Source organism: Phascolarctos cinereus, unplaced genomic scaffold (assembly GCF_003287225.1).
Source record: "Phascolarctos cinereus isolate Bilbo 61053 unplaced genomic scaffold, phaCin_HiC Scaffold_726;HRSCAF=1367, whole genome shotgun sequence".
NCBI classification, from domain to species: domain Eukaryota; kingdom Metazoa; phylum Chordata; class Mammalia; order Diprotodontia; family Phascolarctidae; genus Phascolarctos; species Phascolarctos cinereus.
This window is the reverse complement of record NW_027556098.1, coordinates 284,496,854-284,568,942: the sequence shown is the minus strand read 5'-3', so window position 1 is coordinate 284,568,942 and position 72,089 is coordinate 284,496,854. Positions and strand designations below refer to the sequence as shown.

The 72,089-nt window shown below is 38.3% G+C and overlaps 1 protein-coding gene across 1 annotated transcript; it reads left to right on the top strand.

The window, feature by feature from the left end:
- Positions 1-16,719: 16,719 nt before the first annotated feature.
- CWC15 (CWC15 spliceosome associated protein) lies at positions 16,720-51,536 on the top strand. The gene is made up of 7 exons (XM_021000706.2): positions 16,720-16,840; positions 18,167-18,305; positions 20,976-21,088; positions 24,458-24,546; positions 25,844-25,957; positions 49,045-49,163; positions 51,066-51,536. Exons 2-7 carry the CDS (start codon positions 18,175-18,177, stop codon positions 51,193-51,195), a joined length of 696 nt encoding a protein of 231 aa, XP_020856365.1. The 5' UTR covers positions 16,720-16,840; positions 18,167-18,174; the 3' UTR covers positions 51,196-51,536.
- The last annotated feature ends 20,553 nt before the right edge of the window (positions 51,537-72,089 follow it).

The window sequence follows — 72,089 nt, the reverse complement described above, 5'->3', positions numbered from 1 at the left end:
TACAAGCCTCTATAGCTAAAATTGTTGGTGTACAAGTAGCAGGTAGTCCATGGTGATCTAAGAAGGATGAGTAAGGCATTTTTAACATGGACTTTCTTAACCTTTGACACAAACTCTCAGTAATGCTAATGGTCAAAGATGAGATGCAGAGGCTAAGCTCATTCCTTCTGTGCTATAGAAAAGGCCGTATCCAGTCAACTCCGACCTCAAGGGGTATCATTATACTCATAATCCTGCTGACTGGCTTGATCCAGGTGCCAAACAAACAATCTCATAAAATGGAAAAACTCTCCTGCTCCAGTAAGGTAGCACATCATGTGGCCTTAAAAGATCAATTTCTAATTAATTACTTAAACATTGTTCTAGATCTGTGACAACCAGCCTTCTGATGAAGGTGGCCAGATCAGCCAATGAGATCACTTTCCTGATGCAGTCTAATACTCAATTTTTAACAGATGTTTAATATATATAAAGCAGACATTACAATAAGAAAGTTGAAAGAACCCAGAAGCCACCTCAGCCAAAACAATGTACTCTCCATGCCAAATGGAAAGACATGACAGCCAGCAACAACACTGGTCTGGAATACAAACAGATCTGCAAAACTGGCATCACATTATGAGGAAAGTGCCTCATCAAAACAGAGACTAGCAGTAGAGGAGAGGACAGATCTGCAGAAAGGTTGAGGTGAAATCCAACTAAATCAAATTATCATCACAACCAAAACCAGGGAGGAGCAACTAGGATTTTCCTAGGGTGAATAACTTTAGAGGTTACCAATAGCACCAACCTAGGTACACTTTCCAAGGAAATACTGTTTGTAAACTTCATAAACATTTGTAAATATTTGCTTAGCGCAGTACACAGCATGTAGCAGAGATTTAACAAATGCTTATTGCCTCTCCTTCTTTAATTGTTTAGAAAAGCTTTTCCCTTTGAGATTTCCATCTATTGCTCTTAGTTTTACTATCTGGAGCCAAACAGAACAAGTCTAATTCCTCTCCCATTAGATAGCCCTTCAAATACTTGGATACAGTTATCAAGCTCCACCTGAATTTTCCACTTCTCAATCAAACATCCTCAATTCCAACCAGTCCTCGTAAGGCACAGATTCAGATCCCTTCATCTTCCTGGTTGTACTTCTCTAGATGTTCATCAGACTATCAATGCTCCTTCTTATCTGCAGCGTCCAGAACTTCATACGATGCTCAAGATGTGGTATGAACAGAGTAAAGTGCGGTGGGATAGCATCTCTTCTTCTTGGAGGAAAAGATGTGTTTGTGCTTCTGAAGAAATTTTTTCCTAAGTATTAAATTATCTAATAGATTTAACCTGTTTAGATTCAACCCAATGTGCTACCCCAGAAGTCAGCAAACTATGGCACAAAGGCCAAATCCTGCTTGCTACTTGTTTTTGTACAGCCCACCAGCTAATAGTGGTTTTTACATTGGAATGTACATTTTTAAAAATATATATAAAAACTATTCTTAGTTTGAGGATTATGCAGAAACAGGCAACAGGATATATTTGGCCCATAGGATATAGTTCGACCCTTGAGCTATACCATCAAGATATTTGTGGTTACTGACTGTCATCCAATGTGTTAGTACCCCCACCCCTTATTTTGTGTTCTACTCAAATTTGGGAAGCAAGACATCTTAGTCTTTGTCCAAGTCACTGAAAAGAATGCTAAATTACACTGTGCCATGCACAGATCCAAGCTGACATCCCAACTATTTTTAAGTACTTTTAAATACATCCAACTACTCTTTAAGTCCAAACTTTTAGCTAGTTCTTGACTCCATTTAATTGTGTTGCTTTTATATCTCTCCATCTTTTCAACAAAAATAGCATGAGGTAATTTGTTAATATCTAGGTTAAAAAAAGTATCTGTAATACTTCCTTGATCTACCAGTTTAATAACCTTGTCAAAAAAATAAATAAGGCTCCTCAAGAATGAACTGTTTTTGATGTAGCCATGCTGGTTCTTTGGGATCGCTTCTTCATTTTCTAGTTGTTCACTAACATCTAATAAACTTTTCCAGAATATTGCCAGGAATCAAAAGCCATGCCTATAGCTTACCGATTTTGTTGTTTCTTCCTTTCTTTTTAATTTGGAAAACTGAAGCATTGCCCTTCTCTGGTTCAGTGGCATTGTTTCCATTTTCCATGATCTTCCAGATACCACTGACAGTGGCTCAACAATCACATCTGCCTTTAAGCACCTTAGGAAGTGGTTCATCCAGGCTAGGTGATTTGGTCATTAGCAGAGTAGTTAGGAGCTCTATAATTACCTTGAGTATTAGCCCCATTTATTAGTCATTTTGTTCTGTCATTTCCAGTATAAAAATCATTCTCCTTGTGAGAGTAAAAAGAAACAAAACAAAACTTGAACAAATCTGCCTTCTCTTGTCAGTTATCATCATTCTATCTGCCCAAGCAAACAGTCTTGTCCCTTTCAACCATTTTAGTCCTAATATAGCTTAAAAAAAAAAAGCCATCACCCCTCAAAACAAAACCAAAAAAGCCCTCCCGACAAACCAACATTTTGTTGTCTTTAGCTTCTCTTGCCAACCTCAAGTAATCCTGGGCTTTAGCTTTCCTGACATTGTTTTTATATTACTGTGTCACACTCATATTCACCCTCTGTGACCTGGTCTGGCTTCTATCTTTTATATACTTTTTTTTTTTTACAATCTAAATTGGTTTGTGAGTTCCCCGTACATCTACATCCTCTCTCTTCCTTAGCACTGGAATTATTTCCCTTTATATCTCTGGAATTTCATTCTTAAGTATCTCCCATCCTTCCTGGGTTGATTTCTTCTGTAGTATTTTAGCCCCTGGATTCCACCCTGCCTTTTTTTTTTCTTGCTAGGCAATAGGGTTAAGTGACTTGCCCAGGGTCACACAGCTAGTAAATCCCACCTTTCTTCTGAACCTTTTGAAATCTGCTCTCCCAAAATCTAGGGTACACATCAGAATATGCTCAGATTTTGGAGTAGTCACCTCCTCCCCAGGGTTCCGATGATTCCCACCCCAGCAATCAATTCCTCCCTGTCAGTGAGTCAGGTCCAGAATGGTATTTCTTTTTTGGTTCCTACACCTTTTGAAGGATGAAATTATCACTCAAGAATATAAAGACATTATTAGCCAGAGGGAGGGGAGGGGAGAGAGAGAGAGAGAGACAGACAAACAGACAGACAGACAGAGAGAAAGAGGAGGGAGGGAGTGCTCCAACAGACACATCTGAGTAGCTGAAGTATCCCCCACTATTATATCATGCCTCTGTACTAGGCATGATATCACCTATTTCCTCTTTCTGTCCAGATGATCTATAGTAGACTACAGTGACAAAATCCTTTTTAATTCTCTCTCCATTTATCATCTCTCAGATACTTTCGCTACTCTGGATCTTGGATTTCCTTCATTCAGATACTCTCCCTCTGGCTCTTGGATTTCCTCATAGGAGTAATATACAGTGCTGCCTCATCTCCTTTAAAAAAAAAATCCTGCTTCTTTTGAAAAAGGTATCCCCATCCACAGCCCTAGTTAAGTCATAAATTCTGTCCCATCCAATCTCAATACCAATGAAGTCAAGTTTGCCTGCCTGCATTAAAACCTCTAGTTCCTTGTGTTTGTTACAAAAACTCTAGGCGTATATGTATAGACATTTGATGTCATGAGTTTACTACTGGCTCCTTTCTTAGAGCATTCCTCTTGTGACTTTATGAGTATCTCAGCTGCTATTCTTTTTTGTCCTTTGTAGCTAATCTCTTGGTATCCAACTTGAGGGCTATATATAATAGTTATCACATATAGTCTTCTTGTTCCTCCTTATCTCATATTTTTTAGTTTAAAATCCTTCTGATTAGATTTACAAGGCAAACACATTCTTATTAACCTTTGTCACGAACATTCCATTTCTGGCCAGGGATCTCTCATCTCAGATTGCTCCCACTCTTTCACTTATTTTCAATCTTTCCCTGTCTATGGACTCATTTTCTACCATCTACAAACATGTCCATGACTCCACCACCCTGAAACAACTCTCACTTAATCCTTCCATTCCTTTATTATTATCCCATATCTCTTCCGCCCTTTGTGGTGATAATCCGTCAACTATAGGTTTCTTCACTTTCCTTTCTTCTAAACTCCTTTGAATCTGACTTCCAACTTTATCCATCTTCTGAAACTGCTCTCTGCAAAGTTACTAATGAATTCTTAGTTGCCAAATCCAATGGGTTTTCTTTGACCTCTCTATTCAGCCTTTGACACTGATGATTACCCTCTCTTCCTCGATACTTTCTTCTCTCCAGGTTTTTGAAACACCATTCTCTCTTGGTTTTTCTACCAATGTCACTGTTCCTTTTCTGTCTCCTTTGCTGGATCCTCTTCCAGATCATGTCTATTAACCATAGGTGTCCCTCAGGGATCTGTCCTGGGCCTTCATCTCCCTCCATATTACTTCACTTGGTGATCTAACCCGCTCCCATGGATTTAATTACCATCTCTGTCCTGATGATTCTCAAATTTACCTATCTTGCCCAAAACTTTCTGCTGACTTCCAATCTCACATCTCCAACTGCCTTTTAGATATCTCAAACTGGATGTCCAGAAAATACCTTAAACTCAAAATGTCCAAAATTGAACACATTCTCTTTTCCCCTAAATCCTCCTTCCTCCTACTTTCCCTATGGCATAGAGGGCAATGTTATACTCCCAGTCCCTGAGGCTTGAAACCTAGGAGTCCTCAGCATACCTTGTTCACCATATTCAAACTGTTGCCAAGGCCTCTTGATTTTGCCTTTGCGCCATCTCTCAAATACACCTCTTTCTCTCTTCTGACACTGCTACTGCTCTAGGGGACTCTCTTGCTTGGTGATCTCATCTATTCCCAATGGATTCAACATGATCTCCATGGAAAAGATGCCCACATCTACATATCCAGCCCTAGCCTTTCTCCTGACCTCCAGTCTTGTATCATCAACTACCATTTGGACATATCAAATTGCTTGTCCTTATAGGCATCACAAACTCAACACATGAAAACCAAAAGACTATCCCCTCAAATCTTCCCCTCCTCTCATTTCTCATTACTGTCAAGGGCATTATCAGCCTTCATGATATCTCCTACATATGTGCCATTCTCTTCATTCACATACCACTGCCCCTTTCAGGCCCTCATCACTTCATGGCTGGACAACTGCAATAGATTTCTAATTGGTCTCCCTAACTCAAGTCTCTCTTCACTACTATCTATCTTCCACTCAGTTGCCAAAGTAATCTTTCTAAAGTGAAGGTCTGACCGTGAAAACCCTTACTCAAATATACTGTAATGGCTCCCTACAGGTCTCCTGAATTAAATATAAAATGCTTTGTTTAATTTTAATGTCCTCCACAACCTGGCTCCTTCCTACCTTTCCAATCTCCATATATTTTATTCCTCTCCAAATATTATACAATTCAGCTAAACTAACCTTATAGCTCCTCCCACATGTTATTCCATTTTCTCTTTGCCTTTCACCGTACCTTATACCTGGAATCCTCTTCCTCTCACTTATCTTCACTTCCTGATTTCCTTGAATGACTTTGCTCTGAGATTGTCATCCAATTACATAGTATAATAGATATATACATATACATACAATATATGCTGTACATACACACATATGTGCTTACCTATTTGTATATTGTCTCCCCAACTAGAATGTGAGCTGCTTGAGGGCAGGGACCATGTTTTTGTCTTTCTTTGTAACTTTGGTGCTTTAGCATAGTAGCTGGAATATAGTAAGAATTTTATAAATACTTGTTGATTGACTAAGATTACTTTCTAGGTTGTTTCATTAATTAATCAAAGGGGCATAATATATAATTAATCAAGGGGACATGATATATAATTTGTTCACCAGGTGGTGCTATACTCTAGGCATTCTTTGAGCATGCATGGTGCTTTCCCAAAGGCTGGGCATTATGCAACCTATTCACCAGAAGGAGCTCACCTATAAGCTCTTAAAACTATTCCCCTTTCCCACCATAAGAGCAGCTGAGCAGGTTGATTGAGGGCTAGTGACCCTCAATACCTGGATTAAAAATTCAGTCTGGGGAAAAAGAAATGGAATTTACTCTGCTATTAGACTTTAGTGGGAAAATCTCTATTAGTTCTCTTAGTGACTCTGCCTCAAGCCCATATTTGGGAAATACGATCTCAGTTGACCAGTCTCATTCACAAAACCGAGATGACTGATCAACCACATGTGAATGACTCAGCTATTCTCAGCAATACAGTGATCCAAAACAATTTCAAAGGACTTATGATGAAAAATGCTATCCACCTTCAGAGAAACTGATGGAGTCTGAATACAGATCGAAGCACACTTTTAAAACTTTTTATTTTTCTTGTTTTGTCTGTGTTTTCTTTCACAACATGACCAATATGGAAATATGTTTTGCATGACTGCATATGTATAACCTTTATCAAATTGCCTGCCTTCTCAATGAAGGGGGAGAGGAGTAGAGGAGGGAGACAGTTTGGAACTTAAAATTTTAGAAAATAAATATTTAAGATTGTTTTTACATGGGAAAAATAAAATATTAAAGAGGAAAGAAAAACCTAGATGACTGACTTTTCAGTGGCCATATAGCTTACTAAAACTGAGCAAAATGAAGAATTATAAATGTCACATGGCAAAACTAAAGAAATTATTGGGAAAGATTAAAGGAATGGATTCTGTATTTGGAATTCATTGGTATTGGTTTTGCAAATAGAGGAAACAAGAGGAAGCAATAAGGAGCTGGGATTCATCTCCTTGCATGATCTCATCAGTGGCTGAGAATTCACAGTAGCTGCCAACCTGGTCTCTTCAACAACACAGAAGCATTCCCACACGGGACAGCTGGTCAGCCTCATCACTACAAAGCCTTGGCCTTATCTAGGCTCCACAGGCTTAGGCTCTGCTACTGCAGCTCTCTAGCATTTGTTCCAGAACATCTTTTGCTGCACCCAGCTTCAGCTGCAATGGAAGCAGCCCAGGAGCAATCAAGCAAATAGCAAGTAATAGCAAGCAACAAGGGACTGCTGGCAACTGCGCTGCCCACTGACAGCATGGAAAGAATGGCCTGGAATGGTGGACTAGTCGTCTCTTCAAAGACGAAGAAATTCATAAATGTGGAGGTGTGTGTGCCTGGTGTCTCCATGGTTTGTCTCCACCTATCTCTTCTGGGAGGGAGGGGCCATTAGGAGCAACTTTTATTTGGGGAATGTTTATACAACCTACCTATTCGTGAGGACAGCATTTTGTAAACCTTAAAGCAATATAAAAATGTGAATTAACAATAATAATTAGCAAAATAGGAATAATAATTTTACTGCCGACTTCACAGGAATATCATAACAAAAATGGCACAGTGGATACAGTGCCAGGCCTGGAGTCAGCAACACTCATCTTCATGACTTCAAATTTGGCCTCAGACACTTATTAACTGTGTGACCCTGGGCGAGTCACTTAATCCTGTTTGCCTCAGTTTCCTCATCTGTAAAATGAGCTGGAAAAAGAAATGGCAAACCACTCTAGGATCTTTGCCAAGAAAACCCCAAATGGGGGCACGGCTGAACAACAGATAACTTTGTAAAGCTTAAAATGCTATACAAACGTGGGGCAGCTAGGTGGCGCAGTGGATAGAGCACCGGCCCTGAAGTCAGGAGGACCTGAGTTCAAATGCAGCCTCTGACCAAACACTTGACACTTACTAGCTGCGTGACCCTGGGCAAGTCACTTAACCCCAATTGCCTAAAAAACACAAACAAACAAAAAATGCCATACAAATGAGAGTTGTAATTATTGTTAGTATGGACCTCATGTATTAGTATCGCCTCTATCCCAAACTGAATACCTTCTATATACTTAGCACTATGCTAGGCACCAGTTGGGGTAGGAGATAGAGGAAGCAGGAAAAAGATATCTTAAATGTTCCTGTCTTCAAGGAGTTTTTTTTATCAAGTTGTCTTTAAGGAATCACATGCAAAATAACTTGCAATCCAGCAAGAAGCTTCAAAACCCAGTTATGTAGTACCTAGTAACAGTTGCTACAGTAGTAAAAGTAAGCTTTATCCTGAAAGTAAGTGAAAAGTCATCGGTGGGTAATGCTTCCACATTCTTTGAGCTTCAGACCATAAACAAGGAGAGTCAGACAGCTGAGGCTAGTCAGGAAGCAAGATTCTGAGCTAAGAAAAATAGCTAAATTAAAGCTTTCAGTTGTTGTTTGTCCTTTGTACTTGAAGAGGACCAATGACATCCCGATGTTGGGGCCAAGGTACAATGTGTTCAACTGTGGCTGATCAGTTCAATACCAGCATGGCAGGCTCTCAGTAAGGACCCTTTAGCACTTAGAAGTCAGGGCTTGGCCAGACAGAGTAGGAATCAAATTGAGAGATTTTCCTACTACAAGCTGCTTTTTGGCCCTAAATTCCCAATGTAAGCACAATCTCTGACTCTAGGATGTGAGCCAAAGTAAGTTTGCAACTCAGCATTTAGTTCATATTAATAATCATTCATATTAGCCAGCATAGTACCTCATAGAACCTAAATGTTTGAAATTCTTTAAAATCTTACTTCATGTTGAATATACGATCATATGAATTATTTTAGTAGGTGATGATGTCAACTATTTTAATGCTTTATTTTTATACCAAAAAAGGAAGAAAAAACATATTTAAAGTATCAAAATTGTGAGCATTATTTCTGAAATAATGGAATGGAGAAGCGACATAGCACAATGGAAAGAGTGCCGGGCCTGCAGTCAGAAAGACTCATCTTCCTGAGTTCAAATCTGGCCTCACACACTTACTAGCTATGTGACCCTGGGCAAGTCACTTAATCCTGTTTACCTCGGTTCCTCATCTGTAATAAGCTGGAGAAGGAAATGGCAAATCACTTCTAGTATCTTTGCTAAGAAAACCACAAATGGGTCACGAAGAGTCAGACATGTGAAAATGACTGAAAAGAATAACAACTCCTGGAATAATTCTATCTGCTTGGCTTACAGTACTCTTCCTGTCACTATCTGCCAGTAGCTACAATAACTGGAGGTGTAGTTTCAGTTAGAGACAACCTGGAGATAGTCTGGTATGATGAGCAATTTTGAGTCTGGGGTTCAGATGCTAGCTCTGCCATTTGCTACATGGCCTCTCTAGGCCTCAGTTTCCTCATCTTTAAAAAGGGGAGTTGGGCTAGACGCTGTTTGGGCCTTTTCCAGTGCTGTATCTACTGCTGCTGTTGTTTGTCCTTTGTTCTCAGAGGACCATGACATCAGGAAGGTGATGCCATGACATACAAGTGAACTGGATTTAATTGAGGGGGGGCTGTGCAAAGTCACCAGCCTCCCTTTCTTCTCCAGAGCCAGCTGGGTCCAGTGGCCAGATATGGATCAGGACAACTAAGAGGCACAGCAAAGTGTGCTGGGTCCATAACCCAGAGGTCAATGGATTGAAACCATCCCCTGATAAAGTGCTAAATTTCTGCTCCTGTGAGCTACCTTCAAGGAGAATGTCCTGCAAATCTACCTATTTTGGTGACAGCAAATGTCACAGTTGTTTCGGTTTCATGTGTGACTCTCCATGACCTTATTTGGGACTTTTCTTGCCTTCTTGGCAAAGATACTGGAGTGATCTGCCATTTCCTTCTCCAGCTCATTTTATTAGATGAGACACTGAGGCAAACAGGGTTAAGTGACTTGCCCAGGGTCACACAGCTAGTGTCTGAGGCGGGATTTCAACTCAGGTACTCCTGGCTCAAGGCACATTGCTCTATCTACTGTGCCACCTAGCTGCCTAAATGTTGCAGGGTCCTTGTCAAAGCAAAAGATCAACTCTCTAGTGATTCTAAATACTTTCTTTTTTAAGAGAATATGTGTGGCCTCGATTCTGGGGAAAACGAAGCTCCACCCATGGAGGAAATAAGAGCCGTGTTGAATGTGTTTTGCATTTTCTATTTGGTAAAACAAAGCCTATGGTGTATTGGACAATGTGCTGAACTTGGAATCAGGAAAACATGAATTCCAATCCTGCTTCATTTACTAGCTGTGTGACATTAGGTAAGTCATGTAACATCTCTCCATCTCAATTTTCTCTTAAATTAAATGAGAATTATAATAGCACCTACCTCACAGAGTTATCGGGAGCACTAAATGAGATAATAAATGCTTTTGGCAAAGCCTAAAGCACAATATAAATGCTAACTATAATGATATAATGATGATGATGACAATGATAAGGATGATGATTTGTTGCATTGTTATCTTCAGTGCTTGCATTGTAGCCAAAGGCCTTCTACCTATTGGGTAAGATGCTACATGAATGCTAAATTCTCATATTCTGAAAGGGAACTCTGAATAGAAGTATAGGGGCCTTTTTGTAGGAAGACTCCAATATTGAGCACTGTCTGTGTAAACCGAGAATGATGCTTATGGGTCACAAGTTAGGTTGACCTGTTGGTTTCAGCTGCCTCAGTACCCTCTGTATTCTACCCACATTCTGTTTTGGACAAACTGTATTTTGCTCAGTTAGCCTGGGCTCATACAATATAAATGAGCGTATCTTAGGCTTTCCTTATCAATCTATTCTTTTATCCTCTAAAAGTTTAGAAATTTTCACATCTATCAGCCCCCACCAGCCTCACTGAAGCTCACACTAAATTAATGATTTTTTAAAAATGATCCATTCAACTCACATGTAGGCACTTATATTTTTCTTTCCCTTATAAAATTAACCAGCTTAAAACTCACATCAACCTATTATATCAACATTCCAAGTAATCTGGGAGGAAGATTTTTTTAGTTTTGGTACCTGGCATATAGAATGTATCTGAACAGTGACTGGAATTAAGGTCAGGCTGATGCAGTTATCCTGACATGAGGTGATAAGGGCTTAAATAAGATTATGAGATACAGCAGGCTATGTCTTTGAGGGGAACACTTTTTCTTTGATTTTGTATTCATCATAGGGACTCACAGAAAGTATTCAATGAATAAATGTTATTGGCTGTATGCTGAGGGATGAATATAAGAAATGCTTTTATTAGCCTTTTTCTGAAAAATCTCTAAATCCAGCTTCTTGACCAGGCTCAGCTACCAGACTCTCCTTGTTTGTGGTTCAAATAAAAACTTTTCTGATAAAGGGGAAAAGGAATCCTTGAGTATTGTGTATTCTGGGTGCCTGAGCTGGACTAAAAAGTACACAATTTTTTGGATTCAAATTTGTCTCTGGAACCAAAGCTCCAGCTAAGAGTATAGGTCTGGGTCCAGCTAATGAAACAATGTCATCTAGCAGTGAGATGTACAGAATTTCCATCTTTGCTATTATGACATTCCTTATGAAACCAATGGAGTTTAACTAGTGCACTTAAATGACATTAAATATTACTGCTAAGAGCTGCAGAGCTGGGGCCAATATGTTTTGTTAGAGAGTTTCCTCATTGGGAGTTAGCTCATCCTAGAAAATCTGGCCCCATCCTATTATTGCTAAATTATACTTATCAATGTTTGTGGTGACATTTTAATAAAATTGTCTCTATAAATTTTATAATTGGAGGTTTTATTCTACACGGAGTTTTGTACATACTACTAAATGTCTCTCTATTCCCTTGCATATAACTTTCCAGGTAGTATATAACATTCCTGTAATAACTTTCCAGGTAGTTTCTCCACAAGTCCCTCCTCCAACAATCCATTCTAAAAACTGTTGCCTAAGAGTCCTTAAAAACGTTTTTATTATGCCACTCCACTGCTCAAAAATCTTCACTGTCTCCTCACTGCCCATAGGATAAAATCTAAACTGTTGTCCCACCTTGCAGAAGGAAATTTAAATCCTACTATTATCTACTGTGAAACTTCTAGATAGATGTGCCTTATCACTATCCACTATTCATCTACAGAATGTTCAAACCTGCCTGTTTTTCACTCATATTGCTCCCTCTACTAGAAATGCTTCCTCAAACATTCTTCACTTATGCGAATGCTGTCATCCATTCATTCAGGCCCAGATCACACCCTATCTCTCTTAAATAGCTTCTACCAAACTAATCCAGTCACACTGATTCAATCTAATGCAACAAACAAATGAATTATATTTGAGAGAATGTATCCCAAGCCTCTCCTTGAAACAAAAGCCCAACTTATTTTTAACATGAATAGTCTTCCAGTGACTCCATGTGACTGTTGATTCATGGGGTACCACAGACTATGAATAAAAATTTTTGGTCACCCAAAGGGCACTGGAGAGGGGCATGGTGGTTGTGAGCTGCAGCATGTTGCCAGTGAGGAACTGTACAAAAGAAGTGGCATAATGAACATCATCTTGGCTTCTAGCGCTGGGCTTACAAAGAGAAAAAAAAAGTTTCTGTCCTCCAGGACTTCATATTCTTTATTGGTGGGGGGGATACAAAAAGCACCCAAATTAATACAAAGCATATACAAAGTAATATAACTTGGAAGGAGAGTGTTGTTAGCTTGGAGGACCAGGAGGGGAGCCCATAACCTGTGCTTTGAAGGATGTTAGGGATTTGACATGCTAGAGACGAGGAAAGTGTATCAAAGGCCTAAGGGATCAATTTGTATGAAGGTATAGAGGTGAGAGATAGAATTTTGTGTACCAAGGAACAGCTATCAGTCCAATTGGACTAGAGTACAGAATATGTGAAGAGGAATGACGTGAAATAAGACTAGTAGTGCTGAAATGATGTGAAATACTGCTATGAGTCCAAGTTGCAAAGTAGGTATCAATCTGCCATAGTTAGTCTTTCCATACCACCTGTCAGGACTACTTCTTGAAAAGCCTCCTAACTGGTTTCCCTGCCTTTTAACCATCATTCACACGGCTGTCGAAATAATCTTCATAAAGAACAAATCTTCCCACATCATTCTCCAGAGGATCCCTATTGCCTCCAGGATAAGATATTAAGTCCTTAGCCTAGTGTTTAAGGCCCTCCACAATCTGGCTCCAACCTCCCTTTCCATTTTTATTTTTCAAAACAGCTGTAGCTCTCACCTGTTAATCCTGTGCAGCTCTTAGCCAAGACCTTTCTTGGAGGCCTTACTCAATTTCTCTAGACATCAGAAGGGTACCAGAGGTACACGTGAGTGATATTCTGTTACTGGCCATTTTTTATTTAAATCATGCATTTTTTTTTAGTGACAAGTTACACCTGTTTCTCTTGTAAAATTCCTTGTTCATAATGAATTGCAGCCATCACACCCACCATGTTCTCTTCATTGCCATTTGGATGATCCTCAACTTAAATACTTTAGAGATTTTAGTAGTGTTCCATGACTCACAGCCATATAACATCACTGGAGGAATCCTAATGTTCAAAAGTGAGTTTTTGTTTGAAAATGGGGGTGATTAAAAGGACTTCCCAGTACTCTAAAGACAATGCACTCATGGAGAAGCATTTACTGAATTTCTCATATGTGTAGATGGAAATTGTTATAAAGGCTTAACTGGGTCTCTTGACTCTAAGAGCACGCTCCTGGGGAAATGGGGGAGAAAAAAATGGAGGTAGGAGCAAGGGAGGTTCAGAGATAATGAAGTTTTAAGTCTGGATGATTGAGAGGATGGTGTACAAAGATGAGGACTGATTTATGCTGCTTTGCCTCAAAGGGCAGATCTAACAATAGTGAAAGGAAGCTGCAAAGATGCAGACTGTGGCTTCATGTAAGGAAAGAGTTCCTTGAAATCAGAGCTGCCCAAAGTGGAGTGCACTGTCTCCACAAGTGGGACATTTACCATCTGAGGAGATTGTTCATGTCAAAGCTGAATAACCACTTGCTGACACATGCATTTTCAGGTACAATTTGGATTAGATTACCTTGAAACCCCCTGCTGATCTGAGTTTTTGTGATTTCTCTACTGTGTCAATTCAGCAAACATTTATTGTAGCACCTATCTGCAAAGCACTGTGATAGGTTCTAGATATTCAACAGGTCCCTACCTTCAAAAGGACTTACATACCAGGGACCCTGTCTATACACCTTTCTGATCCCTACTAGCACCTACTATTTATATATGCTAGTAAATCAAGAAATCTTTGTCCATCAAAATATATATAGCATAGACACTATAAATGGAAATGATTTTTAACCCAGAATTGAAGTGGAAGAGTAGGAGAATGAGCTGGATTGTTTTGGGGAAACTGCAAAGCTTCTTCCTGAGAAATTATTAACAACCATATCTTGAGGAGATTCAGAGGCTCTCCCCTTTTTCTAAATTCCCATTTTTAAAAGTTCAGTTTTCTTGAAGGACATTACTGATAATGAGATCGCATTGACTCTCCTAGATCTTGATCAGCCCCAACCCAACCTTGGAAGAAATTTAATCTAGGTTGGGGAAGTCCATTGTGTTCTACTCAAGCTTGGGGGGGGGGGGAGAGGCACACATCCTTTTGTCTAGATAGCCCAAGGTGGCAGGTGGTCTGAGTAGAAATAATTTTCTCTGTCCAAGAGTGATGTTATGATGGATGACATTACCCCCTCACTGGAAAGGTGTATAAACTGTGAGCCTTGCTGCCATGATTGTCTTTGGTCTAAGAGAGACAGCTAAATAACCAATGACCATCCTTTTATTGCTGGCCTTATTAATAAAATTATTAAATTACCCAGAAACTATGTCTCTTGAACCTTTTTAAATGTCACAATGGGAAAAAAGGATTATATTTTATAGCACTAATGTTCTTCTGGTAATGACATATGGCTGTGACACTACAGTCTTCAAAGAATTAAAATTAAGAATTAATCAAAGGGCAATGGAGAAGCACACAGCAGGAGGTGTGGTATTGGGGGAAGAGCACTAGATCTGCAGTTAGAGGTCACGGCTATGTCACTGTACTCTCTGGACCTCAGTTTCCCCATCTAAAAAGTGAGGGGGTTGGACTTACTGGTGTCTAACGTCCTTTTCCACTTTTAAAATTACGATCATTACAAACATGTAGGAGTAGCCTCCAAATTTGTGTAGGGAATTCCAGGTGAGGAAACTCCATCTACGAAGCAGCTGTTTCCTAATTTACAGACTTAAGAGGGTTAGTTGTCTAACTCATCCATGGTTATATGGCTAGAATATGCCAGCAATAGGACTTGAGCTGTCTTTTTGACTTTAATGATAGGGAGAGCAAAAGTCTATATATATAGCACTTACTACGTGCCAGGCACTTTGCTAAGTGCTTTACAATTATCATCTCATCTGATGTTCACAAGAACCTTGAAATCTAAGTGCTGTTATCATCTCCATTTTGCAGATAACGAAACTGAGGCAAATAAAGGTCAAATGATTTTCCCAGGATCACACAAGTAGTCAGGGTCTGAATCCAGATTCGAACTCTGGTCTTCCTGACTACAGGCCCAATTCAGTAACTCTTATAGATCCTCCACTGCACCATTGTTCCCCCATCCCTCCCAACACACTGCTGTAATTTCTCTGGCCTGCCATCTCTGGGGCTGGAGCAGGAAGTGATCCCCCAGGATACCTGCCAGTGCCCTGGATGTCAGGGATAACTACTTCCATGTCTCCTCAGGATTCTTCTGACTGAACCCTCACATACCAACCTGCCCTTTTAAAGGTCCAGTATGGAGATAGGCCCAAATCCATAACAAGCTGACCCGCTCAAATAATCCCTCAATAAAATGTGTCTGGGTCAACAAGCTATTCAAATTAAGCTATCCTTGCTAATCAGTGTTCCAAAGCTGTCAAATCCCTATCCTTATTTTGTTAAATATTTCCCAATTACATATTAATTTGGTTCTGGGAGCGCGGCAGACTCCACGCAGCCCGTGTTGGACACCTCTGCACTACACTGCCTCTTACCTGATTTTTTAAAACTACTTTTTATTATACCACTGCCCGGAGCTGTAACACTGACTTGTAAGGCCTTTACAAGAGCGACAAGGGGGATTAAAAAACATTTAAACACACCACGTACGCCCCTGTACGTTTTCTTCCCAGTCCTTGGGTAGATCTGCTCTTCAGGAATAATCACAACCCATTCCAAACCCTCTCCTCCTGCCTGACTCTGGTAAGTGTCCTGGGATTTTAAATTCTCAACAGGAGGCGGACCTAAGGCAGATTTAGAGGCACGTCGTTGCCTGGATACCAACGGGGCACCTAAGTTGTCAACCAGTGACAAATGTCGAGACAGGGCCACAAAGGCCCACCTCCTTTTCCGCCTGCCCTAGGACACCTTCTTAGGATCCCTCCTCAGGTTCAGTGAAGCTCTTATGTTTATCAACAACGTATCCTTCCACCTCCACAGAGAGAAAACGCGCGGCCTCGGCGGGTGGATCGGAGTCACTCTCCGGAAAGGCGAAGGGACTCACAGTCGACCCCTGGCGGCCAAACAAGGCCGGCGCCGGCCACAAGCCACGACTTCCTTCCGTCTGGCACCCTGCAGTGCAGAGGCGAAGAGAACTGGGGGGAAGTGGAAGGGGGAGGCCTCTGAAGAGAAGATTGCGAGGAAGAAAGAACCTATGAAATACTGGATAAATGAATGTTCGCGAGTCGAACCACAGTTGACCGGAAAAGGCGGGCTCAATCTATCCTCTCCCGGATGTGCCAGCGACTTCCGCTTCTATTCCCGCCCCGTCGGCGGCCTTTCTCCTCTACGATTGGCTGTTGGCTTTGGTTATATGACGCATTCCGTTAAGCGCCGCTCCGCCCTCTTGTTTTTCTTTTCCGGTTTGAAGAGAGTCGAGTTGTTCCCAAACTCTATGCTTTTCGGGGTCGGCGCGGAGAGCTGTGGGAAGGAGGAAGAGTAATGGTGCTGGTGTGAAATCGAGGGGCTGTGGGGCTGACCAGCTTGAAGTAAGTGACGTCGGAGCCCTCTCTCCGTGGCTCGCGGAGAGGAAAAGGCTATGGGGGGGAGGGGTCTGGAGGTGGGAGATGGGGAAAGGCGGGGGAGCTGAAGGGAAAAGCCAAGCCGCACGGGTTCCAGGGATGCGGGGTCGGGTGTAAAGGTGAGGCCCCGGCTCGTGCTGCTGGTTGTTGCCACTTCTCCTTTGCTGTCAGAAGGCGCATTCACTTGGCCCCGGGGCTCCGGCCGCCCCTGGAAGCGCTCCCTCCCCTGATCTCTGGTGGGACTTCACTAGGTTACTCTCCTTTGCACTGGTTACTTGGGGACGTGCCGCCCTCACTGCGCTTTAGAGTGTAAGCTTCTTGAGGGGAGGCTTTGGGGCTTCTTCCTTTGTACTCTTGATGCCTGGACTGCTAGGATCTGCTAATGTAAATAGCAGGCAAACTCAGCTTCTGACAGAGGTGGAGGAAACAAGTGGCTTCCAACTTCCTCAGATTTGGTGGAAAATATATTTCCACTCCCCCACACCCCAACAGTTAGCATTGAACCACATGTTTTAGTAACAACAGCAAGACAGCGACAAGAAGTATATTATGATAACTTTTAGTCCAGAAAATTGAATTGAGGGATATGAGTATTAAGGATGAGAATTTTTCTTGTTTACTTTAAACTGTCAGGTTTATCACAGAGCAAACATTTTTGGCCAACTTTAAGCTGGAGAAGAATGAACTTGTATACCTTTGTTTCTTTCAGTTTTCCCTTGCTGGTTTGAGGCTCCTAAGAGTGGGTTTTGTTTTTAACCACTCACAGTTTCTTGGTGAGAATACTGACTTTGGAATTAGAGGATATGTGCTCAGGTCCTGGCTGTCCCACTGTGGCATTGAGAAATTCACTTAAGCTCTCTAGGCTTCTCTTTCCTTACCACTTCCTGAAGAGAGTAGCTTAAATGACCTCTCAAGTCCTTTCCATGTCTAAATCTGATGAAGATAATAAGCACAATGTTACTTGCCAAGGTCTGGTGAGAGTCAGGCAGTGGTCCTAAAAATGATTATTTCCTCCTTCACCTTTCTAGGACTTTTAGTTTGCTGTGGTAGGTCATTGTTTTGAGGGAGTGTGTTCTCAATATACATGCTGTTGTGATTTTTGTATGGTCTTTAGATAAAGGTACAAATAGAAAAAGAAAGTTATTGAAAAAGGGGATAGTGGTGACGGGAAAAGGCGGGCTCAGTTAAATGAATTTTGGAAGTGCTGTAGCATAGAATTTTAACTCTACTTTTAAAACTAAAAATTTTCTTAAGAGTATATATACGACTAAATATAAACATATATCTTTGAAGCATTGAAGATGACAACAGCGGCAAGGCCTACTTTTGAACCTGCAAGAGGTGGAAGAGGAAAGGGGGAAGGTGATTTGAGTCAGCTTTCCAAGCAATATTCAAGCAGAGATCTACCTTCTCACACAAAAATTAAATACAGGTAATAATGATTCTAAGTTTTTCTTGTCTTAGAGATATTTTTTTCTTATAAGGCAGAAGAAATTTTGTATGGTTATGTAATGAACTCTTCTGGTTAATAGGGTATTGCTGTATGCGCTGATTACAATTATCTAAGAATTAGCAAAAAGATATAAACATTAAAACTGTATTTAACATAAATTTCATTCTTTAACGTATAATGAAGATTTTTTTTCTGTGTTGTGTTCACATATGCACAATTACTGTTGTCAAAACACAGACATAATGGAAATTTCTATCTAGTAGAACATCAGTTTACTTTGGAGGATTTACTATATGATCGTAAAAATCTTCTGTATCATGAGATTGTATTTTTTTATGGCCCCAACATCTAATTTAGATTTCAGTTTTTCTTTCCTGCTAAATATGGCCTGACTTTACACTGTACCTACTATGATTCAAGTGTATTTAATTAGCTTCCTTACATTTGGTCCATCCTATCGATAGCAGCAAGAACCTTTTTTTATTTTAAACATTGTTTTCATCATTTTACTCCTTATCAAAAATCAGACTCCAGGTATCTTGAATACCTCACACATGCATTTAGACCTTGTAGTATTGTAATGGGTTTTTAAGCACTCTCATGAGTCTCTTTTACCTATAATGTGAGTCTTTGCTAATACCCTGGCTCGTAATTTGAGTTTCAGGCATTCGAATATATTCTCTCCACATCTCATATTACTCACTTTAACCTTTTCTATAAGCCAAGATAAAAAATAATATTACTATCTAAACTCCATAAAAAAGATGAAATTAATAAGATATAAGTCATTTAGCTATAATGAGCATAAAATTTTTAATGTATGCCAAGGAAAGATAGACTTAAGCTTTTAAACTTGAAATCAGAGGTTAAATAATAAAGGCGATACCTACAAATGATTTGGTGTTCTTAAAGCAAGATGCGTTGAACATAAAGATAATCAAGACAGATGTGACCATAGAATCCTGAAATTAAAGTTGAATGAGAATAATACATTAGGAGCAATTAATACCTACTCAGTGCCAGTTTTAACGTGCACTTTTGGAACTTTGAAATGGTCGTAACAGATTTGGAAAGTATCCTAAAACATCCTCTACAATGTTAATGAAACATAGGACCTGTCGCTATAAAGTAGCTGTGGAAAGAGATTTATGCTACCTCTCAAAGTATGACAGAGATTGATAGACATTCTTAAAGCACATAATAATCAAGTCTAAAATATACAGAAATATTTCTAGAACAAGCAGACGTTACTTCACTGGGCAGTATTGTTAATACCGTTAGTTTTGTTCAGCATAGCAGAAAGCAGATGACTTCTAGAACGATTGTTTGAAATGGCTAAGATCCAAGAAGAGAATCAGAAGAATGTCATAGGAGACACACATATGGATTCTGCCTTAACCAACAGTATTGCGACAAAGAAATGTTGAACAGATGACTTAGTTGTGGTTTTATTGAGCAAGTAGAGGGATTTATGATAGCAGACCAGGGCAGTGCCACCAGAAATCTTCCATGACACTGGCAACCATCTTTGGTGAACGTTATGTCTCCCTTTTTATTTTAATGCTTTGCCAATGAATTCTGATGAATTAAATGATCATTATTTAATTGTATATGATCTTGTTTGTAGGAAACATACTATGTGAGGCAGACCTTTAAGGCTGCATTTTGTTCTACAGAGTCAAACACCCTTTTTGTAATCAATAAACAACATACAGATTTTAGAGTCTCAACATCTCTTGGTTATGTGGCTGTAATCTCCTGTAGAAAAGAATCTACAGATATTACCCTTCAGTAGTGCTTAAACCGTTTCATATTTCATCAAAAATAAATTCGATGAATAGACCATTCTCAAAAATATTTTATAGACATGAGAAATTAAGCACCTTAGTCAGGAGTTGCTAATGTCTTTTTGACAAGCCTTTTCACAGGGGAAATAATATTGCCTGTGATCTTTCACATTTTTAAAAATCTTTCCCCTTTGAGATCTTGAACTATATCTTCAGTCCCTGAGTACCTTTGAATTATTTTGCCTCTATATGGATTTCTTCCTTATGTATTTGGTCAAGTTGAGCTACTCTTCTTGACATCCTAATTACTAATGCTGCTTCCTTAATTAATATATTGGGTTTTGGGGTAGAGGAGTCCAATTCCCTGTTTTTTGTTTATTTCTAATGAAAATAGCTTGCTATAAAAATATTAGCAGATATAGTCTGGGTTTTTTTTCTCCTTCCAGTTTAATCTACTTCTTGAGCATTTGCATATACATAGAAAAGATTTTAAACAAAGCCATAACCTATTATGTAAAGCTTACATTTGAAAAAGAATAGAACAAATTCAATGTATTCATTTTAAATCTATCCTGTTTATCTGTCTCATTCTGAACCTCCTGTTCTCTTCTGTGCATTTAAAAAATGCTACAATGATCTTTAATGTTTTTCTTTACGATATTATAGTTATTGTGTAAAGTGTTCTGGTTCTACTCATTTGATTTATTTTCCTCAGTGGCTCTCCATCAGGAAAAAGCCATGCATTACCAAATAAGACATTCTTCTCAGGTTGTCTTAGATTCCAAACTATTTCATTGGTTGGCTTGTATACAAGCTCTAATTTTTTTTAAGTCTTCATGTTTTCATTTTATTTCTGTGTTAGACAAACTACTCAGGATGCTCCTGAAGAGGTTCGCAACCGTGATTTCAGGCGAGAACTAGAAGAGAGAGAGAGAGTTGCTGCAAGAGAGAAAAACAGAGATCGTCCAACTAGAGGTACCTGAATTATTTTGGCTTATAAACTATTGTAAGATATTTGTCTGTTTAATAAAAACACATGAAGTGTTTTTATTAAGGTTACTTTAACAGCCTTGACATATCTGAGCATGTCAGACAATTTGGCAAGCATTCATTCAGAGCTTACTATGTGTAAGGCACTATGCTAGAGAATTAGTATAGGAAACAACAACAAAAATGACTATCCCCTCAAGGAATACCTCTTCTGCTGGGGAATGCAGTCTGTACTGGAATAAATTCAAGGTAATTTGAAGAAGCAAAAAAACACTAATGACTGGAAAGGTCTGGAAAGGCTTCTCTGTTGAGCTGGCACCAGAGCTGAACCTTGAAGGATTTGAAAGGTGGCAGTGTAAAGAGACAGCATACTAGGCATGGGTGACGCAGCTGAGCACATTCAGAAGCAGGAGATGGAACAATGAATTTGAGAATAGAAGCAGCTAGGTGGCACAGTGAATACTAAAGTGTAGGTGGCATAGTGAATACCAGAATGTTGGGCCAGAAGTCAGGAAGACCTGACTTCAAATGTGGCCTCAGACACTTAGTACATGTCTAACCTTGTACAGGTCACTTAACCTCTGTCTTCCTCAGTTTCTTTAACTATAAAATGGGGGTATAATAGTGCCTGCTTCCCAGAGTTGTTAGGAGGATCAGATGAGATAATTTTCCATTAGCTTTGTAAGCTTCATGAGGTCAGGGGCTATCTTGCCTCTTTTTATATCCTCAATGCTTAGTACAGTGCCTGGCACAAAATAGGTGCTTAATAAATGTTTATTGGCTAACTGACTGAATACCTAATAATGCCCTGTGGTGGGAGTACGTGAATGGGAGTAATGGAAGATAACTCTAGAAAAGTAGGTCACAGCCAGAATTTGGAGGCCTGTAAATTCCAGCCTAAGGCAAGAAGAAGCCAGTGAAGATTTTTGAACACAGTAATGACATATTCAGATTTGTGCCTTAGGATGATTACTTAGGCAGCTATATTGAGGATAGATTGAAGGTTAGCTAGAAGTAGAGAAATAACTATAGAGGCTTTAAAAAATAGTCTAGAGGAGAGGAGACAATGAATGGCATGACAGAGATTGGTGGCTGTGTACATGGAGAAGAGACATCGAATGATAGAAGTGTTTTTGGAGGTAGAATTGAAAGGAATTAATTATCGGTTGGACATGGGACTTCAGGAGATGGGAGAGAAATGTTAAAGATGGTTACAAACTTAGGAGGATAATAGTACCCTCAACAAAAAAGGGAAAATTTTGGAGGAGGAGTAGGTTGGGGTAAGAGAGAAGATAGTGAGTTTAGTTTTGAACATGTTGAATTTTAGTTTTGAATAGAACTTACAAGCAGAGATCTATATCCAGCAGGCAGTTGGTAATGTGGGACTCAAATTTGGAACAAAATTAGGGCTAAGCATATAGATTTGAGAGTCGTGTACCTCAAAATGATTATTGAATCCATGGGAGCAGATAAGATGAATGAGAGTATAAAGAGAAAAAAGGGCCTGAGACAAAGCTTTGTGGGACATCCATGTATAAGGAGTGGGAGATGGATAATGAACCAGCAAAGGAGGTGAAGAGTAGTTCGACAGGTAGGTGGAGAAGGAATAATGCCACTGAAGCCAAGGGAGGAGGGTGCATCCAGAAAGGAGTGGTTAAATGTCAAAAGCTGCAGAGAGGTAGAATGAGGACTTGAAAAAGCTATTAGAGAAATGTGAATTAAAACAACTCTGAGGTACCATCTCACACCAGTCAGATTGGCTGAAAATGATAGAAGAGGAAAATGACAGGTGCTGGAGGGGATGTGGAAAAATTGGGACACTAATACACTGTTGGTGGAATGGTAAACTGATCCATCCACTTTGGAGAGCAATTTGGAATTATGCTGAAAGGGTTATAAAACTGTGTACACCCTTCGACCCAGCAATACTGTTATTAGCTTTGTGTCGCAAGGTGATCAGGGAAAAAGGAAAAGAACCTATGTGTTCTAAAACTTTTACAGCAGCTCTCTTTGTAGTGGCAAAGAATTGGAAATTGCGGGCATGCCACATCAGTTGGGGAATGGCTGAATAAGTTGTGGTACATGACTGTGATGGAATGCTACTGTGCTGTGAAAAATGATGAGTAGGTTGGTTTTTAAAAAACATGGAAAGAGTTGCCTGAAATAATGCAGAGTAAAATTAACAAAACCAAGAAGACATTGTAAACAGTAACAGCAATATGGTTCAGATGACTAAGCTACTTTGAGTAATAGTACCATTCAAAAGATGGTCTTATGGAGGTAGGACTTATGAAGGAAAATGCTATCTATTTCCAGAAAAAGAACTCCTTTATGGAGTTATGTATTATATGGTTCCGCATATATATCTATATCAAATGTTGACCTTCCCTAATGCAGAGTTGGGAGGAGTGGTTAAGTGTCAAAAACTGCAGAGAGATTGAGGACTAAAAAAGCTGTTAGATTTAGCCATTAAATTGTCTTTTATATATAAGGTAGTTAAGAATTGTTATAGTTCATTAGCACTAAGTGTTATCTTAATTTTCTGAAGCTTTGCAAGTTAAATTTCATCTTTATTCTGACTAGTTTGTTAATTGTAAATTACCTTGAGACTTGTATGTGGGATATAATGGGAGAATATAAAGTGAACCCCACTTTTTATCTTCATTGTAAGGACAAATTTAGTAAAAAACATTGGATAGATGACCTCTACGGGTACCTCCTAGCCCTAAGTCCATCGTAATGGAATCTGAGAATTCCTTGCAACCATCATTTTAGCAGTTAATGAGGGTTGCTGGGAGCCTCTAGGAACCATGGGGTAGGGAAGAGGTTGCTATCTGTAACTATTGGATGTTGGAAGTTCTTCAGAAGTAATAGCCATGACAGTGTTTATTCACTTTATCTCATGCTTCCGGTGGCTTTGTTATCAAGATTATTTACCATGATAGAGGCATCTTTGAGCCTAAAGGTACTTAGTCATCTTCCTGACCTCCTACCTTCCTCTCTACTTCCCTTCCCCTCGCCCTCACAAAAAAAAGGTCAGGTAGTGATCTCTGTCTTCGTAGAATATTAATTTGTATTTTGTACTTTTCTTATGTATTTGTATTTTAGCATCCCTCCTAAATTGTGAACTCTTGATAGATGGGATTATCTTATTTTGATATCTCCTCCAGTGTGTAGTGTCATTAGTTGAAAATAATAAGGACTTAGTAAATATTTGTTGAAAGAATGACTTGTGTAGACAACTTGTATCCAGAGCACAGGATCTCTGGAAGTCATCATAGCTTTTAGTTAGAACAGAATGAGCTGATTCTTTCCATTTTTGTTTTAATAATCTTTGTGATTTTCTTCCCCCAGAGCACACAACCTCATCTTCTGTGTCTAAGAAACCTCGATTAGATCAGATTCCTGCAGCCAACCTTGATGCAGATGATCCCCTAACAGATGTGTGTATTCTCTTTGATTGCCTTTTGGTGTTCAGAAGCATTTCTAGTCCTGTGTTTTCTAGGAATACTTATTTCTATTCATTTGTCTGAAAAGAATATGTATATATTTTCCTTTCTTGTTTTTCAAACATTTAGCCCTTAAATCATTACCAACTGTTTAGGACATTTTGAAATGAAAACCATCCTTTGAGTTTTGGGACTAAAAGAATCTTTAAAGGTTATAGTTTATTTTTTTTATGATAACTTTCTTTCCTTTCTAAGAGTCATAGGAGAAAAATTCAGTTTGATGTAACCTTTCTTCAAGGTAGTCTATACTTAAACAAAATTTGAAGGTTAGCACTTATGATCCCTGATGAAATACGAAGGAAGGTTCCACAACCTAGCATGCTTCACTGAAAACTTCACTCTTTCAAACTCCTCAAGTTAAACCTGAGATCTATGGAATACTCTGTTTAGTGTCTTGAATTCTGATTATAGAAGTACTTGATAGTCTTCTGGGAAGCTAGGCCTAAGGTTTTTGGTTTTTTGGCTTTTTTTTTTAATTTGCCCTTGAATTACTTAAATTAAATTGGAATCTAATGCTGCGCATGCACCCAATATTATAATTAGTTTGCTTTGTGGTTTAAATATTTGTCCATGGGACATGGGAGAAAAATCTTCTGGGTAGCTTGTCAAGGATAGTCTGGAATACAGAGCATATTTCAGCATTCACTCAAGTTATCTAAGATTGAGTTACCAACAGTGATTAAAAGCATATGGAACAATTTTACTCAAGTGTTTAAAGATTGTTTGTTTGAAATCATAAACTCTATTGCCTTGCTTCTGAGAATTCAACAGCCCTTTTTTGGATTTCGATTATACTTGGCTTATATAATTCGTAGCCTAGGGCTATTTGAGCTACTTAAAATTACTTTGGCTCTTCTTGGTCTTATTCATTCTCATTTTGCTTTGGGTTTTGCCTCTCTTATTTTTCTGACTTTAGTTGTATAAACCGAGTTGTGGTAATTGGGCTAAGAATGTTTTCGTTTGTTTGGTGCCTTTTGCCTTACAGGGAATTAATATTTTTTTCTAATGTTAGACTTGCTGTCGTTATAGCCATTAATGTTTTGAGAATCTCCTCAGTAATTCTGAAGGTGTGTCTTATTGTTCAGGTATTTGGACTGTGTATATTCTGTATCTAATAAAATTAAGACTTCTCACTGATGTGATGAATAGCAGATCAGTTATGGGGTGGGGGGATCAAACCCTTGTTCTGTTTTTCATTTCTGTTTTCTTAAATTATATATGTTCTTTCTAGGAAGATGATGAAGATGAGGATTTTGAGGAAGAAAGTGATGATGATGACACTGCAGCCTTACTGGCAGAACTAGAAAAAATAAAAAAAGAAAGAGCTGAAGAACAAGCCCGGAAGGTACAGATTTCTTCAGGGTTGTTGGTTTTTTTCTCCCTCTGGTCACAAAATCAAAAAAAATCACTGATTTAAGCACTACCACGTCTTCATATTTTTTCGGAATTCTGCTCTCTGCTATGGTTATGGGTTAGAGCAGCTATTGAACTATAATCTAGTTAGTTTCACATTATAAGTCCCTTTGGTAATATTAAAAGTTCTTGCTAGTCTGGTACTGACCTTATTAAAGGGATCATCTCATTGTAGAGTTCCTGTGATTCTAGGCAGTTGTTGGGAAACCTGTTCAATTAAACAGTTCACACATTTATTAAAGCGCTTACTCTATGTAAGGTATTTTGTTTTGCATTTGGTATGCAGAGTCAAATGTAGTCCCTATCAGTAAGGAATTTACATTCTGTTATGAGGTACGGCATATAAACAAACAATTAAATACAAGGTAACTTAATAATGAAGATAATTTTAAAATCTTTTAAAATGTTTTATTTTAAAAATTAATTTGTTTTCATGTCACCTTCATTTCCTAATGTATCTATTCCCCCTCATCCTGAGAGTCATTTTTTATATAGAACTGGAAAAGTGAATATATTTTCTGACTTGATCTTTGCTGGTTTTTCTTTTTCTTTTTTTTTTAATAAGTATTTACTGATGTCTTTTGTTTTTCATATCACCATAGTTTTCCCCATTTCACTCATTCTCTCTGTCCTCCTCCAGGAAAGCCATTCCATATAACAAATAGTAATTTTTTTAAGATCAGGGAAAAAAAAGAGGGAAAAGTCAATATGGCTGGTTGATGCAGTGCAAAAGTCTGAAAGCTTATGTAGCATGCAACACTGGTAGACCTCTCATTTCTGTAAAGGTGTGAGTTGGGAGTGTCTTCGTATATCTTTTCTTTTGAGCCATACTTGTTCTTTATAATTTTTCAATGTTCGCTTTTGATTTTGTGCACATTTACATTGTTGTAGCCGTTGTATATATTGTTTTCTTAGCTTTGTTTACTTCAGTTTGCATCAGTTCATCTCAGTCCTTCTCAGTTCATGTCAACATCCTCTGTGCTTCTCCATATCCATCACGTTCATAATTTCTTACATTACACTAATATTCCCATTACATACATGTTCCACAGTTTGTTTAGCCTCCACTTTTTTCTAATTCTTTGCTAGCACAAAAAGTGCTCCTATTTTGGTGTATTGGAGGACTTTTCCCTTATTAATGGCCTCTATGATCCCAGGAATGGAATCTCAGGTTAAAGACTATGGATAGTTTAGACTTTATTTATATAGTTCCAGATTGCTTTCCAAAATGGTGGTTCTCATTCACAGCTCCATCAGCAGTACACCAGTATGCCTATCTTCCCACAACCCTTCCAGAATTGATTATTATTCTGTTTGTCATCTTTGCCAATTGCAGAGTATGAGGTGAAACCTCAGGGTTGCTTTGATTTGCATTTCTCTTATTTGTGATTTGGAACAGAGGTGTCAGATATGTAGTCCATAATACTCCTGAATATACCCAAACTAGATTAAGATATAATTGGAAATACTTAACACACTAAATAAAAACACAACAAAACATAGATAATATTCTATTGGGGGGGTTAAGTCATTATGCAGCTTGCAGGTATTTGTATATATGGCTTAGTGGTCCTCATATCTGTTTGAGTTTGACACCACTGATTTGAAGGATTCTTTCATGTGGTTGTTAACAGTTTGCATTTTTTCATTTGAGAACTCTTTGTTCATACCCTTTGACTACTTATCTATTAGAGAGTGGCTTTTGGTTTTACTTATACATTTATTTATTATCTTGGATTCCAAACCCTTATCAGAGAAATTTGATACAAAGATTTTCCCCCATTTGACTGCTTCTCTTCTTAATCCTAAGTGCATTAATTTGTCTGTGCAGAAGCTTTTCAGTTTCAAAGTTATCTATTTTATCTTTTGTAATTGCTTCTATCCCTTATTTGCTTAAGAATATATCTCCTACTGGTAGCTGTGAGAGGTTTATGATCTGCTTCTCTTTCATTTCCTTTGTAGTATGATCCTCAATACCAAAGTCATATATTAATTTTTAATGTATGTAGAAAATAGTATAAGGTGTTAGTCTAAGCCCAGTTTCTGTTAGGCTGCTTTCTGGTTTTCCTAGCCGTCTTCATCAAACAGAGTTCCCTCCTAAGCCCTCTACTTTATTGAACATTGGGCTCTTGAGCTCCATTGCTCTTGATTCTTCCTTGTCTGGTCTGCTCCGTTGGCCCACCTCTCCACTTCTCAGCCAATATCAGTTGGTTTTGATGACTACTGCACCACAGTAGTGCTTTAGGTATGGAAGTGCTCTTTTCCCTTTCTCCTTAACTCCCTTCATTATTGCCCTTGATTTTCCAAATAAACTTTGTCATCATTTCATCAAGTTCTCAAAACTATCCCTTTGACAGTTTGGCATAGCATTAAAGTACAAACTAACTTTGGTAATGCTATCATTTTAATTTAAGGGTTTTTTATGTCTTTTGTTTGTTTGTTTGTTTATGAGGCAATTGGGGTTAAGTGACTTGCCCAGAGTCACACAGCTAGTGAGTTTAATGTGTCTTTAAGAATGGATTTGAACTCAGCTCCTCCTGAGTCCAGGGCCAGTGCTCTATCCAGTGTGCCACCTAGCTGCACCTTTTTTTTTTAAATTTCTTTACGGAGCACTTTGTAATTGAATCTATACAAGTCTTTTTTGTGCTTTGGTAGACTGATTGTCAGATCCTTTTTTTAGTTTGTAGTTATTTGGAATAGGATGTTCCTTTCTGTTATTTCCTCTTAGATCTTGTTGTTATTATTATATGGAAATATGGTTGTTTTTTTAAGCATTTACTTTGTAGCCTGAAACTTTGCTGGGTTAATTTTCTCTAAGTGTAGTATCTTTGATTCCTATCATATCAGTAAATCTCTTTACCTGTCTTCACATCTTTAATTTTTTTTTGTATTATTGTTATTGGTGGCATTTCATAAGAGAACATTAACAAGTAGAGATGAGTAGAGAATTAGGGCCAAGGCCTCAAAGATTAGATGACTTCTGAGATGAAAGGAAATGATCCTTGAGAGAAGATAATTCTGAGATGCAGAAATGGGGAGGGAGAGCATTCTAGGCATGAAGGGGATGGATGGATTCTTCTTGTTAATGAAGGCAAAAGATGGAATGTCAAGTTTTGGAAATAGCTCAAAGTCCAGCTTCACTAGAAATAGATTTCATAAAGGAGAATAATATAAAATCAGATTTGGGACACACTTTACAGAGTCTTAAAAGCTGTAGTGAGGATTTTATATTTATTTAAGAGGCAAAAGGGAACCACTGAAGGTTTATTGTTGATGAGTGACACAGTTATATCCTTAGGAAGATGATTTTGGCAGTCGTGTGGGTGAAAAGTTGGAGAGGGGAAAGAACAGAAGCAGGGACACTATGTAAGAGGCTATTACATAGTACAGGAGAGGAATGATGAGGGCTTTTTCACAGTAGTATTTGCAGTCATTTTTTCTGTGTTTTTTTTGGCATTTGAGTAAGGTACATGGTGCTGGAATATGAAAATATTGTCAATCTTTGCCCTCTATTGATAAATTGGCTGGGAATTTGTCATAAAAGAGGATTCTTTTCGTTAAACTGCTATAGAATTTGCTGTCAGTCTGGGTGAACTTGGAATTAAATATTTCGGGCACCCATTAAAAACTGTATCTAATACTATAATAGTTCTCACATTTTTTTTGTCTCTAGAACAAAGACTATCAAATTGATTTCCCACTATCCACCAAAACCCTCCCCCAGAATGAATGAGATTAGGATATTTCTTTTGTTGAGCCTCCAATAAGGAATATCGTTATAAACTTTTTCATTCATAACTAACAGTTATATACATTGCTATTAATGTTGTAACAGAATTAGATCTTCTGGAAGATTCTTGTGGACTACAAGCATCTTTAGACTACAATTTGAGAATCTTGATGGTTAAGGTATGCTCCTTTGAAGAGACTTAAGCGATTATATTAAGAAATTTTTTTTAAAAGTTTGGCTAAAAGTACTATCCATTTGGATAAAAAAGTTCTTAAATGTGAATTTAATGCTTGAGAGTGTGTGTGTCGCACACACGCTTGCTTTGAAATATCAGAAATACTTGAGATATTTTTGAAACATCTAATTCTGTTAACTTTGAGTTTATAACTTGATACATGTTATAAGAATCATGTTTTTGTAAGTAAAGTAAACATTTGCTAGGTTTTAGTTGATTGGTACATATAGTAGTACATTAGAGAATTTTAAGCATCATAAGTATATTTATAGCAAACTCATAACAATAGTCATGCTGTAAATGTCATTACAAAAAATGTTTTGACTAATGGGGATTGGTTTCCTTTGATCTTCATATAAAGGCAGAATCAGTCTCTTAGTGATATAATTCTATTGTTTTCCCAAATTGAAATGAGAAAATTTTGTAGGCCAGGAAAAGAGCATGGGGAAAAACTCAGTAATGTTTCACTTACTGAGTTCAGAAAGCAATTGGAATTTTTTTTCTTACTACAGCAGTTTGACAAAGAAATTGGCCATAAGAACTAAAGATTTTTCTACCAGCAAGTAGGCAGAGAATTTTGTGCTGACCTGAACTAATTGTTCAGTATTTGTGTTCCTGCCAGGCAGTTAATACTAGAAGAAAACATAAAGGGGGCTCAAGGAACAGCTCTCTACTCCCCATGTTATCAGAGAGAATTAAGTAATCCTTGGGGGAAAAAAGTAGAAGAAGGGCTCCAAGGTTTAAACAAAGAAGGAAAAGGACTTGAAGAAATAGAAGTATATCTTTGCCTGTATCAAGTAGTTGTAGGATAGAGTGTGCCCTAGAGGAGAAGAGAAGGAAGGACAACCACACTTGGAGCTAAGAAATAGATGTGAGGCTCTTTTCATTGAGGGAATGACTAATCTCTTTAGGAAAAAAAACCAGGTGCTTGAGTCCCAAGGGACAATAATGTATATTTTAGTAGGTAAGTACCTTTAGTAGAGAGATCATCCAGTAAGGATAAGGGTGAAAGGGAATACAAGATAAATAATATGATTGCTGACTCTGCTTAGTAGTACTGAGGCAGATATTGTAGAACCAGCTTTGTCAACAGAGAGGTCTGCTCTCTTCCCATGGGGGTGGGGGAGTGTGTGTGTGTGTGTACATGAACATTACAAAACTCATAAGACTTTTCAAAACTTGTGACTGAATCCAGTTATTCATATGAGAACAAATATTACTATGAGAGAGAATCTAGAAAACATTGTAAAGATTCTGAAGTTCTTGGTACAAAAATAAAGCCCTCAAGGGGCATACTCAGGTGGTAGGTACTTCATTAGTAGTGCCAAATAAAAGCAAGGACTCTAGAAAGTGAATGGCTGATTAAGAAGTTGGTATCTGAAAATGGAATTTGGCTTTCTGAGACATAAAATAAAGGAATGTCATTGTCTATGCCGGTCAAACTACCAAAGGGACACTTTACAGAGCTAGATAAAGTAATAATAAAATTCATTTGAAGGAATAAAAGACCCATGATATTAAGGGAAATAATGAAAAAGGATAGGAATCAAGGGGGAATAGAATTTCCACACTAAACCATAATAAAGCGTCAGTCATCAAACCATTTGTTAACTAGTTAAAAAATAGAAAAGTAGAGAAGTGGACCAGACTAGAAAGGGGAAAATGAGTAATAATAAATTTAGTAACTCAGTGTTTGACAAACCTAGGAACATAAATTAGCCAGCAAAATTACTGCTTAAAAAATCAGATTTAGTATGGTGTACCATACTCCACAATAAATTCAAATTGGATCTACTGCTTGAATATTAAAGATCATGCCATTAGAAGAAAAGTAGATCATGTACTTTTTGCCACTGTGGGTAGGAAATCAATTCTTAACCAAACAAGGGATAGAGGAAATTACAAAACATAAAATGGATAATTTTGATTACATGAAATTGGGAAGTTTTTGCACACAGAAAATTAATGAATCTCAAATAAGAGAAGTGGTCGATGGGAAAAATCTTTGTTTCATATTTCTTGGACACAGGTTTGATATCCAAGATAAGTAAACAGCTAACAAATACATAAGACCGAAAGCCTTTCCCCAGTAGATAAATGGTCAATGGAAATGAATAAAGATTACTATTAAAAACCTTAGGAAAGAGTGGTCCAATCACTGATAAGAATAATGCAAATCAAAACAACCCTAAGATGGAAATGATCAATGTAGGAGAAATTGTGGAAGGATAGATACACTAATGCATTGTTGGTGGAGTTGTGAATTAGTGCGGTCATTCTGGAGAGCAATTTGGAATTATGCAAATAAAGTGCTTAAAATGTCTATAACTGACCCAGAGAATTCCACTGCCAGGCATATACTCCAAGGAGGACATTCATTAAAAAGAAAGGCTCCATATATACTAAAATATTTATAGCAGAATTTTTTTTTCTTTTGGTAGCAGAGAACCGCAAACAAAGTAGATGGCTAAACAAACTTGGGTACATGATTGCAATGGAAATATTATTGTGTTGTAAGAAATGACAAATATGAATACAAAGAACAAGGAAAGACATGAATTAATGTTAAATGAATAGAGCCAGGAAGCATACCCGTTGACCATAGAAATAAAAATGAAAAAAACAGTAAACATAAAACAATAAAAAATGAGTGTTGTAAAATTATAAAGCACAAATTTGGCCCGAAGTCAGAAATATGAAAAGACATCTCACCCCATTACTTTGCAAGGGGATGAGATTCCCAGGAGTGTGCAACGTTGTATATGTCAGTTGTTTTCAGTGTATTAATCTGTGTTGCTGATTTTTTTCTCAACTTCCTCTTCTAAAAATAAATTCTTATGAGGGATCTCTTCTTGGGGGGTAGGACAAAATCTAGGCAATGTAAAAACAAAAGATAACAATAAAAATCTATTTTTAAAAAAAGATATATTCTTCTTAATATACACATTGATGTAATCCAGGAACCAGGTAGTAATAGTAGAGATTTGGCTATTTTCTTCATTGGTCTTCATTGACCACCTTGACGGAAAGAGAAAATTGATGAAATTTTTTTTTTTTTGAGTCAGTGGGAGTTAAGTGACTTGCCCAGGGTCACACAGTTAGATAGTAAGTGTCTGACCCCCGATTTGAATTCATGTCCTCCTGACTCCAGGGCCAGTGCTCTATCCACTGCGCCACCTAACTGCCCCAATCTCAAAAATTGATGAATTTTTGAAAGTGATCATAAGCATAACATTGAGCCAAGACGGACAGTTTTATCTAACCATCTGTTGGAGTTCTCTGCCAGAAACAAAGAAGCTAATGATTTCTTGACTTCCCATAATTATAATTTTATCCTTGTAAAGGTGGAGCAAATAACAAGTGGAACTATCTTGGATCTAATTCTGAGCAACAACAAGGAGTTGGTTTATTTAATGACAATAAGAGAAAGCATTGGGGATATTGACAACCTCATCTTATAGTTTGTAGTAGAGAAAGAAAAGTCAGGCACAGGAATAGGAACACAGTTGTAGGTATGGAGGGTACCTGAAAAGATGAAAAAGACATATTCAGCTATTACTTTACTTCTGGTTTCTCTGCAAGAAGAATGAATTTTAACCTGGAAAGGATAGAACAAGAATGGACAATAGAGAGTTGAAACCCATGATAAGTAAGGAAACGATAAGAGACTACATAACTGTGGAAGAGTTTGTCAACAGGTTATTGAAAGAACTGGCACATGTGGTTACTGAGCTGTTGTCAGCTCTTTCTGAAACATTCTAGGGAAAGGAAAAAATACAGAAGGATAGATGTCCTGATTTTTTTTTTTCAAATAGAGAAGAGAATGTGGACTGCAATATACCACAATCTTGAATTGTTAGCAAAATTCTAGAATGTATTTATTAAATGGATTGTTATCAATTTAGTTCGAAAAGGAAGTGGTGATCCCAAAACATAACTTCTTCAAGCTCAGGTCATGCCAAATTCACTTCATATCCTTTTGTTTTTAATAGAGTTGTTACACTGTTATACTGGTAGATTAGGAGAATGTTATGGATATTATTTATCTAGGTTTCTGTAAAGCATTTGACAAAGTCTCTCACATTGTCCTTATGGAGGAGATGGTATATGGCCAAGACCATAGTTTTGGTTCATTGGAAGGGGAGTTTACTGATAGTTGTCCAAAAGAGGAATGAGCTACTTTAGGAGAAAATTGGGGAGACCCCTCACTTGGGGTCTTCACGTGAAGATTGAGTTACTTGTCTGGTCTGCTGAAGATGCTATTCTTGTTCACATGTAGTTAGTTAATAAACATTTTATACACACACACAAATACACACAGTACATTTACACAATACATTTGCTATATATTATTAATATGCTTTATTAACATTATATATAGATTGAACTGAATAGTCTAATTCCTTCTAATTTTGATATTCTGTGATTCTTAAAAGAAAGTAATAAATTACTTTAAAAATTGCATTATTTAGATGCTTTTTCATTGAGCTCACTTTTCATAAAAACTTTAAATATCATAGCAGGAAAGTATGAGTTTTTGTTTATGAGGTTAGGCAGCTTTTTTGAAATCTTACATAGTATTAGGGGCATTTTTCAATCAGTTACAAAATGCTTGTTGAGTAAGCACTGTGTGCAAGATAGCATGCCTTGCTCCTATGGGAAATACAAAGAAAATGAAATATATATATCCCATTTTCAAGGGCTCTAACAAAAGTTAAACACGATTAAGAAGATAACTATGGCACACTGTAAATAAATGTGGTATTCACAAATACTATAAGCTTTGAAAGAAGCAAGTATTCACCTTGGTCTCTAATGATTTAGAAAAGTTTCCCAGAGGAGGTAGGACTTCAGCTTGGCTTCAGAGGATGATGGCATTCAGATCTAGTACAGAGAGCCAGGAGGGCATGGGGGGAATGGCTGAGGAGAGTGTTCACAAGCACATACTGAGTTGAAGTCCTGCCTCTGAAGCTTACTTGGCTACGTCACTCAGAGCCAATCCCTTGACCTCTGTCTCCCTCAGGTTCCTCACCTGTAAAATGGGGATTATAACGGGAACTAACTCCCCAAGGTTGTTTTGAGGATAAAATGAGATATTTGTAAAGTGCTTTGTAAACCTTAAAGCACAACTTAATGCTATTCCTGTCCTCATCATCGTCATTATATGTATGATGGTGGAATGTATAGATTCAGTCACTGTATAAACCCAAAGTATAAACTTTGTTTAGTGAATACTGAGTAGAACAATCTGACTGGAGTGGAAAATTCAGGAAATGGTAGTGATAGAAGATGAGAATGGAAAGAAGACTATTTTTGTTCTTAATTTATAAACTTGTAGCTTCACCAACTTTTCACAGTTAGCTGTTTTCATTTTGATCATGTGTATATTTAAGATAATTTTTTAAAAATTATGTTCTCAGGGCTAGATGTGAGTAGTTTCTTGATTTGATAGTCTTATAAAATATCTTAAAAGTATAACATTTCACTTACAGTACTGTGTTTATGGTAATCTATTAAACTCTGCAATTTAAAAAATTAATTATAATTAATTTTAAATCTTGAATTAAATAAAAAAGTACTTTAGAAATTTTTCATTTTTAAAAATAATGATAAATCTGAATTTTCTTATTTATTCATGGGCCAGCAGAGGGCAGTTGAAGTTGCCATCTGATCATTTTCTCCTAGACATTTTCTTCTCAGACTGAATCATAGAATTACAGAATTTTAAAGCCAGAAAGGACTTTAGAAATCTTTTTGTCCAGCTCCACTGAAGTGCATTTGTTTAAAAACAATTTTTTAGGTTAAGAATCTTGACCAGCTCTTATACTCTGGAGTTCTGCAAAATAGAATTGGGGGAAGACTATCAAAGAAGGGAGGAGAAAAAGTGATGAAAAATAAGGAGATGAGAAAGTAGAGGGGGATTTTTTTTACCAACTAAAATGATTTTAGTTGTAGACCAAGAGATAAGGGTCATAGGTTTTGTAGTTAAAAGACTGAGAGAACATCTCATCCAACCCCCACGTTTTATACATGAAGAATCTGAGGTCTGGAGGGGATATGTAACCTGCCAGTGGATAGAGTGCTAGGCCTGAAGTCAGGAAAGCTCATCTCTTGAGTTCAGATGTGGCCTCAGACACTTACTAGCTGTGTGACCCTGGGCAAGTCACTTAACTCTGTTTGCCTCAGTTCCTCATCTGTAAAATGAACTGGAAAAATAAATGCCAAAACCATTCCAGTATCTCTACCAAGAAAACCCCCAAATGGGGTAATGGAGAGTTGGACACAACTAAAACAACAAAAACCATATTCACCGTGATAGCTAGGGATAAGCAGCTAGAGACTAGGTGAAGGTGTATTCAGGACAAGATGGCTTCGACAGCCCAACCTCCGCATAACATTATTTAGAGTGCCTATTTGCCATATATGCCGTATAAAAACTTTTTATCATACTTCTATGATATAAGGTATTCTTACATTTTCACATGATCATTATCTTTACTATACTATAATTTATTTTTCCAAGGGAATATGTACTATATATTGTAAGAACAGATAGAGCTATGTAATTGTTATAATTCCTAACCACAGTGTCTGCAGTGTGTTTACAAATGCATAACAGATCTCTGAAAATGTTATCAAGTTTGATGGATTTGCAGATTTGAAGCATACATTTTCAAGTCAGATTGATTTGCAATGCACTATAGTAAAAGAGTAGATACAAAAAATTGTCAAGTCCTGGGTGGTCCTATTCCACTAACTTGAGTAAGATTATGGAAAAAAGAAAGAAAGAAAGAATGGGAGGGTAGCTGAGCACTAAAATAAGAAGGAACAAAAGAATATATCTGAAAGGAAAAAGAAAATGGAGGAATTTAGGTTCTTTGTATCATTTCAGACTAGTGATCATCTTGTTATGGATATTCTGTACTGGCTGTCCTGCTTCTCTAATTCTTCCTCCTTTTTCTCTGTCATTGATTCTTCGTCTTTTCCCCAGCTCCTTACAGGAGATGTTCCCTAGGAGTATCTTTAGCCTTTTCCTCTTCTTTTTCTTCATTCCTAGCTTCAGCTGTTCTATTTTAATTATCTTATTTCAAATAACTTCATATATACACAGTATCTCAAAGTGTACAGAGTGCTTTCCATAGAACTATTTTATGTAAAACTATTATTGTCCCCATTTTATAGATGAGGAAATTGAGGTTGTGTCTTGTGCACAGAGCTAATAAATGTTAGTGAATGAGATCCCAGGCCTCTTCTGGTTCAGAGTCCAGTGCTCTTTCTACTATATCACACTACCTTTCAAGCTTCCCAAATTGTTACCTTTAACCTGTAGTCTCAGACTGTCTCTTGAATACCATACCTGTATCTCCAGGTGTCTACAGGACATCTCTCTCCCTAAATATCCCCCAACGTGTCAAACTCCACATATGTAAAACCAAACTTACTTTTATGTCAAAACCTGTTTCTTGTTCTGCCCTTTTCTGTCTACCTAGTCACCCATGTTTGAAACCTTAATGTTAATTTTTAACTCTTCCCTTGTCCTTACATATCCTCTCCTTCCAGTTACCAAGCCTCTATCCTGTTTCCATGCTTTGTGTCTATTTCTGCTGCCTTCACTCTGGTACAGGATAGCCTGACTTCCTAATAAAGTCATCTTTTTTTTCCTCTTTATAAACTTTTCCCTACTACTACTGTACCCAGCATCTCATGCATAAGACAGGTCAGGTCTCCCTCCCACACCCAAATGACTTGTTGAATTCCTGTGCTCATTTGGAGTCAGAAGACATGGGTTCAAGCAATTACTAAACTTTTATTATTTATTTTTATCACTGTGTGACATGGCTCTACAGCTTCTATTACTGGAGTCACTATGGAAAAGTCTCTTAACCTCTCTGGGCCTCTTGTTTTCTTATCTGAAAAATGAAGAATTGTAGGGTCATAGATTTAGGGTTAGAAGTGTTAGCAGTCACAATCCAGTCACCTTATTTTACAGATGAGGAAATAGAGGCCTAGAAAAGTCAAATGACTTACCCTGTGACATATAAATAGGACTGGTATTTGGAGGCAATTCTTATGATTGCAAATCAGCATTTTTCCTCCACTCTACCACATTACTACCTGAGGGGTTAAATTAATGATCTATTAGGTCCCTTCAGTTTCTGAATCTGATCCTGCTCATTCTCAAAAACTTCCAAGTACTACCTCCAAAGAAACTTTCCCCAAGTTCCCTTTTCCAAACTGGAAATACCCTTTCCTTGTCTATCTTAGACCTCATGTACCATTATGTTTCCAACCTTGTTATATGCACTTAGTATTGTTTTGTGTTACAGTCACTTGTGTATTTGCCTTACCTCATCCATACCAAATTGTCTTACCCCCTTTATCACACAGTTCATGAAAGCAGAGGCCGTCTTTTCCTAACTTTCATGGTACCCAGTACAGGTGTCACTTACTAAATGTTTGTTAAAATGACGGAATTGAATTAAATACATGTTTGCTAGTACCCAGATGAGGGAATAGAGAACAGGTTATTAAGAAAGAAAAGACTGAATCACTTTGGCCAGGTCTTTTATAGAAATTTTTTAGGCTTGTGAAAGACAACTGAAATTTGAACTCTTCTAGGTATTGTACTTCAGGGAGAGGGAAAATGCTGCTATCTTACAAGATACTTTATGCTGTTTATTTATATCTCCACTCTGGAATCCATCCTGGGCTCACTTGGTTAGAACATTGTGCTGATCAGGTCAAAGTTTCAGATTTGATCTCAAGTCAGCCTAGTTGATTTTGAATGAGAGAAATCTTTGCTTAATTAACTCTAAACAATAGTTTCACAAATCTGTGCTCTTTGTTACAAGGAGATTGAACAAAAAGGTACAGTGCAAAACCTCTTGTGACTCCTGATAAAGTCATTTCCAAGTACCTGTGCTACTTATAAAATCAGTATTGTGGGATTCTTTCAGTCTTATTAATTCTTAGTTAAATGTTTCAACTCCCTAAATGTATGTGCTTTAACATACAGTGTTTAAGCACAAGATTAGATGCATCAGTTTTCCATACTTCTGGAACTGTCTTCTTAAGTAATGAATATTTAACATGAAGACTACTCACTAGTATGATTCTGTATACAGTGTATAAAAAGAATTGTGATCAGATATAAATATAAGTGTTCTCATTAAGTCACAGACCATTTGCTTTTTTTAAAAAATATTTCCATTTGATACTGAGATTGCACATAAGTATAAAATCATTTTGGATTGTGTGTTGTTAGTAGTTTTCCATACTAGTATCTTTCCCACTGTATTTCATCTCTTCCATCCTTCTACAATATATACTTTCTAAAATAACTCTCCTTTCAATGTGACTAAGCCTTATAGGGTTCAACTCCTTGCTTTTAATTGTGGTGCAGAATTATTTAAATATAGTATTACTTGCTTTTCTATAAATGGAAAGGTAGGACATGAAACATTTGCATCACTCAGAGCTACAAAATATAGTAGTATCATGAAGCGAAAAAATAACTTCCACTTCAGGAAATAACTGTGAACCTCTTAAGCTTTAGAGCAGAGGTTCTCAAACTTATTTGGCCTACCGCCCCTTTTCAGAAAACACTTACATAGCACCCCCCTGGAAATCTACTTTCTTTAACCCTTTAACACTGTTGTTTTTTTTTTTAATTTATGTCCTTTCAAATTGCTACCGCACCCCCCCCCCGATCGTTCCAGTGCCCCCCAGAGGGCAGTATGTCCCACTTTGGGAACCTGTGATCTAGAGCATAATTTGTAATAATAGATTGGCAAATGTTGGAGAATATTCATATAAAAATGACTTCAGTGCTCAAAAGAGAATTGAGGCTCCATGCTCATTATTCTTTGGTCCACTAAAGAATAGAGTAGTTTAGGGACTTGGAGTTTGACTGTTGAGTTCTTAACCTACCATATTTGCCTTCCCTGAAGTCCTCTCCAGTTTTAAGGGGAAGGTAAAGGATCTTTGGGATATCATCCATCTTTTCTGATGTTTTAGATAAAAGTCCTAGAATTATCAGAGCTTTTTTGCCCCAAATTCTCCTTTTGCCTTTGACATTGTTGTTTTATAAAATGTAATGATACAGTAATTCTTTTCCATTTATTGTAGTATCAACTTATAAGGTTCTTGGGAGTCAGGGTCAAACAAACAAGGGTGTTGATAAGTAGATTGATTATGTAGTAGCCTTGAGACTTACTCTGGAGATTCATTAAAACTTCATCTTAATGATCGAAGAAGAGAGTTTTATAATGATGTACTTTTGGTACTACAGTAACTAAACACTAGGATGGAGGCAAAATTCAGTACTCCGGTGTTTTGGTGAGGTTCCATCTCATTTGTTCCTTTACCCCCAAAAAATCTAAAAGTAGTTTACGGAGTTCTGACTGTCAGCATCACTAGTGTTGCAGATGGAAGTTGTGAGACCAAGAAAAGTTAGCCAAAGGGCAAATTAGTGGCCACAGTTGAAATGTGGTACAAGTCTCCTCCCACTGCTACCCGAGCCAAAACTGCACCTGCCTAAATTTGAGCGCAACCTCTCCCCCCAATTACCACTCCGACACCTAGAATTTATTAATTCTAGGTAGATACATATGTCAGTTCTTGTTGGACTCCCCTTACTTTGGGCAGCCTGATAATCAGCCCCACTTGCCTTAACCTTGTAACCTGGTTCAAGGCCCCAGCCCCACTCAACAAATGTGGTAGCCCACTCCCTTCCATGATCCCGCTGCTCTTAACCAAGCAGTCATTTTTTGGGGAAAACAAAACAAAACAAAAAAACCTTTTAAATATTATTTAAAATAAAAATTTTTGTAAGAACAAAAAATACATTTATACCATTAATAAAATACATTTAAAGTATTATTTACTTCGTCAATACCATTTCCTTTACAATTTATGTTTTGTTTTATAATGTATATAATATGTTAGTGCAGTAGGATATTTCATTTTATTTTATTGGGGGGGCCCTAGAAAATGGGGTTAAGTGACTTGCCCAGGGTCACGCTGCTGGTGAGCATCAAGTGTCTGAGGCTGGATTTGAACTGAGGTCCTCCTGATTCCAGGGCCAATGCTCTAGATCCACTGTGCCATCTAGCTGCCCCAAGATTTTATAGCTTATGAATAAATATACACATATTAGGGGTACATGCTTACATAGTTTTTACTGACGGATTACTTGGTCAAAAAAGTTTTGAGAGTCCTACTGCACACCACAGTGCCTTTCTATAGTAGTAATTTGCTAACTGTCCTTACTGTTTTCATTAAAGTCATTTAATCTTTAACACAGAATCTGCTTTCCCTGTTCCTGCACTTGGACGTGTACATGCCACACACTCTCCTTCCCAACGTAGATACAGATCCCTTAGTTTGACTTTTACTGATATCTTTTGTACACTTCTCTTGTCCAGTCTAGATAAAAATCTGATTCAGGAACCCTTCCCTATTTTCCCATTCCATCTAAAGGTTGATCCTTTAGAGCCATCGTGGTCAAGGAAAAAGATGCTATACTGAGGGTGAGGCCTGGATTTGAATCTTGATATTCTTATCCTCTGTTATCATGGACAAGTATTTCTCAGAACCTCAGCATTCTCAAGTCTAAAATGGGAGATAGAAAACTTAGGCTACCTTCTTCACAAGCTTATTGTGAGGAAAGCAATTTGTCAACCTTGATGTATTAAATAAATATTATTATTGATTTGAAGAGATGAATTCTCTTAAGCAGTAGCTCTCAGAAACTTTTAGGCCACTGATGACTTTGGCAGGGTAAAATGCCTTACAGCTTACCCGTCATCCCACCCATACTTGTCATCAAAAAACTTGTCCTTGAAATTAATGGGACAAATATATTTCTTTGGGTGAACAGCAAGTTGGTTAGGTTTTTGTCCATTTTAAGTGAGTTATTAAGTCACGTCAGAAGCAAAATATATCTTTTTATATTACAAAAATTGACAGTGTTAAGACAATAATCTACAATTGTCTTAGGGATCCTTAGTTACCACTAGTGATCTCTGCACTGTACTCTGAGAACCAATACTTCAAAGAAGCTTTAGTAGAAAATGTTTCCCTTGTGTGCCAAGGGAAAAAAACAAAATTTGAGACTGTTGACTGGGGAAGTCTACCTGTAGTACCTGTTATTATAAATGCCCTTGCAAACTATTCAGACTTACAAATCAGAAAAACTATTAAATTATATTTTTAAATTGAGCTAAAGGAGTTTTTGTAATTACAGTATGGAGGGAGATGACAAAAATTGGCAGGGGTGTGGGGAGAACTGATATCAAAAGCATAAAGAAAACAACTGAGAACAAATGTAGTATTTAAAAATTTTTTTCTTGTATGAATTAACGTTAATAGGAAAATACTTGTGGCCTTCAGAGATTTCTGATTTAACTTGGTGGATCAAAAGATGATTAGATTATTTTGTACATTCTAAGAAGTTTCATACTAGATTTGTGTCTTTTAGATTGTTTCAATTTGGCACTTAATGCTAATAAAATCATCTAGTTGTATTCTGCTTTGGAGCATGACAGCACAGCTCATTTCAAAGAATTTGTCAAGAGCTCTTTTCTCAGCTGATGGTTGACATAATCATAAATCTTTAAAATTATTCACTATGCCCACAGAGCTTTGCTAATCAGCAACATTTGGATACAGTGTTACTTTACTTAAAACTGTCAATCATCTGTAATGGTTTTAGACAGTCTAAATTGTACAAGAAGTTGTTATAAAACTTTGCAGTCATTTTACAAACTTCAGGAAGCCAGGAGTGGAGGGGGGAAGAATTACTTTTCAGTAATTTCAGTGAAGAAATGACATAAACTAAAATAGTTGGTATTGCTGGTTTCAAATTATTGAAATAATTTGGAAAAATGAGTTTTTAATGATGGTGGCAGATGCATTCTCCTTTCTGAAAACAAAGTATTTTTCCTAAAAAGAGTAAGAAATTACTTCACTGTTGGGAAAGAATCTACTCAACCTGTGAGGTGAAGAGGTCCTGGAATTACAATTCTTTATGCTCTTCACTAGTGCCCTCCTCACCTAAAAACTAATTTTGGCCAAATAGGCCTGCTTGCTGTTCCCCATATACAGCCATCTACCTCCTGGTTCCATGTTTTTGCATAGCTCTTCTCTCTCAAGCCTGCAGTGTTCTCCCTCCTTACCTTAATACGTCTTTAAAACCCCCTAGTTCCCTTTAAAGCTCAGCTCAAGTACTATTTGCTACTTTTGATTCCCCTGCTTGTTAGCTCCTCCCAGTCCTCCTTCCCCCAAAGAAATCAACATGTGTTTTGTATATATCTGTTTATTTCTCTTAGAACATGCACTTCTCCAACAGAATAGAACGTCTTTGAAGACAGAGGTTGTTTCACTTTTGGATTTGTATCCCCAGCACTTAGCATAGTGTCTAGCACATGGTATACACTTATAATACCTGGTATTTATGTAATAATAACTGGTATTTATGTAGCACTTCGTGGTTACAAAATACCATCACACACATTATCTCCTTTCAGTCTCACAACGACCCTGAATGGTAGGCAATGGAAGTTTTATCCTTCACAGGTAAAGAAACTGAGGCTCAGTGTAAGTGATCTATGCCGAGGGTTACAAAGCATATTAGTGGTAAAGCTGGTCAGGGCTACTGTTCTTTGCATTGTGTCAGAAATCTCTATTGTAAATTTCCAGATTTGGAATATAAAAACCTGAGTATGCCGGGTAAAAATTATGTTTTCTGTACAGCACATGTGAATTCCCAAGGTCACCTTCATGGTTAGTCTACTCAGTCTTTTTTGTGGTAATTTTTTTACGCGTTTGAATGTATCCTTCTGGTAAGTGTTCTAGTATTCGAGGCCAATAATCTGTTTATTGACTTAAGATGCTGGCTCTGCCAGTAGATAGTAGCTCCCATTACCTTTTAAGGATATCTGTGTTTTTAGTGTCATGCATTTGGAAGCTAATAAGCACTAATAGATTTTATTTTTCCTTTTGGAAAAAAAAAACAACAATAAATTGCATAATAGAGCCTGAAAAACACACACACACACACACACACACACACACACACACACACACACACACACACACACACACACACACCCCAACACCTTGAAAAATAGTATTCTTGTATCTGATTCTGTGACTTTTTATAGTGGGGTTAGTTAAGAGTTCACTTTATTTACAGCCTTTCACTTATGTTAAGAGGTAAAAAAAATATATATATTTTTGACTTCCATGCTTCCAACAGGGAGTTAGGGTTTAAGTGCTGGACTTAGAGTCAAAAAGGCCTGGGTTCAAATCCTACCTCAGCATTTACTTAGTTGTATGATCCTGGACAATTCATTTCACAGAGTCTTAAGGTGATGGATTTGGAATTTCACTTCTCTGAGCCCCAGTTTCCTCATCTGTAAAATGTGTGTGATAATAATAATAGCATCTACCTCACAGAATTTTTGCAAAGATCTAATGAGGATAAAACTTGCTATATAAATGTTACAATTGCTTGATTTAGCAGTTAGCTTGTACATATATTTTTTGAATAGTCATGGATACTGCTAAGGATTTCTTATAGAAAGCAAGAATTTTTACAGATGTTAAAAGATAAGCACTACTGGTGGTACTTCGGAAATTATTCAATTTGACACCAAGAAAAAAGTTTTTTCATTAGGAAAATTGTTTTGATTTTATATATCTGACCTTTGCTGTAAATTGAGCACATAAGCAAAAGATATAATTACCTTTCTAACTTTGATGTCTGTGAATTTTTGCCACTACTGTTTTTAATTTCTAAGCCCTTAGAGATTGCAAATGCAAAATATGTTCTAAGTTGTGTGCTGTCATTTATCAAATAAATCATAATTCAGTGTGTTGATCAAAGACCAAAATATATTTTCCAAATAGTTAATCTTTTATGTGAGATGATTGTTTACAAATATAGTTTCTACTTTAGACTTTTATAAATTAGTTGACTGAAAAGAGATGTTGAATGTGTTCTCATTGGTTTTTGTGGCTAGAGGGTACAAAATCCCATATCTTTTGGAGGGGAAAAGTAATGTTACAGAGTATAACATTCCAAGATCTTTGGGTATGATAGTAAAGACAAAAACATTTTGACTGTGACTTATATTTAAGGAATCATATATGTTTTTCTTGTGGTTTTGTCCAGAAGTACTGCCTTACTACTAAGTAGCAAACCCAAGTATTAATGTTGGCTTTTTATATGCTTTTTCTCCCAGTGAAAATTAAGTGAGATTTGTTTTAAATTTACTTGGGAAGCATTCCAAGGCATCTTTGGAAGATAATAGCAAGCCATTGAAGGTTTTTGATCCGGGACATGACATCATTTGCGTTAGGAATTAATCTGATGGCAACATATAGGTTAGGTTAGAGAGACTTGGAGACCAGTTAAAAAACTAGGGGTGATAAATACCTGAACCAGTCATAGGAGAAGAACTGGAGTGGAGGGAATGAATGTTAAAAATGAGTATTAGTTGTTTAAGAAGAAGGGATACCTGTACGTGTTTGCAGACCAAAGAAGGGGAAGGAATGCAGAGAAGTGGGAAAGATTACTGGTGGAAGAGAACGAGTCATGAAAACAAGGTTTTTTCCAGAAGTGATGAAAGGATGATAGAATCAGGAGCTACAAGTGTTGTGCTTCCTTTTGAAAAAGATGTATGTCAGAGTTGAGGAATAGCGGGACATAAGGCAGAGAGGGCAGAAATTGGGAGTCTGAAGACCTGGGTTCATATCCCAGCTCTGTCACTAAATGACTCCAGGCAAGTTATGTATTTTGAAATCATACATTTCCTTTTTACACTATTTTGTATTCTGTGTGGTTCATTTTCATTTCCTGATTTGTTTTCCTCTTAAACTGGAGAAATGTCCATATTCTGGTGCATTTCTATCAGGATTAACCTATATAATGAAGCAACTTTTTCTTATGGGGATGATAACTGAAGCATGAAATTTGTAATGAATTTTGAAGCCTTTTCCTGCTGACAGGAAAATTGGTAGTGAATGAGTATCAGGTAACTTCAGGCCAGTGTTGCAAAGTATAGTTTGGGTAGTAACACAATTTAGCTTTCAAAACCAGTGACCTCAATTTATTCCAGATGCAATCACATTGCTTTATTCCTTAAAGTAATTTTTTAGGCCATATTGTAGAAAAACCTTATTGTTCTGATGTTCACCTATCATCACCATCTTCTCTGTTACCTAGACTCAAAACCCCTCTTACCTTTGACTCATCTCTGCCCCTACCCAGTCATATGACCATTCTAAAATATTTCACATTTTTTCCTCCCCTTCTCTTGTCTCCTCCTTGTCTGAATGATAATATTTTCCCAAATGCTCTCCCTATCACAGTTCTCTTTCCTTCACTTCATCTTATACAGTGCTACCAGATTAGTTCTTCTAAAGCATAACTTTGATCATGTTACACACATTGACCAAAAAACTTTCATTGGCTTCCCTTTTTCTGCTGAAACAGATCACTGTTTGGCCTTATAGCCTGGACTTGTATATTTTGGTCCCGGTCTACTTTTCTGTTAGCCTTATCTCCCACTGTCTCCCTTCTCATACTTCTCTGCTACAGCCCATTTGACCATTTCCCACATATCTCTGCTTTGGCATTTCTACAGATGGCTCACATACTACTCTTGTCTGTGTGGAAAGGCTTTCAGTGAAATCCTGTGTCTATCCTTTGGGGCTCAGCCTGGACACAATCTTCTCCTTGAAGCAAACTTTCAATTCCAGCAAATCAATCAGCAAGCATTTATTAGGTGCTTGCTGTGTACTTAGTAGAAGGTTAGATTGTTTCCTTTTTTGTCTTTGTATCCTCACAATCCCTGCCCTCAACAAATTTTCATTCTCAAGGGATACAAATATGGAAAGAGACTAGAACTATGATTCCATTGATATCTGCACAAAATCAGTAGGAGGAAATTTGGTGAGTTGGGAGTAGGGACAGTAGCAGCTAAGGGATCAGGAAGGGGGTCACATGTAGAAGATAGTGGTTGAGCTGTGCTTTACAAGAAACTGAGGGCCTTGGGGGGTAGAAGGGAGGAGGAGATAGTATATTCCTGGGCATGGGGACAGCCCATGCAAAGGTTCTTATGCAGAATGCCAGTTATGTACTAGGAAAGGTGCAAAGATGAAATAAGACACAATCTTAAATTCACAGAGCCACTCTAGAATGAAATCTACCCTTTGACATTTAAATACATGATTTCATCAGTGTAAGTCTCCTTCTGTGGGATAAAGGTCACACAGCTCATCCACACTTCCTTATTCTGTGTAAATCTGTTTCATATTTTTCTATAAATTTTTTATAGGTGAGCCATCCAGTAATGTCTTCCTCTGGTTCTTTTAACATCTGACCTGTCGCAGTGTAGCACTTACCTGTTTAGTTATAGTCTCTAATTCTTACTGCATGATCTGACTAATATGTTCTGAATAACGTCTTCATTGCCACTCACACTTTACATTTTTGTGTTAGTGATACAAAGAGATGAGCTTTTGTGGCAGTAGGCAATTTGGGATCATTGAAAGCATTCCACTGCTTCTCAAATATGATCAAGACTGAAGTGGTCTTCCTACTGAAATCTATGCCCAGCCAATTACTATCCAGTATAGTCTGTTCTAGGAGATACACATATCAGTACATCTCAGTGAGAGAGATTAGACCCCATGATCACTAGCCAGGGTCTTTTTCTAACAAATTCTATGTTCTTATAATCAAAAAAACATAGAAATAGTTTTAGAAATTTTTAAGTGGAAAAGGTAATATGGTCCAGCTTTTAATTTTACAGATTAATTTGTGACCCACAGAGATTAAGTGACTTGCTTAAGGTCACAAAGCTAGTTTAATGATTGAGCTAAGACTGAAATCTAGACCTTCTGCCTGCTGGTGTAGGGAATCTGTCTAGAGGGAGGTATAATTTTCAGTAAGCTTCTCCGGGTCCATTTTGCCATGAAACTTGCTTCCCTACACATATTCCCTTTCTTTCCTGTCTTGCCTACAACTCCCTAAGGAGACAGGGCAAGGTATCAAGTCTACAGGAATGAGGAAAAGCAGGTGTCATAAGTGAAACTGGGCAGCCAGTGTAGTCATCCTCTTCTAATAGCTACTTCCTTTTGCCCCAGGTACAAAGTTAGTTCCAGGAAGAGGGATTACCTTTCTCCTTCTATTGTATTTGGAGTATTGTGATCGATTCTAGGTATTGCATCAGAGGAAAGATGTCAGCAAGCTGGACTGTGTACAGAGTAGGGTGACCAGGATGGTGAGAGGACTGGATACCCTGTCATATGAGGAAAAACAGAAGGAAAGGTTGGGATAGCCTGGAAAAGGGAACCTGATGACTATCTTAAAACATTTGCAGGACTGTCATGTGGAAGACTGAGACTTGTTTTACTGGGTCCTGGACAACTGGGCTAGGAACAACCAGTAGTAGACATTGCTGAAAGGCAACTTTCTGCTTGGTAAAAGGAAATCTTTCCAAATAGGTTTTTGTTGTTGTTGATTGTTTATTTGTTTGGTCTGGCCCTGTGATTTCATGGATATAGGGAGAAAACTCTCTCTTCCATTGCAGGTAGGTAATTTTCTATAAGTTCTCAGTTGCCTGGGCCAGTGAGAATTTAAATGATTTCCCCACAGTAGGTCACACAATCAGTATGTGAGCCCAGGTTGTTCTGACCACTGAGGCCACCAGCTCTTATCCATTACTCAACACTGTTCGAAAGTGGATGGGATGCCTTAGATGTTAGTAACTTTCTCATAACAAGAGGTCTTCAAGCAGAGTGGATGACTGCCCTCAAGAGATGTTGGGTAAGAGGGATCCCTGGTTCAGATATGGGTTAGACTGAATGATCTTTTGAGGACCCTTGTAAGTTTTAGTCTTTCTGATTCTGTTCCATTACCAAAGCCAGTATAATCTTTCTCTACCACCACATGGGAGAATTTTGCAGTTTAAGTCCTACAACTTTTTCTTTTGTAACCTAAGAAAGAAAAGATTACCCAAGAATTACCTTTTGTAATTTACAGGAACAAGAACAAAAGGCTGAAGAAGAGAGAATTCGGATGGAAAATATCCTCAGTGGAAACCCTCTCCTTAATCTCACTGGTCCCTCTCAGCCTCAGACCAACTTCAAAGTAAAGAGAAGGTAGGGGCCTGCTTCCTTTAGCCCCTGGGATAGGGGCAGCCACCTTATTTCTTATTCTGATTGAGTAGAAGTCTGACTGATGTTTTAAATCACTTAATTTGCTTTTATTCTGCTTGTACCTAGCAAAATAGAAAGCCTTTAAACACTTCCATCTGCCCTGCACTGCAAGATTCCTCACATTCAGCTTTAGGGTGGTTATCTGTGCACATTTACTCTGTAGGTCAATGATGACCTCACTAGTATTGCTTCTGTAAGACACATACATTCTTATTTTGCTTATCCCTCATTTCTAGTAGGCTAAAGTGAAGCTGTCATTTATCATTTGTTGTGTAAAGAAATAGGGTGTGTCGGCACTTCATTTGAGAGGTAGCCAATTGCTTCTCATTGATATATCTTATTACATGGTAGCAGTTTGCATTCTGCCTTACTCTTTCCACAGAACTCATATTGTTTGTTTTCTATTAGATATGATTGTGTAGCCCTACCTATAGGGCACATTCATGTGGGCAGGAATTATTTAAGAGACCTAGCCAAAAGAAACAGACCTGTGCTGCACTTTGAATTTGTTTACCCAGGACTGGCTCAATCACATTATTTTATTTCTGTAGAACATCAGTTTTTGCTCTTTATGTAGTTAGTGTATGGACTGTCTCCTTTAAGTGTTCACCCATGGTTTCTACTATAGTTATTGTTGACTACTTAAAGTGGAGTTTTAACATTTGAGATTATATCACTTTGGAGACAAACTAAATCAGCCATGGAAGATTAGTTAATTCTGACTAATCAATAAAATTGTATCAGGGAGCCTAAGGTGATACTATTTCAATATTTAAAACCTAGAAGTCTTAAAATTGGAAAAGTATCCTTTTGTTCTAAGCCATGAAACTATTTTTGTTCTTTTCATTAAGAGGTTTGGGTTGGTTGGTTGAATACCCTGAAGTAATATTTTGGATAAGAGGTTCCTTATCTCTTTTGTGCCCTGGACCCCTAGGCAGTCTGGTGAAGCCCATTGACCCCTTCTCAGAAGAATATTTTTAAATGCATAATATAAAATACATAGATTACAAAGAAAACTGTTAAATACATTTATCAAAATAGGGCAGCTAAATGGTACAGTGGATAGAGTGCTGGACCTGGAGTCAGGAAGACCTAAGTTCAAATCTGGCCTCAGACATTTAACTTGCTGTGTGGCCCAATGCAAGTCACTTCAGCCTGTTTACCTCAGTTTCCTCATCTATAAAAGGAGCTGGAGAAGGAAATGGCAAACTACTCTAGCGTCTTTGTGAAGAAAGCCCCAAGAGGGTTCACAAAGAGTCAGACACAACTGAACAACATCATTTATCAAAATATTTTAAAAATTACTCCCATAGCACTTAATGGCAGTGCTTGGTACATGGCAGGTGCTTGATAAATGCTGAAGTCTGACTTACCCATGTTAAGAAAATCTTGATTCTGATGTTTCAGTTAGAGATAAACTTTCTTAATTCAGTTTTTTCAAAGGCCATTATAAAGTAATTTATCCAAATATTTAGTTATACATGGGTCAAATAAATCACTGTATACAGGAGTATATAGAGCATCTCTCGTAGAGGAACCATCATGAAAGTGCTGGTGATGATGGTGGTGGTTCTTACTATGCTTACTTATAGTTGCTTAGATAAAATTGAAATTAATATTAAGGATATTTTGGTAATTTTTTCTTGCAAATGTAATGATCTAAGATTGATTCCAAGAAGATTTACTTTTATATTTTAGACAAAATAAAATTAACATCAGCATATAGAGTGTGCTTAAGTAAGGTATCATAAAAATCATAATCATTTAAATTCTGTTTACTGCTCATTCCAAACTGGACTATTTAAAACTCTACTAATAACCCTTTTGTTTTTCTAACACCTTTAGGTGGGATGATGATGTTGTCTTTAAAAACTGCGCCAAAGGAGTAGATGAGCTGAAAAAGGACAAAAGATTTGTAAATGATACGCTTCGATCAGAATTTCACAAAAAATTCATGGAGAAATATATCAAGTAGTACAGTTTTATGTGCTTAATTATTAAAAGGGGGCTCGTTCCAACTTTAAGAGTTGTTCTGGGTTTGGTTTAGTCAGGATTTTCTTCCCATGCTCTTAATGGCTTATAAATTTCCTGCATTTAAGATTCAAAAATACCATTTTGTGTCTGTGTGTCAGTAATACATTATTTTATAATGGCATCCTCGATCTAGGAATTGGTTTAACCTCTTTTCCTACATTGTTGATTTATCATTTAATAAACCAGTTTGTGTTCTGTGAATATTTCTAGTTCCATTTTTTTCTTGTAAAAATGTTGTGTGGGAAAATCTGGTTTTCAATAAAAACTTTAATTGTCTAAATACCCCTGTGACTCAAGAAGTAATCTTTGGGCCCTGGTATTTAGTTTGAATTTATGCAAATGATAAAAAGCTTCATTTTGTATTTTAAGAGATTAGTGGCATGTTATCCATCAAGGCTAGTCTTTGGAAGTGGTTTCGGTATTTTGGTTGTTTTCTTCTCACTGTGTGACACTGAACCAATGCCATTTATTATGTCAGTCCAAATACAGGTCTTGTCCCTGAGGTGGGATATTTGAGAAGAAAAGATATACATGTATCCTCTAAAAAAATAACACTGATTATAAACTGTAATGAAGTTTTATATAAGATAGATTGGATGTGAGGAGGGAGTATAGCCTAGGCCACACTGACCTGATAGTTTATTTTTCCCATAATTTTCTGTTCCTTGTAAAGAAGAAGGATGAGAGAATTAACAAGGGAGGTCATTTTTGTCCTTCTTTTCTTTGTAGACTGGAAGGGTCTGAAAGGGTCCCTGAGAGTGTAAGCCTGGCACATAACGTATTGCTCTCTCTTCCTCAAGGACCACATTCTTTCCCCTTGGCTTGAGATAAAAACTTCTGGAAATGAGCATAATACATTTTATTTGCCAGCAGGCATGGGTTTTCCTCCTGGATATCCAAATTCCATGTTTCTCTTTCCAACTGAGTTGTACCAGCTCGAAGAGTCCACAGAGGCTTAAAGTTTACCACTGCTGAACAACACTCGAAAGAAAATGCTTGGAAGCAGGAAAAATTTTCGTTTTCTTAAAGGATTTATGAAGTGTACTAGGAAAGGGAAGGAGAAGGGGCTGTGGGCAAAGAAGGGGGGAGATGTAGCTAAGCTGTAATAAAAAGTTGTCCTGAAGTATAGACTGAGAGGAAGTGTGGTATAGTGGATGGAGAGCTGATTTTGGAACCAAGAAGACCTGGGTTCAAGTCTTTCCTCTGGTACTGTGGCTTCCTGGCCAGTTACTTAGCCTGTCTGTGCTCTAGACCACTATCTAAGACTATAAATTGCAGAGAAGGTACTGACACTTATATTGGTAGAAGGACTTTACTCATCCAAGAGTTATCTGTAACTAGATAGAGGTCAGACCTTCAAAGGATGTGACTTTGATTGATAATTTTAGGCCATGGAAAATAACTCTTCAAAGTCGTGGGCCACATATCCTGATATGATTTTTCTGTTAATGAATACTAAAGTTGACCCATGTACATGAAAGTCATGAATTATTCAAGAATTCCCTTTAAACCATAGGGACCTATTATGTAATTGTTATTTCTTCTTTTATGTTTTGTTTTGTTGGTTAGGCAATTGGGGTTAAGTGACTTGCCCAGAGTCATACAGCTAGTGAGCATTACGTGTCTGAGGCCAGATTTGAACTCAGGTCCTCCTGACTTCAGGGCCGGTTCTCTATACACTGCACCATCTAGCTGCCCCAGTACTTGTTATTTCTTTACATAGCCCTGTTCTCCAAGACTTTTTGTTGTTGTACCCTTCCCTTGAGGTAGGTGTGTTTAAATAATCGCTCCTCCCATTCCCAGATGGAAGCTGTAGCACAAGGAAGTTGTGACCTGCCTGAGCTTATATAGTGAGTTAATGGCAGGGCTGGGAATTGAGCCCTAGAAGGCTGATGAGCTTTGTCACTTGGCACATATACTCTTTCTGCTTTATAAAAGGCATTTTTAGTGCTTTCAAGTCAATAGCTGATTTTGTTTTTAAATAAAGTAATTTGTCCCCAATTTGGGCTACCAGCTATGGTTTTTCATTTATTGGAGGAAAAATGCAGGGGAAAAGGTGAGATCAGCTTACTCACTTTAATCACTGTACATTATGGAGAAGGACCATACCATATAATAGAAACTGGAGTCTTAAATTTGAAGTGGTTCCATGTTTGCACTCCCCAGTGAGGTATGAGAAATTTAAGACCTAGCAGTGTCTTCATAGAGATAGCCAATGAAGAATATATTTACCTCCCAAACAGAAAAACAGCAAGGGAGGCAATGGTTTTGCCAAAGGATGGGTTCAGGATTTGTCATGATACTTTATAAACATTGCTGTCATTTCTAAGAGAACCCCAAGACTTTGTTAAGATAGCTTCTAACTACTTAAATTCCATCATCCATTTTGAAGGCCTTCCCATACTTTTTTACTTGTCTCTTTACTTGTTGCTAAAGAATGAGTATGATCTTCACCTGTTCCTCTAGTTCTGTTTTCTTCTTCCTCCATTGTGCTTTTATCTTTTGATCAGTGACCTAACTGCAAAGAATATTTTGCTGTACTGGACATTTTCTAACCTTATAATTAAAAGAAAAAAGTATCTCATCTCCAACCCCAATCCTATTCCTTCGCCGTTTAGAGTTGAGATTTGTTTACTGGAATAGATTGGCAGTGGATGAGTGAACAGCTGGATAAATCTCAATAAATGTTATCACAGTAACCAAAATACTTGTTGTTCTAGACAGTCTTATAAGAGCTATATAACACTTAGCTAAGCTGAAGTGAATAAGCAAACATTCTGAAAGAAAGATTGTTCAGTTATTTTCTGTCACATCCAACTCTTTGTGGCCCCACTTGGGCTTTTCTTGGCAAAGATACTGGAGTGGTTTGCCATTTCCTTCTCCAGTTCATTTTACAGTTGAAGAAAGGGAAGCAAACAAGGTAAAGTGACTTGCCCAGGGTTACACAGCTAATAAGTGTCTGAGGCCAGATTTGAGCTCAGGAAAATGAGTCTTCCTGACCCCGGGCCTGGAACTCTGCTGTACCACCTAGCTTCCCTGAAAGAAAAATATTTGAATATAAATTTTGTAGCTACTTTTAGTCTTATTTGGAAATTACGTGTGTGTTTCTGTCCTCTTTCCCTACTACTCAACTACATATCAATCTAGGATTTACTTTACTGCAATCCTTTAAATCTGGTGTACTTTGATTTTTGATACTGATTTTTTTCATATACTGTTCCCAGAAAGGTCTCATGCCCTAATCAATTAGCAAGCCATATTTGAGTAGTAATACTAGTTGACATTTACATGTAGCACTTAAAAGTAGATTAAATATTACACATAATCTCATTTGATTCTTTAAAAATCCTGAGAGATGGGTACTACAGGTGGTTTTAGCTCCATTTGACAGGTGAGAAGTTAAGCAAGTTGGCTAGGATCTCCCAGTAAGCAATTCAAACCCAGGTTTTACCTGACTTTTTCCACCTGTTACAGCACATTGGCATATACGTGAGAAGCAACATGATGTGTAAAGATCACAGCTAGAAATGAGGAGAAGCATTAATTAGCTGTACGTCCTTGGTTAAGGTATGTCCTTGCCTTTCTAGATCTGTTTCCTCATCTGCCAAATAAATAGGTTGCACTAGATAACCTTTAGTGTTCCTACCAGAAGTAATTCTGAAATGAGAATTTTCAGACTTGAAGGGATCTTGGCAATGACCCCCACATCATAACTCAGCTTTAGATTATGCTTCCAAGTTTTACAAAGCATTTACTTTTGAGAACCAGGCAAGGGAAAGGGCCCAAAGAATCAAAATTATCTGTCCAAGACCACCCTTCTAAAAAGGTCAGGTGTCCTGACTCCATGCCCACTGTGCTGCCTCTCTGTGATCCCAGGTTTCTAAATGCTCTGTGCTCAGGTTACTTTCATGGGTATACTGTGAAAATGAAAGTGGGGATGTGGTCCCAAGTAATAATCTGTTGCTGTAATGTGTAGCTTTATGATTTATTGATGCAATATTTTACATGGCATTTTCCTATTCACATGAGAGGTAGCATGGCATAATGGATAGAGATCTAGCCTTAGAACCAGAAAAACGTTGGTTCAGATCCTGCTTCTGACCCATAGCTATATGATCCCTAGTCAGTAACTTAAGGTCTCGGTGTTCTTGACAGCTCTAACACTAAGGTTCCAGAGAAGGTACTGATCTGCCTTAGTAGTTTCCTCATCGAGAGTTTTCTATACCAAGAAAATTACAGGACCAGTTCCTATCCATATTCATACTTTAGAGTATAAATGACATATGATGTCCTAAGAATGTTTGTGTAGAGCTATGCTTTTTTTTATGGATGAAATTCTACAATAATTTGATAATTAACTAACATTTATATAGCACTTGCTTAGGCACTGTGCTAAATGCTTCACAATTATTATCTCACTTGATCATCACAACAACCCTGGGAGGTAGATACTGTTGTTTTCTCCATTTTACAGATAAGGAAACTGAGGTGAATTGATTTACCCAGGATCACACAGCTAGTAAGTGTGTAAGGCTGGATTTGAACTCCAATCTTCCTGATTCCAGGCCTCACCCTCTATCCACTGCATCACCTAATATGGAACGATACCTCTTGGGTATTGGATTTATTCAGTGACTTATGCCAAAGGGGTGGTGCTATAGCAAAGCATTAGATATTAGGGCTACTATGTAAATTAATAGGAATAACATATATAATAGGGGAATAAGCCTTGGGTTTGGTGTCAGAGCATCTGGGTTCAAATCCTGACTTTGCTACTTAGTACCTGACTGTGGATAAGTCACTTGACCTCTCATGGCCTCAGTTTCCTTACCTGTAAAATGAGGAAACTGAGGAAGATGATATCTAAGGTTCCTCTCAGTTTTAAGTCTATGATCTTTCCTCTCAGTGATCTAGGTGGGAAAAAAAGAGAAGTCTTCTTTGATGACGTACTCCTTTCCTTCACCTCCTACCCCAGTCGTCTCTGGCAACAGGGTTCCATCTGAACAGTGCTTTGTAAGGCTATCCTAAGCAAACTAAAATTGTTGTTTCTCATTACCTATACATAACTCCCCTAGGACTGAGGCCAGTGCTGAGTGCAGAGTAAATAGATGCTCAAGGAATACTTGTCAAATTGAATTAGATTGGTTACCTCACTAGGCTTTAACATAAACATTGATAGTTTATCATTTGTCTCCTCTGCACTTCCAGTATTAAATTCACAATTTCTTCTTATTTTTGAAATCTGATATGTGCCCTTAAAATTCCCTGTATGTGTGAGCCTGGCCATGTAATATATTTTGTTTACTCACTCTCCTTATTGAGGCCAGCTCTGGATCTAGGCAAAATCATAAAGGAGGCAAAATTTGGATGTTTGTCCTCACCTCTCTTGGCCCTTCCCATCTCTCTAATCTGTGGCCCATGCCCAGTAGTCTCATGTCCCACCCCTCCTCCCTTCTCCAGCTCACCCAGTTTATTTTCTTTAGGAAATACCTTGAAGAGACAGTGTGAGAGAATGGAAGGTACTAGACATAGAATCAGGAGACCAGGGTTTGAATCCTGGTTTTGCCACTACACTACTTGGGACCATAAGCAAGTAACTTACTGTCAATAAGTCTCAGTTTCCTCACTTGTAAAATGGGAATAATAATACTTTTACTTGTTATTTGTGACCTTATGGACAGGTCTTCCTGACTCCAGGCCCGGCATTCTAGCCACTGAGCCACTTAACTGTTTCTAAAATGAAATGAAGAAATAGCACCTGAGTCTTCTGTGAATGAGCACCAGGGAAAGTTTTGCCATTAAGATTAGGCGTGGTGGGTTGGTGATGGTTACCTGGACTGAACTGGGGGCTAGAAACTGGTGAATGCAGATAGAGGTAATCTTGTTGACCAGAAAGATAACAAAAATAGCATTCCAGCCTTGGATCAATCAGACTTGGTTTGGAATTCTGGCTGATACTTGTTCATTGTTCTGGGAATTTGCTACAGCAGCTATGCCTCTGCTCTCATGTCTTCAGTCCTTCCCTCTCCACTGCCTCCCTTCTGTCTGCTTATAAACATTCTCAGGATTCTCTAATCTTATATCTAATATTATATTTGTTCATTATATTATACTTATATTTGGCTTTTATCTCCTTAATCTTTCATATTTTATCATTTAGGAAATAATAAATTAAGTCTTATCAATTCTACTTCTTTAGCATCTCTCAAGTCTATCCTTTCTTCTACTTCAATTACTCCATAACAGGTCCTCATACTACTATTTGGACCATTAAAATAGTATACCAATTTTTAATTTCTGCTCCTCTTCAAACCATCCTTCACACTGCTCCCAGGACATGTCTTCCTCATACCCAGATATAATCATATAACTTTTCTCTTCCAAACTCTTCACTGGACCAGGCAAGATGTCAAAGTAGCAGTTGAGCTCTCCGCCAGAACTACTCTACAAAGATCTAGAAAATGAACCGGACTGAGTTCTGACTGTGAAATCTAAGGGAAAAAAATCACAGTGAATCATTTTTTCAGCCCAGTCCGCATAGGGAGACATAGAGGTCTATTGAAATTGGGGATGAGTGTAGCCAAGAATGACCACCAGAAGGCTTCCAGAATGGGGACTAAACCAAGGCCTGCCCACAGCTGTGCACTAGGGAAAGAAAAGGTCCCAGGCCTACCCAGATGAGCATGACCTTGTGTAGGAAGCAGGAACAGGTGCCAGCTGGCAGCTGCAAAGCTCACTGCTCAGTACTAAGTCATAGATCCAGGGTAGACTGAGGAGGAGGCTAATACCTAGATGAGGCACTGCAAGGCAAAGATTGGTCTCAGGCCCTAGGCTGTGTACTAAGCATGGAGAAAGTTTAGAAGTAACCAGTAGCTGTGTGGCTCTTACCTGAGAGTACAGTCAGGGTCTCAATTTCAGCCCCCAGCCCAGTTTGTAGAAATCTCATGCCAAAGAGGCACCTGCAATCTGTCACACAGAACCAGCAAAGCTTTCCAGCTGGCTGATAGTGGCTGATATCAATAGCAATCCACTTGAACTCCAACCAGAGGCAAGCCCATAAGTGTGCTGCTCAGCCCCGAACCCAGGTCAGGAACTTGCAAAACTCAAACAAGGAGGGCATCACCCTAGATCAGACCATCTTGGGAGCACTGAAAGCTTGCAAGTACCCAGCTTGAACTGTCCTTAAGATCCTGAAATAACACAACACTGAGTACCCCCAAGAAAGTAAAAAATCTTCCATTTGCTCCGTATTGACTGCAGAGTAAATTTCAAATTCCTTTGCCTCACACTTAAGCTCTCCACAATCTAATACCATCTTACCTTTTTACCCTTATTTCATGCTGTTCTCCATATATGCTGTGCTGTAGTCAAACTGGACTATTTGCCCTATACATATGTGTGTGTGTGTGTGTGTGTGTGTGTGTGTGTGTATATATATCCTGCACTTTCCCACCTCCATATTTTTGTTCACCTTACCTAACACTTTCTCGCCTCCCTACCTCCAGCCTATTGAATTTCTGTCCTTTAAAGCCAAACTCAAATGTCATCATCCCTTGTAAACTTTCACAAATTCTTGACACCTCTTCAAGTCAATGATTTTTTTCTCCTCAGGCTTCATATAGTACTTTACTTATTGTGCTCTGATGTGCTCTTCATGTATTATTAATATTATAGTTACTAATATGCATCATGTTAACCTTCTAGACTATAAACTCCATAAAGGAAGGCAGTAGCTATATTTTATCTAAATTCTGTATCTACTTCACCTAACAGAGTGCTCTGCCAAACCTGGGCACTTAATGCTTATTAAGTCAAGTTTTGAACCTCAATTACTTCATCTGTCAAATGGGGATAATATCTCCCCATCCTTCCTCATCTAATTGTTATGAGGATCAAATAAGAATAGAAATGCTTTGCAAATTGTCATCTTATAAAATCATGAGGTGGCATTACGATACCACATTTATGTTTGCATAGCTTGGATTCTGTTTGCCATCACTTAGTGGGTTTGTTTTTGTAAGCCCTCACTTCAGAGACTATTTCCTCTCAGGTATAATGCCTACAATTTCAGTAAACTGTCAGCAAATGGATAAAGATTCCTAGGTTATAATCTTGTGGTCTGGACACATAGGCATAGTTTACCATAGGCCTGGTTTTCTGAGTCATGTCTTTCTATTACAACTGAGCATTTTTATCTAAAATATAATTTGATCAGGGCTTCTAAGTGTATATATTAACTACAGTTAGGATAATCTATAAAGATACACAATTTAAAGATGGATTTAAACAAAGATAAATCCCTAAGTGTGGTTAAGTACCCAATTCAAATGTTTAAAATTTAGCTGTTTTCACCCAGGTTTGAGTAGAATGCCATTTTAGAATTAACTTTGGATTTTGTGTGTGCTTTAAATGTTTCTCTCTCTCCCCCTGTCTCTCTCCTTCACCCCCTTTCTTGAAAGTAGGTGTTAGGTCTACCATTTTCTTTTTCTCTCCATAGAATTTAGTACAGCTTTCTGCACACAGAACTGTTCTCAGTACCCTGCATAGAGATTGCTATAAACCCACTGTCTGAAACCCTGAACATTTTTCACTCAGAAGCTTTTAGAAGCTTTTGTTTATGCCTCAATCTCACCTTTTTCTGAAAGGCCTTTTTAGAGGTAGTTAAGGAGGAAATAAGAGGCGGATAATAACTGCTTTCTCCCACTAAATGGAGCACATGGGTTAGGAGATCAGCTGGTTCCCTACTTTGTGCAGGCATTTATGCCCAGCCTGTCTTCATTTTGGAAAGATGGTTTAGAAGTGATAGCCAAATAGGCTGGGGTTTTATTATATACGAGGTGCTGTCTTGTTTGCATCATTGCTTAAGGTGGGGGGTGGGGATGGGCTCAAAAGAGAATAAGGAAATGGAGCATCATGTATGAGGACCAGTCTACAGTCTAGTATGGCGGGGTTATAGAATATGTGGAGAAGAATAATGTCTAAGCTTTAAATACCAAACAATGGAGTTTGGGTTTGATCCTAGAAGTGAAATATGGTCAGTGGAGTTCACTGAGTGGGGAAGGGGGGGAGGGTGACAGACCTACACTTTAGGAAAATCACCTTGACTTCTAGGTAGAGGGTAGGTTGAAGTGTGGAAAGATTTAAGTGAGGGAGGCCAATTAGATTAGTCTAGATGTGTGACGATGAGGACCTGGACTAGAGAAAAGCAGACCCCTGCATCTTGAACTTTTCACTATTTCTCTTGTAAGAATGAGCCATTGGAATGCAGTGTCTCTAAGGGTGTGAGGGAAGGTCCTGGATGTTAAACTGTAATGACTGAAATTAAGGTAAACTGAAACAAAGTTCTGAATATAATCAGTTTATTAGTAAAGTATGAATTTATTAATAAATGGGATCTCAGCTTCCTCAGCAAAGCAAAGACCCCAAATGAGGGGAACAACTTTTTTTGTAGTTTTGGGGAATACAGAAAGAACAGGACTTCATAAATGGGGAACAAATTGTGATTGGTTACAAGAGCTCAACATCATGAATAGTGAAATAAACATGATTGGTTACAGAGCTAAGGCACAGATAACAATAGATTGGTTGGAAGTTGGTTGGAAATTGGGAATGAGGGGCTAGCAACAACCCCCCTCCTTCCCTCCTGTGACTGAGAAATGTTCAGTGTTTGAGTCCACCTGCAAGGTCAGAGCTAGTGAACCAGACTTCTCTGGATAGCAAACCAGACATCCTTGAAGGATAGCTTAGCAGTATATAGATACTGGACCAGACTTCTTGGCGTCCACCCACATACTGTCGAGCATAACAGGTCTCCTTGAGTTAAGACTAATATGCACATATGTGCATGTTATCTCTCTTACTAGATTGTGAATTCCTTTCTTTATATCCCTAGCACTTAACCCAGTCCCTGGCATGTAGTAGGCACTTAATAAGTGCTTGTTGGTGGATCGAGTGACTGCTTAGGAGACTTATAAGATTATTCATGATACCAAACTGTGACTTGACAGCACCTCAGAGAAATCATAACTTCCCATGCTAGAACTGCAAAGTCCTAGCATAGATGGTTTGTGAAATACAAAACCTTTCAGGGCTGTCTTTCATATGTACTTTAATCTCAAGTAACACACCCAGAGAAAACTGAAATAAACTAAATTATTTTGATTTGTCAGATAACACGATTGCAACTCCTGCTTTTTGGAATCACTTGATGCATAGTAAATTTTTTTCCAACTTCTCAGTTTTATTTTGCATATGTCTTTGTTTTCTAAATGTATTTTTTGTAGAGTTTTCTTATCTAATATGTCATTCTTTTTCCCTTTTACTGGATTGTTTAATCCATTCACATTTAAAATTATGAGGGTTAGACTTATATTTTCTTCCATTAATTTCTAATACAGATTTTTTTTCAAGCTATGTTTTTCCCCCTTCTCCACAGCAAACACAGTACTGCATCTCTTCAGTTGCCTTAGCTTAATTTTTTAAAAGGTGGCCCTATTCCTACTGGCTGTCCTTCTTCTGCCTCTGATCTACCCTTCCATTTGTTATCTCTGTCCCTTTGAAGTCTTGTTTATTAATTCTTTTTTCTTTCCTGCTTTTATCTCATTTAATTCTTTTCTGATTTTCTTCCTCTCTTTTAGATAAGTAGATTTCTCCTTCCTTTCCTTCCCTTCAACTAGTCCTGTTCATTAATTTTTTTTTAAATTTCAATTTTTGCATTCCTTTTCAGAGAGGAATTATCTCAATTTCTTTATTATCTATCTTCTTTTTCTGTCTACTCAATATGTGACTCAAAGAGAGGCAAGAATGGGTACATCTCTAGCATCTCCTTCCTCTACCCTTCTCCAAGTACTCCAAGCCATTCCAAGAGCAGCTGGCCACTCTGCTCTCCTCATGGAGAGAGGTCACTAGACTAGAATTATCTCTCTGTTCCCTTAATATTGTTAGTCTAGGGGATGTAATTTTAAGATTCTATCTAAACTCCTGATCGATGTTTCTTAAAAGAGAATGGAGGACCCCAAACTTTATATCCAAGGCTTGACCAAAACCAGTTCCACAATGAATACACATAGCAAATAGCAAGGAAATTTTTATCCAAGTTGAGAGCAAAACTGAAATCAGAGAAAGTATACATAGGAGAATATATACCAGACAATACAGAGTGAAGGAGCTCTCCCAGTTAATAGCAAGCAAGGTAACTCAAATCAACCAAGAGGGAGATGCCTAAATCTCACTTGGGGGAAATTCTCTGAAGTCTTTAGCTGGGAATAGGGACATGATGATCTATCTAGCTCCCTTCATGATGGCTTCTTACCAGAGTCTTTTTCTCCCTTCAGCAGCCTGAAGTGGGGTTATTGTCCATCTTCTCGCCATAAGGCAGCCCAGAAGAACCCCGAAGAGACTGAAGAGACCAGATTTTTTTTCTGTCCAGTTCTTACTGACTCTGACTCACACCTCATAGGCACTGATCTCTATTGGTAAGGAAAGAGTCCTAAACCAATGGACTTTTGGGCTCAGGATATTTTATAAAGAGGGAACCAGGCTTACAAAATATCACCAATAGTAGTAGATAGTAAAATGGGACATAGGTGAATTTTCTTCTGTTCCTTACACCTAAAGAGATGGAGAAAGGGGACAGAAGAGGAGAAAGAAACAACTCTCAGCCAATGTGCTTCAGAGCTTCAAAGCTGAGGGGGAAGAATCCAGTGCTGATTGACCCTCTCTCTATTTGGGTTGCTTTAGTCTCTGTACCCCTTTAAAAATTCTCAGCCATGTTCCTCTTCTATAACTTCAGGATGTCATCCCATCCCTGCCAAACTGCGCAGGCAGAATAGGCAGCCCCCTCTCCCAGGGAGCTAACTCATTAGGCCATGGATGCTGTTTGGAGATGGATACACTTAAAATAACCCTGTGAAATGACAGGCACAAGTATGATTATCTCCATTTTTAGATGAGGAAAATACTGGGGTTCTTTTTTTTCACCAGAGGTTTTCAAGCATTCTGGATTGCCATGTGTTGAGGATCTTGGAGAAGGAATTTTCCATCAGGTTGGATTAGGTGGACTTTGTGGTCTTCTAACTCATAGATTCTTTTTTTTTTTGCGAGAAAAGATATGTTATCAGTTCTCCATCTCCTCCTACACTCCGCATTCCCAAAGGCAATACTCCATGTCTGGCACATGCTCTCTCACCTCCTGTTGCTACCCTACCTGGATTTTTTGACACTTTTCCTTGGATTTACTTTGTATGTATATTGTTTCTATTTCTATGCATATATGCTTTTCCCCTAGACAGAATGTAAGCTTTTTTTTTTTTTAGGCATTTGGGGTTAAGTGACTTGCCCAGGGTCACATAGCTAGTAAGTGTCAAGTAGGATTTGATCTCAGGTCCTCCTGACTTCAGGGCTGGTGCTCTATCCACTGTGCCACCTAGCTGCCCCAACAGAATGTAAGCTTTTTGAAGGCAGGAACAGTTTTATTTTTATGTTTGTCTTTCCAGATCCCAACACAGTTTTTGATCCACATTAGGAATCCGATTAATGCTTATTGACTGATTGATGGATTGGTTCCTTTAATGTTCAGTTTAGATATCACCTTCCATTTGAAACCTTTCCTATGTGGTATCTTCCTTGAATTATTCTACACACTTTGGATTTTTCCTCTTGTTGCTAGCACTTTCTCTTATTTTTAGAGACTATGTTTCCCTTGGAAATTTGAGAAACTTTCTACATATCAATCTCGTATTTTTTAGAGGTAGCTAAGGAGAAGGGATGAGTATACAGTTGAGGCTGTTTTAGGCTCCCCTTTCATCTGCCCCAGTAAACAATGAGTTCCTTGGATGAGGGCAGAGATATCATTTTTCCTTCTTTGTATTCCTAGTGCCTAGTGTAGGATTGTGCATGTATGAAGCCTTTAGCACATTTTTAAAAAATTGAATTGAATTGAAATAATCATTATTGGTTGTCAAGTTGAGGCAGGACCAGCAAATTCATTGCTTTTCTTGCCCCCTCTGTGGGAAGTTGTTTTGTTTTTGGTTTTGAGCTCCATGTGAAAGCATGTTCTTTTTCTTTGTTTTATAATAGACACCCTGGCATGTATGCCTGGAAGTAAGGTACATAGCTAGCTACATAGAAGGTATTACTTAAGTGGTGCTGAAATGTTTTCCTTACTCCAACTTAAAAAATCTGTCCCCCACCGGATTGCTTGCTGCACTATCTGAATTAGGGTTTATTCGATTTGCTTCTTAGAGATACATTTTTTGTACCGATTTGAACTCAATTACCTGAGACTCTTGAAGCAGCATACTAAGGAACTTTTTAGGGAGCTTTACATATTACCACTCTGGGCATAGGAGGCTGAGGCTACCTCCTTTTCCCTCTCCCATTCAAGGGCTCTTCTCTATGCATAAAGTGACAGGATTCAGACCTGAGGAGGCCTGGCCCCTAATGAGTAGGATTAGTCTTTCTTTTATTTTATTTATCCTGGAATAATTGTTGGGGATGGTCATGTGTGACCAAAAGGACCCAGGACCACCTGACCTCTTAAACTCACAAGTTGGCTTCCAAACTTAGACACATCCTTCTCTGAATTGAAATGTCTAAGATTCACCTAAGAACAAATGCAGAATAGGCTGACCAAAACTCAGGGTCAAGCCCACCTAGACAGGAGATGGACTTTAGTTGCCATGTGTTCATAGCTACGAAGAGACTGGGGTAGAGGATAGGGTGGGCTGCCCTTCCCTCCCACCTCTTGTAGGAAGTCCCAGAGCTATGGGATGCCAACTGGAAGACAGAAGGAAAAGAGACCCAGGGGTGGAGTCATACCCTTTTCAAAGATTCATTGAATCAGCGGCCGATAAGGGAATGACTTTGTCATGCTCAAATCCTCATTTAGCACTGAGTTACTAGAAATAGATTTGGTCTTTCTTGCTCCCAAAGTCCATGTGCTCAGCCACGATCAGAAAAGTCAGTTTTTCGTATGCCCTATTTACCCCCATTATACTGTCTAGTCATCAATTAAGCAGAAGAGCCCAGAAAGAATGGGCTAAGTGGGCTAGTGAATTTTGCTTGGTGTAAAGGAGGCAGGGGAACATGGAGGGCATGGAGCACTTCCTAAGTCATTTGAGCATGATGGGGATTCAGTGTCCATTGTCTTTCTAGCATGCAAGGATTGGATGTCTTGGATTTTGTTATTCTTTTCTCAATAAAGGGTATAATTAGTCTGCCACCAGGAAACCTTTTGAAATTAAAGGCCTTAGCAGCCTCTGGGTGGGGCCTGGAGCCAATTACAGAGGACCTAGAAACAGTAACCTAGCCTTCAGATTTCCTGTGTGGTGGGTGTTGCTTGAAGAGAGTTCTGTAATACTACTAATAGTAGCATACACATACACACACACACACACACACACACACACACACACACACACACACACACACACGGCTTTAAGGATACAAAATACATTAAAAGCCTGTCACACTCTGGACCTCAATCTCCATTTCCAAATTTATCTTGTCTCCCCCTCCTTGCAGGAGCCTTGTACTCAACCATAGAGACCTACCATTTTGGACCTCAGTTTCCTCACCTGTAAAATAAGGGAAGCAGACTACAGGTCTCTTCAGTTCTAAATCACTGACCCAGTGCAGGTAATTATTATTGCTATTCCTGGAGCCTTGTACAGTCCCCTCCTCTGAGTTTTCCCTATCTATCCTCCCTGGAATGTCTTACCCATCTTATTAGATTTAGCTCAGTGTTCAAGCATGTCATGACTCCAATTTATGCCATCCAAGATGCCAGCTTTTCTTCATAGCTTTCAGTCATCCACAGATTTGATGAGCTCGCCATTGCTGAGCACTCCACTAGAGAAAAGCTTCCAGGTTAACATAAAGCCATTAATCATTGTCATCCCTTTGGGTTTGATTGTTCAACCAGTTCTGATTCTGATTATTTAACTCTTGAATTATTATTTACCATCTTGTCTTCCCAATTAGATTGTAAGCTTCTTGAAGGGGAGAGACTGTTTTATATATCTTTATATCACTGGTGAATGAATATTTAACAAATGCCTTGTTGTTCTGATTTTTTCTTTCTTTTGGTGATCTCTTCAAAAACATGTTTGAGGACTCAGTCCTCTGAGAGCCCTGGCTTGTCTATTGCAAGCATGGGGCATTCTGCCTTTGTTCTCTTTGTATTTTTCACTCTTTCTTTCTCAAATGTGTGAAACTGTCGAAGATGAGAGATCTGTCACTTTGCCTGAATGAAATATTGGGGTCTTAGAATTATCAGACTTCTGGCAGCTCATTAAAGCAATTGCATTCTGTCTTCATATTTTATGAGCATTTTCCACACCCAACTTCAGATAATAAAGGGAGGCTGAATGGAGCATTCAGTTCAGGTTGATGCATGCTTCCAATGGCTTCCTATAAATTCTGGTCATAATAGGAAGTGCATTGTGAGAAAAAAAAATCTTCCTTCTGTTAAGACAATCTCCATTTAACTACCATCATACTTGGAGGGATTAGCTCCACGTCTGCTCTAGGAAGTCAGGGAGAACATAGTTTGTCCCTTCCTAATAAGGCCATAAGATGTTCTCAGGCATAGGTTCATCTACCCAAAAGATGTTTTATGTTATAAATGTATACAATTCTGATATATTTCTGGATATTTCCCAGTATCTATTTCAGTTTTAGAGTTTGGGGGTAATGAGTTGACTCAAGAGTCTCTTTTTCCTCCTTAAAAGGGAATGTAGTGAGGAAAGTAGAAACTCAGGATGAAATGGCCAAGCCATAGTGCTCAAGGCCCACATAAAATATAAGGAGATAATAATAAAGACTAAGACATCCAGGACAATCTAGGGTTTGTTCTAGGCAGGCCAGCTAGAAGAGAGAGCAGGCTTTTAGGGCCATTGAAACAGGGCAATCTTCAGATATGGGATAATTGAGGGATCATAGCCTGAAGGAGGTAGCTTTGGAGACTGTTTATATAAATATTTTCCTGGGATCAGGGGGTCAAGATGGACTTTCCTGGATCATGATCAATGAGTTACTGGTGCTAGAAAATGACCATGCTATAGAAAGGATTACTTTCCTGGGGCCCTGATACAGTCTGACCAGAATAAGTCCCTTGCCATGAGAGGAGAGGAGATAGCTAGACAGAAGCAGATAGAATGACTTAAGAGTCGTGTATAGTCCCTGACACCATGAGTCCATGAATGTAAGGAGAGCATCCCCTTGTAAGATAAGGAGAGTATCCTTATCTACTTTACTCATGATTGGAATATTCCAAAGGTGCCTGTGATCTGTTTACTATAGGTTGGTGCATTTGGAGGGGCGGAAGGTTCCAATGAGTTTTGCAAATCTTACAGGCCCAGTTTGGGTTCCACCTTATCCATTAAGTCTTCCATGATTTCCTTGACTGTTCATGTCTTCTGTCTCTTCAAATTGCTTTGTATTTATTTATCTATCTAGGATGTATTGTGTTAAAAAAGACAGTTCCTTTTGTCCTCGAGAACTCCACGGAGTTCTTGTTTTTCATTTAGGAGCCTCTGAATTTCCCCATCATTTTCATCAAACCAATCTTGCTGTTTCTGGGTGTTCTGGCCCAAATGAGTAAATGCACCATTGCACACCAAATCTCTGAAAGTTACCCATTCTTTTTCTGCTGCACTGTTGGCAACCATGTGTTAACTCAGCTTTCCCTCCAAGCTAGCAACAAACTGTTCACACTTGGAGAAGCACTCTAATCTACTGAAATTGAGTCTTCTGGTAGTCATCTTGTCTTGGGATTGCTGCTTTTGTTGAATGGGAATGTTTAGCTTGGAGAGGACAAGTCTATGATCCATCTGGCACTCAGCACCACACATTGCCATTGTCATTCTCACATCCTGCCTTTCTCTTCTCCTTACAATGACATAGTCTATTAAAGGCTTCATCCACAAAGTTTTATTGAGCTTAGATAAGAGGAAGACAGTGTTGTTAATCAGAAGGTCATGAGATACACAAATCTTCAGTAGTAAGTGATCATTGATGTTTCTGTTTCCAGCTCCATTCCTCTCAAAGACTCCCTGCCATGTCTAGTAGTCTGTGCCAACTCTGGCATGAGGGTCTCCAGCTCTTCATGAAATTTTTCTTTGACATCATCAGGGTTTGTCATGGTGGGAACGTGTACACTGATAATGGTGGTGCTTTCCTGAAAGTGGCAATTGTATTGTTACGAGCCTGTCATTCACTCCTTTTGGGAGACATAGTAATCCAACTGTGTAATGAGGGAGACTGTATATAATTTTTGCAGTGGAAATAACATTGGATTAGGAATCAGAAAACCTGGGAACTGAGCCTTGGCTCTACCATTTAATGTGACTCTGAATGAATCCTGTGACTTTCTGAATTCCAATTTCTTCATCTATAAAATATTTCATAATATTTGATAATCTTTGAGTTGTTAGGGTTGTTGTACAGATCAAATGAGTTGATGTATGTGAAAGTACTTAGAAATCTGACACATTTTCCATAGAAATATAATATTTCTTATAATTATACTTAATGTCTTCCCCTCAAGTTCTATTCCAGTGCATCATCCTGACAAGGAGAGGACCCTGGGTTCTCAAAGACTGTGCCACCGCACAAACCTGGGGAAGTTTTATTTTGCCAAGTTGGAAAGGCTTTTCAAGGTGGGACTCATGATGGATTCTGTGTTTATCATCTGAAGAGGACCGGCCATGTATAAAATAGATTCAATATAATGGCAAAATCAGGAAATGCTTCACTTAGAAGGGAAAGATGGATCTGAGTCAGGAAGGAATCTAGGAATTCCAAGAGAAAGTGAGGAGGGAGTGCATTCCAGGCATGGAGGACCGGCAGTACAAAGGCTCAGGGATGGGATTCATTCCAAATGATCTCTGAACAACCATCCTATCCTTAGGATCAGATCCAAAACTACTCTCTAAAAAATTTGGAATAACAAAACCAAGCTTACCAGAATCTAACTTTTAAACACACATTCAAACAGGACTAAGTTTCTGAAAAGGGGGATGGAGTTGCTTTTAGCACACTGTTTGCTGCCCACACAGTCACGGAGACTGACCATGGGGAGAATTTGAGCTGATCAATGTTCCTTGGAACTCAGCTAGCTAGGCATGTTGGGAGGCTCCTGCTGATAGAGAAGGTGGGAGGAAGGGCAGGGGCACATATTTCTGATATTAGAACATGTCCTGAAGTTCCAGGCACCGGCTCCAGGGAGACTGGGCTGTTTCTCCTTGACTCCAACCTTCCTGCACAAGATGTAGGCAGAGGTCAGTGTGGTTCTACTGTTCGATTTATGATGACGCTTATCCTGTAAATCAGCCTGCTTGAATGGCTGAATAAGTGGTTAAAAATACATTCAGAGGCTATAAATCTTTCTTAAAATGATAAAGCACCTTATTCTGATTGTGTTTAAATTATTCTATAAATCACAAAACCAGCTGGGTCATAGGATGAAACAGAAGGCTAAAAGAGTGGGAGAGTGAGGGAGAAAGCCAAGGTCATACAGCCAACTCTCCCTGGGACACTCTAGTAAATCAGGTTTTCTCATTTGGATTCTGTGTATAATCCATCTGCTACCTGGCCTCTTTTTATTATAAGCTCGGTGGCTATTTAGATGAGCCTCAGTTTACTCATTGTTAAAAATGTGAATAATAGCAACTCAATTGTGACATCAGAGGCTTGCTGTGGGGTTCTAAATTATATGCATATAAATAAACATATAAAGCCCTATGCCAGGGCAAGTTATTGTTAATCAACAATAAATCAATAAGCATTTATCAATAATCTCCTACCAGGTGCTAGGCATTGAAAGTATACAAAGAACAAAGTGAAACCCTTGGGGCAGCTACATGGTGCAGTGGGTAGAGCTCTGGCCTGAGTTCAAATCCAGCCTCAGATACATGATACTTACTAAGCTGTATGACCCTGGGCAAGTCACTTAACCCCAACTGCCTCACCAAATGGAAAAAAAAAATAAGTGAAACCTTCTCTGGCCTTAAGGGGAGTAGATTATATAGACAAAATAGATATCAGGTATAAGGGCAAAAATAAATGAGGGAGAGAACACTCCTTTGGTTTTTGTGACTCCAGTATTCATTTCTGTCTTTTCAAACCCTTGGTTCTTCATCCTCTGTGATGTCTCAGTCCAGGCTATCAAAGCTTCTATCTTCTTTTCTTCTCCATTGAGGTGTGGGTGACCATTCACCTCTACCTTGAAGGGCTCCCCTGAGAGTGCTGAGCTTTTTGAGTAATCGTGTCTGTTTTTCAGTTTTTCTTTCTTATCCTATCCCAACTTCTTCCTTCTTCCGCTCTTCCTCCTCACCCCAAGGCAAACTATCGTCTTTCATTTCTCACTCCTGTAGACTTGAAACTGGGATAACTATAATAAAACTAAAGTAAGGGTAAATAGGCTCTGAATGAAGCCCTGAGCGACTGTCCTATCAATAAAATAAATGATCTCTCATGCCCAATCTACTTTGGGTCTTGCTTCTTTCTGGTTATGTTCAGCACAGTTGAGGTTTTGGAGTGACCTCTGAATAAATGCGGTATGACTGTATTTCTGTGATCTGATGAATATGGACACTTACTCTACTAGTACAGATTGAGATCACCTGTATTTTTTCCTCCTGTGAAACTCCCATCCTTGTTTTCTCATAAAACCTCCATAGAGGAGGCCTTCCTTGAGGTAGCTTTATGGTTCAAGTTCACCAGTGATACATGCGGGCTGTGTTCCTATTGTCCTTCACGCTTAGCACATAAAACCCTCCCCCTCTTTTCCAGTCATGTTTCTTGGATGATTTCACTGATTTCACACCAATTCTTGCACTTGTCACCATTGGAAATTTATTGCTACCTATGGGTACCCACCACATAATCTCTGTGTTCATTTTTGGATTAAACACAATTTTGATTCTTTGGAGGTTTTAGTTTTTAGTGCTTTAATCTTAGTATTTTAGGATTTGCCACCATACAGTATACATTTACCAGGAAAACACTAGCATTTAAAAACACACCGACAGACACACAGAGACACAGTGTTCATTTGTTTGTTTGTTTGTTTGGTCAGATGTAGCATAGACATGAAAATATTTCAGGGTTTTCCAAATGCAATCCAGTCTATGTTCTTCCTCCCAGAGCCCATCTCATTGTCCATCTCTAGGGTCTATCTTTAGTATAGGTCCTAATGAATTAACTCAATGGACCCACCATCCACCATCCACCATCTGGGCAATAGGCCTTCTCAACCATTTTCCCCCATCTAGATGTGATCTTTGAGAAGCAGCTAGATGGCACAGTGGATTGAGTGCTGGGCTCGTAGTCAGATAAACCTGAGTTCAAATGCCGCCTTAGACACCTACTAGCTGTGTGACCCTGAGCAAGTCACTTAACCCTGTTTGCCTCAGTTTGCTTATCTGTAAAATGAGCTGGAGAAGGACATGGCAGACTACTCCAGTATCTTTGCCAAGAAAACCCCAAATGGGGTTACATAGAGTCAGACATCACTGAAATAACTGAACAACAAGAAAAGACTTCCTAACAATTAGAACTATGCAAAAATGGAGTATGGATTCTTTAAGGCTGGATGACCACCGGGGGGCAGTGTTGTAGAGAGGATGCCTATCTAGTTATGCGTTGGACTTGACCTCTGAGGTCCCTTTCAATTCTATGAATCTAGTGGGGAGTTAGTTGGGACAATACACCACTCAAATCAGTTGTAAGCATTATTATCTGAATTTTACAGGTACGAAATTGAGTCTCAGAGAGGTTAACTTCTCCAAGGTCACACAGCTAGCAGTGGCGAAAACGGATACTAGAACCTGG

Bases quoted from the DNA above. Each gene is read 5' to 3' on its own strand.
- CWC15 (XM_021000706.2), top strand. From the start codon at position 18,175: ATGACAACAGCGGCAAGGCCTACTTTTGAACCTGCAAGAGGTGGAAGA. The intron at 24,547-25,843 runs GTGTGTATTCTC...TGTTCTTTCTAG, and splicing joins CAGATGATCCCCTAACAGAT to GAAGATGATGAAGATGAGGA. The intron at 25,958-49,044 runs GTACAGATTTCT...TGTAATTTACAG, and splicing joins CTGAAGAACAAGCCCGGAAG to GAACAAGAACAAAAGGCTGA.